This window comes from Mizuhopecten yessoensis, unplaced genomic scaffold (assembly GCF_002113885.1).
Source record: "Mizuhopecten yessoensis strain PY_sf001 unplaced genomic scaffold, ASM211388v2 scaffold9987, whole genome shotgun sequence".
NCBI classification, from domain to species: domain Eukaryota; kingdom Metazoa; phylum Mollusca; class Bivalvia; order Pectinida; family Pectinidae; genus Mizuhopecten; species Mizuhopecten yessoensis.
The window spans coordinates 1,427,763-1,484,008 of NW_018408322.1; the positions used below are offsets into that span (position 1 = coordinate 1,427,763).

Consider the following 56,246-nt stretch of genomic DNA (forward strand, 5'->3'; position numbering starts at 1 on the left):
TGCTGAAAAACCTTCTCTTACGGGTGATTAAAGGTACAATTCAATAATTTAAAAAAAAAACACATGGTCGATAGGGAGTATATAATACATATCCTATATAACAGCGTAAAACCCATTGATAAAATAATCATATATCAATACACGTGGATAGAACACCACAGCTACGTCTATATATCCAATGGAAAACAAGATATAGTGATATCATAACAGGTTACAGTCTCATGACACCGCACTAGGAACAGGAAAGCAATGATCTGGCGTAGCCAATGGGATTCGGTGTCGCGGAAGCAATTCTATATGATTAGCGCCGATTTAGGGGAATATTGCATTTTTTAACAGGCATCTTTCTAATTCTGTTATTAAATGCATCTTCGTTTCAATATATACGGTAACGTATAACATTCTTTACCAACCTGATTGTGTACAAATATTAGACTTGTTAGACATGTAACCCGATGTTTATTATGTGTTCGTTATACATATACAGTATATAGATACACGTTAGAGTTAATGTAGGTATTTTACCTGAAAGTACACATGGTTTTGACGTCATTGATTGTGTTGGTGTGTTGGTTTACTCGTTTGGTGCATTGCATGTTCGATACTAACTCGATTGGTCACAGTTGTTATTATATCAACTGACCAATCGCAGCACTTGCTTGACCATTCAACTTATGTATTCCACTGCATGCGTATCGTAAAATTCAACTAATGCAGGGCTACCTGCAACATCGGGTGTTTTCTTCAGTGTCTTCTACTAAGGGGATATGGAAGATACCAAAATTGATCTGCTGCTCCAATTGCAACACTTGAAACTTTTCCTTTTCTTGTTTTTTTTTCTGTCTTTTTTCTGTTTCGGGCGCTGTCTCCTTAGGCACCCGTACTCACATGAGTGAGTTGCGAGAACGTTTCACCCCAAACAAACAAGAACTGACGTCACTGATATCGTATATATCGTTATATTTCATTAACCGTAGTTACTGATTTCTCTGTCTTTTCTTTTACCTAACTTTACCTATTCACTGTCATAATAAACTAAATTGTATAGTGTCCCTTTCAATGTCTGGAAAAACAGGCTTTAATCTGTTATATTGAAGCAAATAATAGAAAATGTATTTTTTCTTCTAAAGAAAGGAAAACCATTTGAGATCTTGACGTAAAACAATATCCCCTTAGTATCAATGAAAGCCGATTCACTTACAATGTATGATGGAGAGGTGAAACACTTTTACGTTGAATAAAAAGAAGCCATACCTTATACAAACATGAAGTTGATACCTTAATAAATGAACCTGAATCAAAATTAACTTTTGACCCCTGACATGGAGAGTAATGAATATTTGAAGTTACAGAGATCGACAATCCTCTTTACATTTTGCTGCCTTCAGAAGAAGTTTGATATGCATTCATTTATGACGCTTTATGTTAAAATGGTGTTTTCCATTCCAAGGTTTCTTTCAATACCGTTGCAATAGGAAAATTAATTTGTTCATGTCTGTAGCAAATAAGGCGTATGGGGTATTGTTTATGAGAAAAATGAATGCAAACTGAATTGATTTTTTGGCAAATAAGGACATTTATTCAATTTTTCTAGACTTTGCAGAAAACTGAAATCTTCATGTATCTACATGTATGTAGTTTATTAATGAACTTTTTATTAACATCCAAATGATGAGTTTTGCCTGATACAATCGCAATAAACCGATAAACCACTCACCTTTTTGAACGTGTCTAACAAAAAAGAATTTGAATCCACATGATATGTATTACTTTGAAACTTTTAAGAATTGATCATTACAAACATCAATATTCAGATATAAGAATAATGTAGAAAATGTTGGTTATTTCAAAAAGAACATAACATGTTTGATTTTAAGGGATTCAACTCGTATCTAAACCGACATAACTGTGCTGTTTTATTTTGACTGGATACATATGTGTACCAGGAGTAAACGAACTGTGCGGTCTGATTGGGATTCAATCCGAGACCCTCCGAACTCTGGGCGGACGCTTTACCAATTGAGCCACCTTGTCGCCAACGATCGACTAAGTCTAGTTCCACTGCTTGTTACCTTCTTTTTATCAAGTCTTCACCTCGATGACATCTATATAAACCTGATGTTCGGGTTTCATCTTGCCAAGCGAACACCCAATACTGTAAACAATGGTTTGCAATCTCGCCATATTTTGCAAAGGGAGTACAGAAATGCACGGCAAGACATTTAAAACCCGGGAGCCTCGAACTCTCGATGGACGCTCCATTAATTGTGCTAGCTACCTGCTCGTCGACGATTGACCCAGTCCAGTTCCATTCCGCATGTACCACAACATGGTTAATTTACCTTGGGCTTATGTTGAGTAAAACGTAATACCAGCATTTCATTTCATATTGAAATACAATGCGTATTCAAACGAGTTGCAATTTACAAATGCAGAATTCGAAGTGAATTACTGTTATGTTTTAAGATTTTACACTTAAAATCTTACTTTATAGCGGAAACGATTTCATTTATACAACCTGCTGAAATTAAACTGACATTTCAAAGACCTTTGAACAAGGAAATGTAGTAATTCATTGTATATATCATTATAGAATATACATACTTAATATGCATATATTTTTTGCAAATCATGTGGCATAAAGATATTTTAATGTCGAATAACCCAAATAAATCATTTTCATAACATGTTATGATTAAGGCAGTGATATCAGCAAACGTGCAGCCAGGAAATGAATTTATTATAATTTATTAATATTTGATTAATCTGTTCCATACAAATTATGCTATATGATGCAAAAAACAAGCCTTGTACAGGAACCCACTTCTGTTGAAGCTTTTTGTCCTACACTGTTACTCTTTGTCTCGTACAACCTCAAGGAAAGAAAAAAGGGGGGAAACTGATGATAATATTTTTTTCAATCATATATTGAGATAATTATTTTGTTCTTTACTTCGAAACTGCAGTTCTATGGGGACTTTTAATCATGTAATACCGATGGTTAAAAATGTTGTAATAAGGTCGACGCAGCCATTGTTGTAAAAGATGAAGCTACCAAATGATGTATCAATGATTTCCACGGATGCCAATGCTATTTATCACGCCCTGAAACACAACAAAAAATATGAAATGAAGGCGATCATCCATTCTGTTTTACTATCTCTCTTACAACGTGTTTTCGCAATACAACTCTAAAGAATATTTGAATTAGTAAAATGTGAACATCATATACAAATTTACCTCAAAATGCCATATTGCTTTACAACCCTTCAGGTCGGGGATCGAGAAAAGAATACACATGCCGTACCCCACTGAATGTTCCCCCTGCATAGTTGGAGATTTGCTTGTGTATCCTCTATTTTGCGTATCAAGCAATACCCTACGTGATCTCACTCTTTTAGCTTGTGCGACGCTGATATGAAATTGTCATCAATTGGTTAATTGGGGCTATCTTCAATATTGATTATTCGGGGCTATCTTTCTATGTTTTTCTCAAATGCGCATGCGGAGATGTCCTACCATAACCACAAAATTGCGCCGCTATACGGAAATAGCCAAATACATGTGTTTTTGGACAATTAGCAGGCAGAAATGAAAGCCTCCGCATGTGACAAACATGTTTTTGTTTATTATGAACATGCAATATGTCTCCTTAACCAGCTGTCGAATGAATTTTAAATTTCGTATTTGCGTACTGCGTTTATTCCAAATTACGAATATAACATCTAATAATATATCCCCGATGAGTTCTTTTATTGAAAAATCAAAGGATTGGATAACAGGCTATGCCTGGCCAGAGTTACACACACATATACTATATATAGAGAAGATATAGTGATGCAAGGGAAGTAACTCCCATAAACGATTTAGTTGAAAATGATACACAGCACGCTACTAAGGATTTTGATCATCCAAAGTCCTGGGCCATACACTGGCATGGATCGTTCACCCCAGCAGACCTTGGATCCTTGCCATGCAAAACAACGGGACATATATATACGTAGTGTATACATGTATAATACACTTACTAGCACAAGTCATCTTTTGTATCATTATCATCCAACCGCATACATTTATCAACTTATTTTCATTCAACAATTTGTATAACAAGGATTTATTTTAGAAAGACTTCTAAGTAAGATGAATTTGTTTTATACTGTATAGTAACAATTGATGGTGAATAAAACATATCTTTGTATCACGAATAAAGATTAGCATTAGTATCATTATTACATTGTGAACAAGTACAACCATTGAGTAAGACATTATGTATATGATCGTCATTCTGTGACGAGTTCATCAAAACCTGTCTTTGCTGTTATTATTATCATTACATTCCTGACGGCCCATCAACACATGAGAGGCAATAAGGGCCAATAAAAGTAGACAAAACGTGTTAAAGGAAAAATCATTAAACGAACGAAATGAATAAAAGACAAACGTCAACTTGAATAAATTGTAAAAGTGGCTATGATTTAGTTAGATCTTTTTCAACGGACCGACAGTTTTTAGATAGTTTAGAATTGTAGAGATACTGACTTTTTCGAAAAGTGATTTGAGATCTGTTATATTATCATAAACAATTCACTTGTTGGATGAAGGTCAATTGCAATTTAATAACAAATGTTTCACTGTAAATGGTTCGTGACATACTATGCATTGCGGCTGGTCTTCGCTTAAAAAATAAGGATGGATTATGTAGGAATGACCTATCCAGAGACGGGCAAGGACAACCTCATCTCGGCGGTTTTCTCTATAGCTTGAATACCATTCACCGATTTTCGTTGTAAGTTATTGTCTACGCGTTGACTCTAATTATTTTGCCACTTTGACCGTACAAAATTTGTTATTAACGGTTTAAAATTTGTAAAATGAAGTTTAAAATCAACATGTGGTAGCAATAAAGCCCCTTTGACTGCGGGATCTGTCTTTTCATTACGTGGTACTCCCACATGTTCGGGAACCCAGCATAATGTAATGTGACATTTTGAGGTAATATTTTCCTAATTGAGATAGTCTTGTTTTGTTTTGTTGCGAATGCTCTGAAGAATAGATAAAGAATCAGAATAGCTTATTGCCTTAGGTACACCACTTGAATTTGTGTGTTCAATTATGCAATCAATAGCCTATGATATTTTGGGAAATTTGTACAAAATTTTATATCAATATGAAGGGACAAGTCTACTCTTTACAATACTGTAGAAGAAAAGTCTGTGTGATTTCACTCGTGTCATCAGTAGTTACTCAAAGTGGGATACCCGCGAAAAACAAAATGACACTTCAGTACCTGGTGTGGGCACCTTTTGCACGAATCTCCTATGCATTGAATTCATGAGAACATTTATTCGTCTTAAGGGAATGTTGTTCCATTCTTGTGTTAATGCTGCGATCAACTGGGCGCGGTTATTTGGGGGGTTTTGACGTTTCCTAATACGCCTGTCCAGCTCATCCAACAGATGCTCAATGGGAGACATGTCGGGCTACATTGTATATGGGGGCCATTCCAGAGGCTGAACGTTGTTTGCCGTGAGAAAATCACGACAGACTCTGTCAACATGCGGTCGAGCATTGTCTTGCTGGAAAATTAGGTTATAGTGTCTGAGAAGTGGAAGGACATGTGGTTGGAGAATCTGGTCTCTGTAACGAACGGCATTGAGGTTTTGATCCAGGACCACTAAGGGGGATTTTACTCCATGGGAGATGCCTCCCCAAACCATTACAGAAGCCCCACCGAATCTATCGCGTTCAACCACGCATGCGTCGGCGAAACGCTCACCGCGTCTGCGATATATTCTTTTTCTTCCGTCTGAGCGATACAGACAGAATCTAGACTCGTCGGTGAACATCAAACGCCTCCATCGACGCATCCCAAACCTATTCGGGCAATGTCTGCGCATCCAGTCAAGACGCACTTGCGCCTCCGTGGTGTCAGAGGTGGCCCGACATAAGGTCGGCGCGCAATGATTCTCTCGGCCCGCAAGCGGTTCCTGGCAGTTTGAGGACTAATAGGTCTGCCATGAGTACCTAAGGTATGCGACGCAGTCTCTACAGCAGTCTTGAATCTGTTGCGCAAGTGCGACCGCTCCTTGGACGATCGGAAACTAACCCAGTAGCACGGAAACGTGTACAGAGACGGTTAATTGTACACGGGCCAAAACCAAACTGCCGTGCGACAGCAGTTTGACTATGACCATCCATCAACCTCGCAATTGCCCTACCGCTCTGATTTTGCGTTAAGCGTGGCATTTCAGTCAATGGCGAAATCAAAATGCCAACGTGGAAAATTAATGTGGCTGAACTTAGAGTATCCGTTGAGATTATTTGTTTGAAAAACTCCGGCTTGGCTTGATCACGCCGCGTGATTTGGACTAAAGAAGCTCACGAAGTCACACAATGACAACGCTTGGCTGATTTTAGGGTAGATTGTTGAGAAGGGAGATCGTTCTTGATGTAATACCTGACCAAATATTCCATTATTTCCTTACAGCTAAGGTATGCGTTATACCTGCAGCAATAATATATCGGTGATATATTTGTTAAAAGATTAATACTATAATTAACAAAGCGCAGTACATCGTATATGTGCACTGTAAGTTCATACTGATGTATTTGCAAAGAAAATTCACAAAAAAAATGTGTCGCTACAATCACATTCCATGAACATAAACATACATTGTTGTTTTTCGGCATATTCCAATGAATCAGTACCGAGTTGCTGATTGCCATTCAAAACGTTTTTATGAACAGATGGCAGAACTGATTCAGTACTTTTAGTACTTTGATATTTAATGGAAACCAAGGGGGTAACTGAAAAGATGTTTCAAAAAGTGGGCATATCCAGTGAATCATTAATATTAGTTCAATATGCTTAAAAGATTAATGTTAAACAAGAATTTTAAATATGGAAATTTGATGGAACCCCAGTTATATGGCCAATTGTTATATGTTATCATTTTAAAGGTAGTTGTATTTGCTTTTGAAATGTGCAAGCAGATTGCGATATCATTATTGTTATTGCCTCAATGGCCCCATTAAAGCCACACGGGGAGGTAAAATTCTTGAAAATTAGTGTAGGTGGCGCTGCAGTCACACTTATTCTACCGATACATTTTAAGCGTTGGTTTAATAAGTAATCTGTGTAAAAATCAGGTGAGGTACATGTCAATTGAAACCCTTCAAATATATTCTTATAAACGGGCGGTTTGTATACCAACGGGATACTGTAACGTTTAATAGGCAAATTCTGTTCAATCAATATGGCAGTAGTGTTTAAATGAGGTTATATAAATATAAACATCAGAAAATACGATAATTAGGAGGCTTGGAGGACAATTAAAACGTCAGTGCATTCAGCAGTGTTATTTTGTGTTTAATTGGTACACCCTAATTAAGTGTTCAGTATAATACCCCACCGCATTTATCGTTAAGACCAAGCTGTATTCACTTATGCAAGAACCGACTGAAACAAAAATGTTATTACAAAGGTCACAGGCCAAATTTTATATCGATGTTAATGATGCATTTTACCGGTCACATCAAATAACTAAAATGATAAAAGTGCACATGACCGCAAATGCCGGCGGCGATGCGTATCGACTATGTGGTAGAGTATACGAGTTGTACCGGGTAGGAAATGGTGAAATATAGACTCGGAGAGTATTTTCCATCGTTTATAAATGATCAGTCCTTGTTATAACATCTCCTCTTGTACATATTTATATAACTTCATTGAAACTCTGCTGTCTTAATATTATCTGTAATAATCTAGCATATTTTTATACTTGTTAAGTAAGTCTGCTTTTGTTTAGTTCTTATATTAATTTTTTGAAATGTGTGTATGTCGTTTTCGCTGATATTGCTGATTAGATTTGCGTCAAAGCATCCCTTTAGCGGAACTAAAATATACGCAGTTAATCTTTCGTATCGCTTTTATCGTTCAGTATTTTAATTCTTTGTCGACGCTGTGGTCTATTCTTTTTGTTTTGTTGCTTTATACCGAAACAATTAGTTACGTTTCTCAATGCAATAGAGATTTGTTTGCAATATCTTTGTTGAGCTCTAAAGAAGTATGAGAGGCACCAGTCTAAATACGAAATCATATTGATGCAAGGGTCATTCCTCGATATATATCAATCACAAGACTCTACCTATCAAACAACTGTGTGGTAGCTATCGTACAGTTATGTGCACGCTATTATTGCAGTTTTCCATTGTACGCACATCGTGTAACGTTGTGCGAACCCATAACTATCTTATCAAATTTGAGAAAGATCCCTCAAGTACTTTCTGAAAAATAGCGATAACAAGATTTGTTTAAGCATGGATAGTATGATGGTGGGCTAATATCAGGAAAGAAAACATAGCAGGCTGTGTTTTTGTTATACCAACGCGAGCTTCGAAGTCGAAATGGCGTCACCATCACCCACAGCTTGTGGAAAAATCGGTCCAGGGACATGTCAATAAACAGGCGGTTTTTATACCAACTGGATGCTCTGACGTTTGCTAGATATATTTAGTTTAATCAATATAATATAAACATCGGGAAATGTGATAATAGGGAGTCTTGGAGGTCTATTAAGTGGATTCAGCAGTGTTATTTTGTGTTTAATTGGTACACTCTAATTAAGTCTTCATTTCACCACTTCTACCGGGTACAAGTATAATACCTCAAAGCATTAATCGTTTAGACCAAGGTGTATTCACTTATACAAGAACCAATTGAAACAAGTGTTACTCCAAAGGTCACAGGCCAATATTTATATCGATGTTAATGATGCATTTTGCCGGTCACATCAAATAACTAAAATAATAAAAGTGCACATGACCCTAAATGCCGGCGGCGATGCGTATCGACTATGTGGTAGAGTATACGAGTTGTACCGGGTAGGAAATGGTGAAATAGAGACTCGGAGAGTATTTTCCATCTTTTATTTATGAACAGTTCGTATTATAACACTCCTCTTGTACATATTTATATAACATCATTGAAAATCTGCTCTCTTAATGATAACTGTAATAATCTAGCATCTTTTTAAACTTGTTTAGTAAGTCTGCTTTTGTTTAGTTCTCATATTAAGTTTTTTGAAATGTGTGAATGTTGTTTTCGTTGATATTGCTGTTCAGATTTGCGTCAAAGCAATCTCTTTAGTGGAACTAAAATATACCCAGTTATGCTTTCGTATCGCTTTTATCGTTCAGTATTTTAATTCCTTGTCGACGCTGTGGTCTATTCTTTTTGTTTTAATACTTTATACCGAAACAATTAGTTATGTTTCTCAATGCAATAGCGATTTGTTTGCAATATCTTTGTTGAGCTCTAAAGTTGTATGGATGGCATCAGTCTAAATACGTATTCGTATTGATTCTAGGGCCATTCCTCGATATATATCAATCACAAGACTCTACCTATCAAACAACTGTGTGGTAGCTATCGTACAGTTATGTGCACGCTATTATTGCAGTTTTCCATTGTACGCACATCGTGTAACGTTGTGCGAACCCATAACTATCTTATCAAATTTGAGAAAGATCCCTCAAGTACTTTCTGAAAAATAGCGATAACAAGATTTGTTTAAGCATGGATAGTATGATGGTGGGCTAATATCAGGAAAGAAAACATAGCAGGCTGTGTTTTTGTTATACCAACGCGAGCTTCGAAGTCGAAATGGCGTCACCATCACCCACAGCTTGTGGAAAAATCGGTCCAGGGAAATGTCAATAAACAGGCGGTTTTTATACCAACTGGATGCTCTGACGTTTGCTAGATATATTTAGTTTAATCAATATAATATAAACATCGGGAAATGTGATAATAGGGAGTCTTGGAGATCTATTAAGTGGATTCAGCAGTGTTATTTTGTGTTTAATTGGTACACTCTAATTAAGTCTTCATTTCACCACTTCTACCGGGTACAAGTATAATACCTCAAAGCATTAATCGTTTAGACCAAGGTGTATTCACTTATACAAGAACCAATTGAAACAAGTGTTACTCCAAAGGTCACAGGCCAATATTTATATCGATGTTAATGATGCATTTTGCCGGTCACATCAAATAACTAAAATAATAAAAGTGCACATGACCCTAAATGCCGGCGGCGATGCGTATCGACTATGTGGTAGAGTATACGAGTTGTACCGGGTAGGAAATGGTGAAATAGAGACTCGGAGAGTATTTTCCATCTTTTATTTATGAACAGTTCGTATTATAACACTCCTCTTGTACATATTTATATAACATCATTGAAAATCTGCTCTCTTAATGATAACTGTAATAATCTAGCATCTTTTTAAACTTGTTTAGTAAGTCTGCTTTTGTTTAGTTCTCATATTAAGTTTTTTGAAATGTGTGAATGTTGTTTTCGTTGATATTGCTGTTCAGATTTGCGTCAAAGCAATCTCTTTAGTGGAACTAAAATATACCCAGTTATGCTTTCGTATCGCTTTTATCGTTCAGTATTTTAATTCCTTGTCGACGCTGTGGTCTATTCTTTTTGTTTTAATACTTTATACCGAAACAATTAGTTATGTTTCTCAATGCAATAGCGATTTGTTTGCAATATCTTTGTTGAGCTCTAAAGTTGTATGGATGGCATCAGTCTAAATACGTATTCGTATTGATTCTAGGGCCATTCCTCGATATATATCAATCACAAGACTCTACCTATCAAACAACTGTGTGGTAGCTATCGTACAGTTATGTGCACGCTATTATTGCAGTTTTCCATTGTACGCACATCGTGTAACGTTGTGCGAACCCATAACTATCTTATCAAATTTGAGAAAGATCCCTCAAGTACTTTCTGAAAAATAGCGATAACAAGATTTGTTTAAGCATGGATAGTATGATGGTGGGCTAATATCAGGAAAGAAAACATAGCAGGCTGTGTTTTTGTTATACCAACGCGAGCTTCGAAGTCGAAATGGCGTCACCATCACCCACAGCTTGTGGAAAAATCGGTCCAGGGAAATGTCAATAAACAGGCGGTTTTTATACCAACTGGATGCTCTGACGTTTGCTAGATATATTTAGTTTAATCAATATAATATAAACATCGGGAAATGTGATAATAGGGAGTCTTGGAGATCTATTAAGTGGATTCAGCAGTGTTATTTTGTGTTTAATTGGTACACTCTAATTAAGTCTTCATTTCACCACTTCTACCGGGTACAAGTATAATACCTCAAAGCATTAATCGTTTAGACCAAGGTGTATTCACTTATACAAGAACCAATTGAAACAAGTGTTACTCCAAAGGTCACAGGCCAATATTTATATCGATGTTAATGATGCATTTTGCCGGTCACATCAAATAACTAAAATAATAAAAGTGCACATGACCCTAAATGCCGGCGGCGATGCGTATCGACTATGTGGTAGAGTATACGAGTTGTACCGGGTAGGAAATGGTGAAATAGAGACTCGGAGAGTATTTTCCATCTTTTATTTATGAACAGTTCGTATTATAACACTCCTCTTGTACATATTTATATAACATCATTGAAAATCTGCTCTCTTAATGATAACTGTAATAATCTAGCATCTTTTTAAACTTGTTTAGTAAGTCTGCTTTTGTTTAGTTCTCATATTAAGTTTTTTGAAATGTGTGAATGTTGTTTTCGTTGATATTGCTGTTCAGATTTGCGTCAAAGCAATCTCTTTAGTGGAACTAAAATATACCCAGTTATGCTTTCGTATCGCTTTTATCGTTCAGTATTTTAATTCCTTGTCGACGCTGTGGTCTATTCTTTTTGTTTTAATACTTTATACCGAAACAATTAGTTATGTTTCTCAATGCAATAGCGATTTGTTTGCAATATCTTTGTTGAGCTCTAAAGTTGTATGGATGGCATCAGTCTAAATACGTATTCGTATTGATTCTAGGGCCATTCCTCGATATATATCAATCACAAGACTCTACCTATCAAACAACTGTGTGGTAGCTATCGTACAGTTATGTGCACGCTATTATTGCAGTTTTCCATTGTACGCACATCGTGTAACGTTGTGCGAACCCATAACTATCTTATCAAATTTGAGAAAGATCCCTCAAGTACTTTCTGAAAAATAGCGATAACAAGATTTGTTTAAGCATGGATAGTATGATGGTGGGCTAATATCAGGAAAGAAAACATAGCAGGCTGTGTTTTTGTTATACCAACGCGAGCTTCGAAGTCGAAATGGCGTCACCATCACCCACAGCTTGTGGAAAAATCGGTCCAGGGAAATGTCAATAAACAGGCGGTTTTTATACCAACTGGATGCTCTGACGTTTGCTAGATATATTTAGTTTAATCAATATAATATAAACATCGGGAAATGTGATAATAGGGAGTCTTGGAGATCTATTAAGTGGATTCAGCAGTGTTATTTTGTGTTTAATTGGTACACTCTAATTAAGTCTTCATTTCACCACTTCTACCGGGTACAAGTATAATACCTCAAAGCATTAATCGTTTAGACCAAGGTGTATTCACTTATACAAGAACCAATTGAAACAAGTGTTACTCCAAAGGTCACAGGCCAATATTTATATCGATGTTAATGATGCATTTTGCCGGTCACATCAAATAACTAAAATAATAAAAGTGCACATGACCCTAAATGCCGGCGGCGATGCGTATCGACTATGTGGTAGAGTATACGAGTTGTACCGGGTAGGAAATGGTGAAATAGAGACTCGGAGAGTATTTTCCATCTTTTATTTATGAACAGTTCGTATTATAACACTCCTCTTGTACATATTTATATAACATCATTGAAAATCTGCTCTCTTAATGATAACTGTAATAATCTAGCATCTTTTTAAACTTGTTTAGTAAGTCTGCTTTTGTTTAGTTCTCATATTAAGTTTTTTGAAATGTGTGAATGTTGTTTTCGTTGATATTGCTGTTCAGATTTGCGTCAAAGCAATCTCTTTAGTGGAACTAAAATATACCCAGTTATGCTTTCGTATCGCTTTTATCGTTCAGTATTTTAATTCCTTGTCGACGCTGTGGTCTATTCTTTTTGTTTTAATACTTTATACCGAAACAATTAGTTATGTTTCTCAATGCAATAGCGATTTGTTTGCAATATCTTTGTTGAGCTCTAAAGTTGTATGGATGGCATCAGTCTAAATACGTATTCGTATTGATTCTAGGGCCATTCCTCGATATATATCAATCACAAGACTCTACCTATCAAACAACTGTGTGGTAGCTATCGTACAGTTATGTGCACGCTATTATTGCAGTTTTCCATTGTACGCACATCGTGTAACGTTGTGCGAACCCATAACTATCTTATCAAATTTGAGAAAGATCCCTCAAGTACTTTCTGAAAAATAGCGATAACAAGATTTGTTTAAGCATGGATAGTATGATGGTGGGCTAATATCAGGAAAGAAAACATAGCAGGCTGTGTTTTTGTTATACCAACGCGAGCTTCGAAGTCGAAATGGCGTCACCATCACCCACAGCTTGTGGAAAAATCGGTCCAGGGAAATGTCAATAAACAGGCGGTTTTTATACCAACTGGATGCTCTGACGTTTGCTAGATATATTTAGTTTAATCAATATAATATAAACATCGGGAAATGTGATAATAGGGAGTCTTGGAGATCTATTAAGTGGATTCAGCAGTGTTATTTTGTGTTTAATTGGTACACTCTAATTAAGTCTTCATTTCACCACTTCTACCGGGTACAAGTATAATACCTCAAAGCATTAATCGTTTAGACCAAGGTGTATTCACTTATACAAGAACCAATTGAAACAAGTGTTACTCCAAAGGTCACAGGCCAATATTTATATCGATGTTAATGATGCATTTTGCCGGTCACATCAAATAACTAAAATAATAAAAGTGCACATGACCCTAAATGCCGGCGGCGATGCGTATCGACTATGTGGTAGAGTATACGAGTTGTACCGGGTAGGAAATGGTGAAATAGAGACTCGGAGAGTATTTTCCATCTTTTATTTATGAACAGTTCGTATTATAACACTCCTCTTGTACATATTTATATAACATCATTGAAAATCTGCTCTCTTAATGATAACTGTAATAATCTAGCATCTTTTTAAACTTGTTTAGTAAGTCTGCTTTTGTTTAGTTCTCATATTAAGTTTTTTGAAATGTGTGAATGTTGTTTTCGTTGATATTGCTGTTCAGATTTGCGTCAAAGCAATCTCTTTAGTGGAACTAAAATATACCCAGTTATGCTTTCGTATCGCTTTTATCGTTCAGTATTTTAATTCCTTGTCGACGCTGTGGTCTATTCTTTTTGTTTTAATACTTTATACCGAAACAATTAGTTATGTTTCTCAATGCAATAGCGATTTGTTTGCAATATCTTTGTTGAGCTCTAAAGTTGTATGGATGGCATCAGTCTAAATACGTATTCGTATTGATTCTAGGGCCATTCCTCGATATATATCAATCACAAGACTCTACCTATCAAACAACTGTGTGGTAGCTATCGTACAGTTATGTGCACGCTATTATTGCAGTTTTCCATTGTACGCACATCGTGTAACGTTGTGCGAACCCATAACTATCTTATCAAATTTGAGAAAGATCCCTCAAGTACTTTCTGAAAAATAGCGATAACAAGATTTGTTTAAGCATGGATAGTATGATGGTGGGCTAATATCAGGAAAGAAAACATAGCAGGCTGTGTTTTTGTTATACCAACGCGAGCTTCGAAGTCGAAATGGCGTCACCATCACCCACAGCTTGTGGAAAAATCGGTCCAGGGAAATGTCAATAAACAGGCGGTTTTTATACCAACTGGATGCTCTGACGTTTGCTAGATATATTTAGTTTAATCAATATAATATAAACATCGGGAAATGTGATAATAGGGAGTCTTGGAGATCTATTAAGTGGATTCAGCAGTGTTATTTTGTGTTTAATTGGTACACTCTAATTAAGTCTTCATTTCACCACTTCTACCGGGTACAAGTATAATACCTCAAAGCATTAATCGTTTAGACCAAGGTGTATTCACTTATACAAGAACCAATTGAAACAAGTGTTACTCCAAAGGTCACAGGCCAATATTTATATCGATGTTAATGATGCATTTTGCCGGTCACATCAAATAACTAAAATAATAAAAGTGCACATGACCCTAAATGCCGGCGGCGATGCGTATCGACTATGTGGTAGAGTATACGAGTTGTACCGGGTAGGAAATGGTGAAATAGAGACTCGGAGAGTATTTTCCATCTTTTATTTATGAACAGTTCGTATTATAACACTCCTCTTGTACATATTTATATAACATCATTGAAAATCTGCTCTCTTAATGATAACTGTAATAATCTAGCATCTTTTTAAACTTGTTTAGTAAGTCTGCTTTTGTTTAGTTCTCATATTAAGTTTTTTGAAATGTGTGAATGTTGTTTTCGTTGATATTGCTGTTCAGATTTGCGTCAAAGCAATCTCTTTAGTGGAACTAAAATATACCCAGTTATGCTTTCGTATCGCTTTTATCGTTCAGTATTTTAATTCCTTGTCGACGCTGTGGTCTATTCTTTTTGTTTTAATACTTTATACCGAAACAATTAGTTATGTTTCTCAATGCAATAGCGATTTGTTTGCAATATCTTTGTTGAGCTCTAAAGTTGTATGGATGGCATCAGTCTAAATACGTATTCGTATTGATTCTAGGGCCATTCCTCGATATATATCAATCACAAGACTCTACCTATCAAACAACTGTGTGGTAGCTATCGTACAGTTATGTGCACGCTATTATTGCAGTTTTCCATTGTACGCACATCGTGTAACGTTGTGCGAACCCATAACTATCTTATCAAATTTGAGAAAGATCCCTCAAGTACTTTCTGAAAAATAGCGATAACAAGATTTGTTTAAGCATGGATAGTATGATGGTGGGCTAATATCAGGAAAGAAAACATAGCAGGCTGTGTTTTTGTTATACCAACGCGAGCTTCGAAGTCGAAATGGCGTCACCATCACCCACAGCTTGTGGAAAAATCGGTCCAGGGAAATGTCAATAAACAGGCGGTTTTTATACCAACTGGATGCTCTGACGTTTGCTAGATATATTTAGTTTAATCAATATAATATAAACATCGGGAAATGTGATAATAGGGAGTCTTGGAGATCTATTAAGTGGATTCAGCAGTGTTATTTTGTGTTTAATTGGTACACTCTAATTAAGTCTTCATTTCACCACTTCTACCGGGTACAAGTATAATACCTCAAAGCATTAATCGTTTAGACCAAGGTGTATTCACTTATACAAGAACCAATTGAAACAAGTGTTACTCCAAAGGTCACAGGCCAATATTTATATCGATGTTAATGATGCATTTTGCCGGTCACATCAAATAACTAAAATAATAAAAGTGCACATGACCCTAAATGCCGGCGGCGATGCGTATCGACTATGTGGTAGAGTATACGAGTTGTACCGGGTAGGAAATGGTGAAATAGAGACTCGGAGAGTATTTTCCATCTTTTATTTATGAACAGTTCGTATTATAACACTCCTCTTGTACATATTTATATAACATCATTGAAAATCTGCTCTCTTAATGATAACTGTAATAATCTAGCATCTTTTTATACTTGTTTAGTAAGTCTGCTTTTGTTTAGTTCTCATATTAAGTTTTTTGAAATGTGTGAAAATTGTTTTCGTTGATATTGCTGTTCAGATTTGCGTCAAAGCAATCTCTTTAGTGGAACTAAAATATACCCAGTTATGCTTTCGTATCGCTTTTATCGTTCAGTATTTTAATTCCTTGTCGACGCTGTGGTCTATTCTTTTTGTTTTAATACTTTATACCGAAACAATTAGTTATGTTTCTCAATGCAATAGAGATTTGTTTGCAATATCTTTGTTGAGCTCTAAAATTGTATGGAAGGCATCAGTCTAAATACGTAATCATATTGATTCAAGGGCCATTCCTCGATATATATCAATCACAAGACTCTACTCTAGGATATTTGTTTTTCCCTGTACTTTTAACTACCGTATATTTCCTAGCGCCTTATTGCTTTGCAATACCTCACTTTTGGCTTAAATGTTGAACGTTCGCCCGGGCTCGGAAGGTGATGGGTTCTGTTCCCATGTATGAACGTACCAAAGTCCTTAAAAATGGTAGTTAAAATTCCCTGCTTAACGTTCAGCTTTTGGGTAATGACAACGACTGGTTCACCCGTTACCAGTGTAATGCGACCGGGCAGAATACCTTACTTGGTGCCTTCGGCATGGTATTTCACCGAAATATACCTATTAAGTTGGAACCAGATCCGCGCTATCGCAGGAAGGCAATAACAGCAACGTTTCCTGCCTCCAGCACACTTGCAGGCATACACATGGATGCACGTCCTTAACTTATCTTAGCTGTTAAACTCTATAAACCCAAACCTTCATTTTCTTTGTATGAAGGTCGTAAAGGCTGTTGGTGATAATCAGTATGGCGTCAAAGCTTCCCGTTTGTGTGACAAAAACCAAAGCCTGATATGTTTTTTTCTTCCTGAATTGTTTCTTTTGTCGATGCTGTGATCTTTGTTTGTGTACAAAAACAGGAAAAATCGCAAATACTGGCAATGTGATAGCAGCCATGCAGTCCACTTGCTCATGTGGTTAGAAAAGCATCCGGTAATTATGAGCGCAGGTAAATTGGTTAACATTGTTTGATATTGTCTCATAGATCTGACTTTTCTGCTTATATTTTATGTGACAATTTTTTTCATGCGGTAACACAGTTGCTCATTAGCAGGCCTAGTCCTGTCAGGTTAGGTCAACTCGCATGCAGATATGGACACAAACGTATATAATAGCATAAAATATCCGCAGATTTCCTGTGGTAATGGTTTGGAAGGGAATTGAGCCACATTCAAGAGTTTGACCTTTGATTCCCAGTTGTGTTTTTAATGAAATCAACTCTTTTCATTAGGCTAGTTTATTTTTAATGAACATCGGTCTTTATCATCTCATACCACTATCAATGACATCAAACGCGTGCAGATCTCAGAATTTTTAAATCTAGATGAAGTTGACACAAATTGGAATAAACAACATGTTTAACTGAACAAAACGCCTGGAATCTATATTTTCTACAGATATACTTGCCAAGTGTTCAAAAGACGCATGCAGAATATAAATACATTAACGCATACAACGAGATTAAAACACAAGCAAAGTGTTAGTAATTTGATATAGATACGAAATGGCAGACGCACATGCAGAAATTGGAAAATTTGTATAAAGAATATCATACGTTTTTATACGCCCGTCAAAGTTATGTTTTTTACCTGACGCATTGTGGTATCGGGAATGAAATATTTATTATTACTTTTGTTATTATATTGCATATTATCCTATGTCACAACAGGAAGTCACATATTTTTTCTGCTGTAGAGTGGCATACTCGATATCCAGGCGTTAGCTTACTTTCGCTCTCTACAGCCATTGAATATGTCCTGGCAAAATTGAAGGCTCGGTGTGCGCTACCTTGTTAATTGGACAAAAAGACTAGTTCGATCCTTCGATGTACATCAAAAGAATCTCGCGGTCACGTAACGGTAAAAATTGACAGGCTTTGAAGTCGGGCGAGTCTCCTTTGTAATCTTCAAAGGACAGGTATCAGCCCAGCGATTGGTCAGTTGTTTTTACCCGAGACCAATCAAACCGCTGTCTTCGTGCCTTCAATTTTGCCATGACATTTTCCAGGGGTGTAGAGATCGAAAGTAAGCGTAACCCCTGGATATCGAGGGTGTAGAGTGGTGGACCGATGAAGAGTGTTAGACATGGAATAACGCTGTCGTGAACTCATCGGACTTTCTTGCAGGGTTCGGACTGTTGCAGCATACTCAAAGATGGGGCCTGACAAGTGAAAATTTAAAAAAGCCTTCTCCTTCAGTTTGATATATATGCCTCACAATTCGGACCTTTATCTTTTCTGGAAACATATTTAGCATAGTTGGAAGTATTCTTTTCATTCTATGAACACTAAAAAAAAACCTTTTAGTATCGAGGGCAACCTTAAAATGTAGAGCTTTTTAAGGTTAAACAATACTTCAGGAACTTCTTTGGACAATCTTTAAAAGTCAAGGCTTTTTTTAAAACCTGTACAATGTATGTAGCATAAAGCAAGTATGTTGAAATCTGAAACGGTGCTGTTAATCGTGAACTGAATTTACTCGAGAACTAATAAATGAATAGAATAATTGCTGTTTTCATACTAAAGAGTTCAAAATCTTTTAAGTTTTCAATTTCAAGGATATTGATTCATTTTTTTCTTTTTTTAGTAAATATGCTACGTACATACCATCAATGCTGGGTTAGAAATCAATTTAAAGTCACTTATTAGTCGGGCTAAATTTCTTAATTTTACAAGTCCACGTGCAAATCCCGCTAACCCCAATATTATTCAACGTGATAATATCAGATTTTCGACTAGTCAACCAGCTAGATGTTAGAACCATTGCTTAACGTTCAGCATTAAGAGGAATGGCAACAACTGGTTCATCCGTTGTCATGATAATGTGGCCGGGCGGAATGCTGTGCTTGGTGCCTTCGGCATGGCATATCAGTGAGATAGCATTATAAAGTCGGCATCAGATCCGCATTATCACAAGGAGGCAAGCACACCAACATACCGTCTCCTGGATACATACATGGAAGCACGTCCTTAAATGACATTAGTTGTTTAAAGGACGTTAATATTTAAACCAAATCAAAAGCCCAGCTGGAGATTTAACTGGAACACCGATAGGTCAGCAAGGACCCTGTCTTGTGCCTGAACGTCACCCCACCCCCATGGTATATTGTTGTTCCTTAAAAATATTCCGTTACACATCGACATAATATAAGTGTATCCCCATGTCAAATTAAACAAAATATATACTTAATTATGATTCCGAGATAAGTATCAGTGACCTTGACCTTCGAACGTTTTAAAATCCTTATTACACATCTACATATCACCATGTCAAATATTAAAACAAGAGGCCCAGAGGGCCTGTATCGCTCACCTGAATATGTTTAAAATAATTGGTGTGAAGTAGGTGCTGTAAGTACATATGAAATTTCAGAAAGATCCATACAGTACTTGAGATATAGTGAGAACAAACTTCAAACAGAGCTCCACCCCTAGGGGGGGGGNGATGCTCCAGACTAAATAAGGATAAAATCCCATTATTCAATGGTCAAAGAAGGATTTTAAAGATTTTACCTCTATTTCTCCTATTGGGCCACGCCCTTCTGTATACAAAATTGAGTCCCCTTGGCCCATTTGATGCCTTAATCTTTATGGAAGAAGGATTTTAAATGTTTTACCTCTATTTTCCCTATTGGGGCCCCACCTCTCTGCCTCCAGAGGGGTCAGACACACCTTTATACAAAATTGAGTCCCTTTTGCTTAAGGATGCTCCAGACTAAATTAGGATAATATCCCTCAATCCCTATGGTAGAAGGATTTTAAATGTTTTACCTATATTTCCCCTATTGGGCCCCACCTCTCTGCCTCCAGAGGGGTCAGACACACCTTTATAGAAAATTGAGTCCCTTTTGCCTAAGGATGCTCCAGACTAAATTAGGATAATATCCCTTAATCCCTATGGTAGAAGGATTATAAATGTTTTACCTATATTTCCCCTATTGGGCCCCGCCCTCCAAGTCCCAGGTGGACCACACCAACCGTTTATACAAAATTGGTTCTCCTTTACCCAAGGATGCTCCACACCAAATATGGACCAAATCCTTTCATTCCTACAGACGAAGAATTTTATAGAATAATTTGCTTTTTTCCCCTATTGAGTCCCGCCTCTCAGGCCCCTGGGGGGCCAGACCCACGGTTTCCACAAAATTGGTTCCCCTTCACCCAACCATGCTTCAGAACAAATCCTTTTATTCCTACAGAATTAGAAGGATTTTAAAGAATTTGCTATATTTCCCTTATTGGGCCCCACCCCTCAGCCCCCAGGGGGGTCACACCCAGGATTTATACAAAATTGGTTACCCTTCACCCAAGGATGTTTCTGACCATATATGGAACAAATCCTTTCATTCCTACAAAAGAAGAAGGATTTTAGCTATAAATTAGCTATATTTCCCCAATTTGGCCCTGCCCCTCAGCCCCCCCAATTTATAAAATAAAATGGTTCCCCTATCCCCAAGGATGCTCCACACTAAATATGGACCAACTCCTTTTATTCCTACGGAAGAAGGATTTTAAAAAATAATTTGTTATGTTTCCCCTATTTGGCCCCGCCCCACAGGGCCACACCAATGGTTTATACAAGATGGGTTCCCCTCTCCCAAGAATGCTTTAGACCAAATATGGAACAAATCTTTTCATTCCTACAGAAGAAGGATTTTAAAGGATTTGTTATATTTCCCCGTTTGGCCCCACCCCTCAGCCCCCAGACCCAACATTTATACAACATTTGTTCCCCTTCCCCCATGGATGCTTTTGACCAAATTTGGTCAAAATCTGCTCAAGTCTTTCATGACTAGTAGCGTTTTAAAGGAAAAGTTGATGGACGGACGACGCAGTATGGCATAAGCTCACCATGGTCCTTTGGACCAGGTGAGCTAAAAATGGGCAAAATTCGTGAATTCGCAACTCTTGCAAATATCGACGGATTTCACTGGTTATCGAACCCATGCATGCTTTCCTTAATACGAGGCCACACACCAAATTTGTTGAACATTCAAACAGGAATTGTGCGGAGGCGTAACATCGCAAATTTTGGAGTTCAAAGTCCCATAACTCTTGCAAATATTGACGGATTTCACTGGGTGTCAAATGAGCTAGCAGGTTTATCTTTGTTTCTAGCCCTGCAATGACATCATACTTCAGTCCTGAAAAAAATCTTCAGAAACAAATATATACTTAACATTTGCTAACCATTTTCTAACGAGAGTATACACGATACGATGTGGTCACTGTCGGTTGATCAACACCAGACATCTCCATAATAACTAAACTACAAATGGTTGGTTATGATTTGTTACAGAATCTCACTACATGTTTTTAATAGTACAATGTCCATCATTACATCAAATCCAGCAACTACAATTATTTTTCTTTATGTGTATGTTGTTATAGAGTTTACGATATTGCATTTCATCATTTTGCCCTATTTCTTTGTTACATTGATTCTATTCATTTTGAAATTACTCTACCAGGCTGCATGTCATGAAATTTGTATAATTTATTCAAATACAGATCAATTTTACAATTTAAATGATTTCTTTTCACGGCCCTACCCCCCCGCAAATGAAGAAGTCATGAAGTTTTAAATGCAACGAAAATAATAATGACAATAAACATTTCAAAAAATCAAAAGCAAAACATTTAAATTTACCAGAAAATTACACGTTTGTATTGCAATAGTAAAATGGATCATTTATTTGATATATAGAGGATGGCTTGCGTTCATGTTCACGTTTTACTTAATTTATGATACACTCCTTAAGTAAGGCTTGTGTCATATGAAATCATTTAATAAATTCAATATGACGTGGACACTCATGAATGTAAGATCCTCTATGTATATCTACACTGCAGATAGGAAATTCTTCACTCAGAATACTTTGGAATCAATTTTCAACCTCTCTGGAAAACAACTAAAACGATGTTCCTTTCAGACTCGCTGTTACTGAACTACATAATTCAACACCAAAAGTGGAACTACAGCAGCTGATCAAGGTAATAACACAATCCAGATATACTCCACAGCATTTTTTTATTACATAATTTACAGAGTTAGACCGACTCGAGAACTGGTGGTTCGTATCCCTCTGGCCGCGTTACTTGTTCACCAGATTCTGTTGTAACTGTCTTGGCTCCTCCTTCACCGTGAAGTTCCATAAGTTTACCCACTAAAACATTAAAGTGATAAAACTTATTTTAGTAATGTGCTCAAACAAAATAGAGGCTGATTTATTTGACAGTCCGATTTTCAAAATGTTGACGAGGCCTTTTACTATTATGATGGTGGTTCTAGAATAGGTGAGTTTCACAAGAATCTAAGGTGTCTGTACCAAAATTCACAGAGTACATAACTGATTGAATTTGATTCAATGCCATAAAACGTCACTAAAAAGCCGTAATTTTTCATAATATTATGAATGACTTTCTCATTTCAGGCATTTGAGTAATTTTCAACTGTTCACATACATTTTAAAAAGGAAACATTGCAGTTTTATATTAATTAATTTTAGTTTAAAAGAAAATCTTGCAACCCTGGTGAACTATTTCAGATTTAGAAGATATGTTGCTTTAAACATCTGAATACTCACGGTCAAACTTGGGTTTCTTCAGGACCTTGACTTTCCTAATGTAGACATCGTGTAATGGGTAGATGCCCTGGCAAGCTTTCTCAATGTCTTTGCCGATGCTGTCTGGGATTCTGCAAAGAAAATTGTTTAACTAAATTTAGAAAGTATACAGCATTCTCTTCTTTCTTCAGATTTTACTGTTTAAGGTCAAAACAGATTTTTTGGGAATGGACATTTTGGTCAAGATTGCTAAAACGAGTAAATTGAAAATTTGCACATGTTGATATTAACTTGATGTTTTTCTTGACAAATTAAGAAACAATGGGGGTATATTTATACAGAAGGTGATTTGTAAAATAATGCCTTCTTTTTGAAAAAAAAACACCTTTTGAACTATTTAACTGAAATTATTGTTACATATATCTTTCCTTTCTTTTGTATGCTCTCCTTAAAATGTTACAATATTTAATGCTCTTCAGATCAACTATTTATGAACATTGAGGTTAAAGTATATAAAGTAATCCTATAATATTCATACATTTTAAACTGGTATCCTGGTGAATTGTAAACTGTACAGGGACCTAAATGTTTCTATGAATGGATACATTAGCAGATAAATAATTTGATACTGTAAAATACATGTAACATTATCAACTAGAAAAAGTCATGGACATGAATGCCCCAGATCCCATGCAATTCTTCAAGGTGATGTTGCTTACGAGGTATCGCTAAAGTGGTTAACAAATTTCTATAAATCGACCTTGAAACTCATTCAAAGTGTTGCCATATCTGATCTCTGTACCATAAAGTTTGATCAAAATCTGTGAAGAATTTTAAGTCACTAGAGTGAAGACACTGAATCAGGACAGGACATGGGTATCATTACATGTCCCCAATGATCTATTGAAGGCATAAAAACCAAGTAATCCAGAACAGTCTTACTACAAACAAAGCTAAATAATCTGTCATGTCTTTATATGTTTAGTTGTAGACACAGTCAGGTGCTGCAGCTTCCAGTCTTGTAAATCTAAATTACGAGACCAGTCAAGTGACTTACAGCTTGTTGACGACCTCCTTCATGTCGTTTGAAGAAACTTCTCGTGTGATGATGTCCACCATCTTCTTCCTGATCGTCTTCACCTGTAGAATGTTTATAAATGGGTAAAGTTAGCTGTGACAGTGACGTAAATGAATTCTTACAATAATTAGCATTAGGTAGCATATTCTGATCGTAACTAAACATGATCATAGTATGAAGAAGATATATTATTGTTGATAGAACGATATAAAATTCATAATATTAGGACATCTTACAAAACTTCCTGTAAAATACTGCTGTATCGGAATATTGCCTGATTGACAAATTAGCAAACACATTAATATAGATTTACACAGGCAAAATTTAGATAAAACATTGAGCTGAACATTAATGATTAAGTTGATATAATAAAGTTGACAAGGGCTTCTAGATTACTAACAGGATATTATAAAATGACGTTTCATTTACTTGTACAAGCGACTGGCAACAAGAAGTATTTCTATAAAAGGACTATCAAATGATTGATTGATCATGAGGTTTTAACCGATCCCCAACACTAGTTGAATATGATTTGTTACTCACTGGGCAACTAAAGACAAAACAATGCACATCAAATTCATTACATCATACCTGTGTGTGCTGGGCATAGCAGGTTTTCTTGACCTGGTACTGCTTCTTCTTGGTAAAGCCAATGCAGAACATCCTGAGGAGGAATCCGTCGGTGGTCTTCACGTCAACGTGAGCCTCAATCAATGTCTGCCACTTCTTAACCATAGAGCAGAGCTTGTCTCTTGTCAGGTCCATGCCGTGGAAGTTGGTCAGTACATTGCGACCTTGGACATCCTCGGCCATCAACTTGAACTTCCTAAAGGAGACCTCATCGTTCTGAAGATCAGCCAAGGAAATTTCAAACACACGACCTTTCAAACCATCAGAGGCAATTTCTGGAAGTGACAAAATAAATTTCTTGTGATAATGCATGGGATTTTATATTTCTTTCAAACTGACAATTTATATCATTGACATCTTCAACAAAATATGCAGTACTACAAATGTGTATATAATTCATTTCTACTGTCTTAAGAATTATTTGCAAAAGATCCAAATCAAGGCAGACTTTATACTCCAAAACAGACTTGTCGTTTGAGCACAATTGCCTAGCTAAAGGTTTGCGCAAGAAAGCTTGGTTTATCTACTACAACAAGACATGATAATTAAGGGTAATGATATTTGTGATGGGCCGTCGGCTTCATATAAAACTTTGGACAGAGAGATTTAGATTCATTTGCAATGAGGGTGCCCAAAGAAGTTAAAAACTTGAATTACTATTCACCGTAAAATTCCAGATTTGTTTATGCTTCAGAGTGTATGACTTCAAGAATTGCTTTTTTTTTGTTTTTAGAAAACTTCCACCATAAATTTGTCAAATTGTCAGCACATCATTTCAGACAATACAAATGTAGTACGAAAGCTGCTATGGGAAACTAGTTTGAGGAAGTGTCTACATTCTACATTTAAAGGTGTTCCACATGCTTTTTATCCATGCCAAGCATTTTTTTTTATTAAATTAAATGCTGTCATGTTATCTCTAATAATATCTTACTTGTTCCCTGTGTCCTTGTCACTAGAGTTTTGCCGATCTGACGGACAACAAACATGGATGGTGCCTTTACATCATACCAGTCTTTCTTGGTGAAGGGATCAATTCTGAAAGAGAAAAAAATATCACAATTGAGAATTTGATGCAGAAATAAATTTATCTTTTATGGTTTTAAGGCCCTAAATTTATCTCTTCTTTTAGGGTCTAACAAGCTCTTAAAGAGCATCGACATTGGTGGCACTCCTCACATGCCAATTGACATCAATTCTTGGGGAAAGCTTAACAAGTTGTTCCAAAATGTGTGTGGTGAAATGATAAAACTTTGTGCACTTCAGAAGTTCAGTATTTTGCACTCGTACTATCTACTTGTTGAATATGGGTTATCACAGTACACCAGCAGTGTATCACAATATATTGCAATCCAGAAGGAATGTATAGTGACAATTTCGTTTCACAAATATCCCGACATATTGTCAAAGGTAAAGGGTGTTCATTTTTATTTTATGTCATATATGGATTACAAATTTAGTATTTTGGTTACATCAACCAGCAATTGTGAAATTTTAACTGATTCCTACCACTAGTAATAACCCAGATGTTGATCAGTTATCAATTTTTTAAGTAATGGTGGCCCAATGACCCTCAGCCATAACAATATACTGTCAGTCTATGAAAAGATAAATTGTGGTAACAGCCCCATTGGTAATGCAATTTTACGACCCAATGACATGCTTTGTTGTTGCTTGTTTCAGTTACCAATATATTATTAACCGAGAAACATTCATTCTAAAATTATTTTTTTTTTCCCTCCAAGATATTTTTACATATTTGATGTGCTAATACCGAGAATTGCACAAAGCTGCTAGCATCATTGTTTTGTTACTTGTAACCACCTATGGGGACCGAACTTGTGTACAACCATATGACAATAATTTGTGCGACATAATTATTCAGCAGAATGGTGCATTTTTTGCGTTATGATGGGGATGTCAAACAAACAAACGAAGGACATAGAGAATACATGGAAACTGAGATCGTTCCAAAGGCATTGGTTAGTAGGATGGGACTGGCTGTGCTACAAGACAGAGGCCAAAGGACAGTGTAAAGAAATGCAAGTATTGCCGTGAAATGAAACAGAAAGAGGACAAGCAAGGTACTGGGAGTTGCCAGTCTTATGTGTAGACAGATGGATCAAATAACTTCGAACTTGGTAGCATAAAGGCACATGAGAAAAGCAAATCTCACAAAGATTCGAAATTAACGCGAGCCTGCAAAATCAGAGGGGGGTTACTGCATCGAGACAGTTAACTGTAGCTAAGTTTCAAAAACTTCGTCATAAATTCAGAAACGTCCAACAGGTTGCTTAATAAGATTTCTCATTCCAAGAATACGTAGCGTTGTCATCTTGACAGCGTTAAAAAAAACACTTGACATTGGGTTCTGACATTTGTGTCCGACTAATGCTCTTGTAAACAAATGAACTGTCAATATAAATCTAATTGTTACAAAGTCATGAAAATAAAGTTTTATTCTCATTAAACAACTTTCAACATAATTTTAAGTTATTGACAAGATCTAGCACTATAATAAAGGCGCATATATACTTGTACTCTATGTACTAAGAGTTCGTTTATAGTCCATACTGAGAGAACGTTGAATTGAACTATCATCTAAGTTTTACTAAATTAAGCAATTTAGCTCGTCTTACGGAGACATATGACAGAACACCAAAGCCTACTGTACATATGCGGAATAAAATAACCACAAACCGACAGGACGGTCGTGATATCACATGTAAATAATGTCATCTCACGCGTGTGTTCCGGTTGATCAGTGGGTTTCAATCTCATCCAATCGTACAATAGCATTCACATCAGTCAACAAACTCGCGTTTATTTGACAGATGTATATATGTGTTTTATCATTTATTACTTTAGTACACTTACACCTTCTTCTTGGCTCCCTTTTTGCCACCTTTAGTAAGCCTCTTATTTTTTCCTACGGCCATTTTTGCGATTTGAGGCGAAAAAGGAAGTACATGTACACAAAATAGAGAATTATGGGAAATAAAAATCTGGATCATGAACATGTTTGGATAATACGCATTACGACCTTGACTATTTAAGCGCTTGGTGTATTTTGATAGCTGTACATTTTGTAGCAGACACCACTCTGTTTTGGTTCATTTTCAGATATTAACCTGCTTCAAACAGCGAAATGACACAGGATGGGAAAGAATTAGTGTACGCGAATCTACCAGATTATGAAGATCCACCTGAATGGATCCATCCTCAAGGCGTTTGTACATTTCACATTGTTTTGTTTGGGTTCACAATCAGTGTCAGTGCGATAATACGTCAGAGACGGTCTGCACTCTACTAGAAGAAGAGACATATATGTCACTGACTGTGCTTAAAATTATATGACGGCCAATTAAGCGCATTGATAATTTACCCAAAAACTGTTATTCTCACATATATATTTTTTATTTTACTTTAAAGAACATTGTTGACTTCTTCTACTGTTCTAGGTCTTTGTTCTGTTTTTATTTCACATAAATAAAAGGGGTTTGACTTGATATATACATATTGTATAATAGCTATATATATAGTCCTATAGGTTTGTAGCGGAACTGGACTGGGTCGACCGTCAGTGACCAGTGTAGTTTAATATACCTCAATTGGTGGCCCGAGTTTCCTCTTGCCCTGACAACCTTTTTATAAATATGATACATATATGATGTATAATAGCTATATATAATATAGTCCTATAAAAAATACAACAAAAGACAGAGATAGCGTCTCTAGGCCTTTCTCGGGTTAATTCCCCGTTCATCAGGAGACTGATATCAGTCCTATATGTTTGTAATGGAACTGGACTGGGTTGATGGTCGTTGACCAGGTACATTGTAGCTCATTTGGTAGCCCAAGTTTCCTCTGGCCCTGACTCCAGACTTGGACATTTTGACAGATCTATACATGTAGATGTACATGTCTGGTGTGGCCCACAACAGACATATATCTGTCAAAATGTCTAAATCTGGTGTCAGGGCCAAAGGAAACTCGGGCTACTTGGTTCCATGCAGGCAATAGTATTATTGTCCTATATATATATCTATGTAAGAATGTAAAAAAGTTTTAAATATTGTATATAATGTACATATATAAGTCATATATTTTACTGTTATTGATCGATGCCATTATGATGTTAACACCAATATACATTGTATATGAATATACATGTATTAAGCCATCTCATTATGGTAGTCGAAATTAGATCCAAATTTTTCAATCTATCATCTTGTCTTGTAGAGAAATTACAGTGATGAATATAATAACGACTTACAACAGTTCCTGCCAAGAAACTTAATTCTCCAGCGTAACCAAGTTTCTGAACAGGTATGTGCATCTGTTATATCTACACATGCAGATCTATATGAACATGGGTTGTCACTGTAACTAGGAAGTTAAATTTATAGGGGGCAATTGTGTAGATTTCAGAGGTAACGTGCACTCCAACCGTGCAAATATGTACATTAAATTTTTGGACTGAACAATTGTATTTTCCCAATCAAGCTGTTCCAAATGTCCAGGGTGCCTGCACGCTTATGTTGAAATATACTCTGATAGAGGTTCACCATTGAATAGTGAATACACCATACAATATACTGTAATTTACCAGTGATAATCCCGGGGGGGGGGGGCTATACATGAAATCAAGTCAATAGTAGGCTAGGTAGCTATAAAAAGAAGGTGAACTTTTGGCTTGAAAATTCTAGTTACTGGACTTGGTTGGCTGCACGCAACCGGATGTATTTTATGACCTGGCCACTGTTTATACCTTTCACCACTAGTAAGTGAAGACCGTAATGGACTTATCCAAATCAATACGTGGAAGAGTTTATGGGTGAAAGGGTTTGCAAGATCACAAACACTTTTAATTTAAGTTTTCGGTTTCCAGTGTGTATATAGATTTAATCTATACATATTATATAAGAGGTAACAATTTTACTAGTCCACCTTTTAGTGTCCATCTTTGTTTCTGGAAAAATTTAAATAATTGTATCCAGAAAAAATATTTTTCACATTTTGTTATCAATCCACAAAATTTGTTTTGGGTGTCTTTTCAACAACAAATAGGGCAGTTACAACCAGTATATCATAAAAAGGAGGTACTATTAATTCAGATGTGTGTATGAAAAGGTGCAATCTTCTATAAGGGACCTACAAGGGGGGGGGGGGGGGTAAAATGTTGTTTTTAAAGAAAATTCTTGTTATAATGCAGATAGAGACAGTACGTAGCTTGCTTGCATAGATAGATGAATACTAAAAATTAAGTGGTTACAGGTAAAAAGATCAAGTCCTTCAATAAAGCTCAAAAGTGGTCACAGAAACTTTAAAATATCAAATGTTGAAATTGGATTTGGGTGTAGGGGGTCCCCGGATGTATCATACAATTTGCTGCTTTTGATTTCTCTCAGAACAAATTCTGTTGTTATTCTTTTATTCAATATTTTTGAAGCTTGGATTCAATATTCGAGGAGGGAAAGAACACCATTGTGGGATCTATGTATCCAAGGTGAGTAATAATCTCAGAATACATACTGTTATACTCTCCAGCATCCCTCCTCAAATAAGGCCCTTCCTCGGGCTTCCTACTTTTCTAAGAGCAAAAAAAAAAACTATCATTAAATACGTGTATATTCTTTAAGGATCTACTGGTATATGAAAATGAAGAACTTCTAAATACTGATGATCTACATTATACTGATGAAGTGTATAAGAAATTCTCTCTTGCTTAGTTGGTAGAAAGCAGCTAAAGTATCATTATTTACTAGGATGGCATATTCCCCTTCCAAAAAGAATGTCACTGTATTTTCAATATATTGAAGTAGTGCATCTTCAATATAAGTATAAATCATCATGTAAGCTTCATATGAAACTATTTATTACTTTATATATGATCAGCCAGGCAAAATATTAAGCATGCATCGGAGCTCTGCAGTTAAATTTCTTTTTTTTTATATGTTTTTGTCTGTAAAATCTTCTATAAGAGTTTGTATCCCTCTTGTTTCCTGGCTGACAATAGCAATGTTTTTGTAGGTGACGCTGGACAGTGAAGCAGACAAACTGGGACTACGGGAAGCAGATCAGGTATTGTTTAAATAGAACATAACATCTCATTATTATAGTTGGGTATCCCAAGTTTTAGAATGTGTTCCTAATACAAAAATAGTGTTGGATCGAAAGACAGACAACAGTACGTGTTGTTTTTTCACAATTTTAATAATGTGGTTTCTTTATATACTTTATGGAAACTTATGTAAAATGTGTTAATTTTCTCCTGTAGAATCTATCAAAATTCTTGATCATGAAATAAAGTGATTGGTTGACGATCAATATATAATCAAAAAATCAATTTGTTTGCTCTTTCCAATTCCAATCATTGACTACAAATTCCTAAATCAATCCATCACTGAACTTAATGTATAAAATGTACTGTAAGCAATAAAAGTCAATTTGTTGATTTTTACTATGCAGTAATAATGATTGATTAGCACAGGTGGTTTCTTAGTGGAGCTGGTCTCACAAGCAGGTTTGACTGTATATGTGGGCAGGGAGGCACTTTATTTTACATATGGGTGATGGAGTCTACATAAACAGAAATTGTAAAAAGATATTGTGAGGAAAGGGGGTATTATTTGACTTAATATGGCAAAAACGGTGGCTCCCAACCTACACCCCCTGTAAAATAAATTTTAGTATATTTTGTATCTCTTCTATTTGCAACCTTTTTGGTAAACATCTTTTGTGTTTTATGATTTCTAGACTATATCTGAGAATATGTAGTGTGTGTGTGTGTGTGTGTGTGTGTGGGGGGGGGGGGGGGGGGGGGGGGGGGGGGAGATTATTTGGATAAAGATGGCAAAAACAGTGGCTCCCCACCTACACACCCCTATAAATATTCATCTTAAATAAACTTGTGTATATTTTGTACCTGTTCTTCTTTTGACCTTTTGGTAAACATTCTTGTGTTTTATATATTTCCAGATTTTGTCAGTAAACAGAGTAAACTTTGAGGATATAGACCACGCAGAGGTAAGACATACAACACATAGAAAAACACCATTGATATGTAATTCTAGAAAGAGCAATTCATTTTTATAAGCAGTGGAACAATATATCATAGCTGTCAATCTTCCCTCATCAGGAAGGAGACTCCCTCATTTTGACCAATATTTACCAAGCTGCCTCGAAACTCCCTCATTCAAGTCCAAACTCACACAAACTCAAAATCTTCATCCCGTGGTCAAATTATATCCTACCCCTAGTTACTGCAGGATGTGTTAAGTGATCATAACAAGTGTGTCTGAACCAAATGAATCCTTTTTGGAGTAATTTTGATACATAAAATGGGAAAAAAATTGAGTAAAGCAGTTTCAGTCGTATTTCACACACCCTCATTGGAAATGTGGAATGTGGGAGATCTCCTTCATTGGAGGTTTCAGAGGCTGACACCTATGATATATTTTATTATCAACTCATAAATTATATAGTACACTTGCGAACATAAAGTTCTGGATATGTGCCTAACCAGTGACCATTCTTATTTTTATTAGTCCCTAACAATACTACTGGAGGGCTATGGCTTTACGCTCCGTTTGTCAGTCCATCAGTCTGTTGGACAATGTATCACTTTGTCTAGACCATATTCTCATACTGTCATAAATAATGGCCAAATTTTGTATATGCATACTTCTAGGGATGTCAGAGATATGTCACTTTCTTCACCATTTGTCATATTTCTAATGTATATCTCATTTACTCCGTCACTTACAATCGCTAAAGATGTAAGTGGGTACCCGTCACTTACAATCGCTAAAGATGTAAGTGGGTACCTGTCACTTACAATCGCTAAAGATGTACGTGCATGGGTACCCGTCACTTACAAACGCTAAAGATGTACGTGGGTACCCGTCACTCACAATCGCTAAAGATGTAAGTGGGTACCTGTCACTTACAATCGCTAAAGATGTACGTGGGTACCCGTCACTTACAATCGCTAAAGATGTAAGTGGGTACCTGTCACTTACAAACGCTAAAGATGTAAGTGGGTACCCGTCACTTACAATCGCTAAAGATGTACATGGGTACCCGTCACTCACAATCGCTAAAGATGTACGTGGGTACCCGTCACTCACAAACGCTTAAGATGTACGTGGGTTCCCGTCACTTACAATCGCTAAAGATGTACATGGGTACCCGTCACTTACAATCGCTAAAGATGTACGTGGGTACCCGTCACTCACAATCGCTAAAGATGTACGTGGGTACCCATCACTTACAATCGCTAAAGATGTATGTGGGTACCCGTCACTTACAATCGCTAAAGATGTACGTGGGTACCCATCACTGACAATCGCTAAAGATGTATGTGGGTACCCGTCACTAACAATCGCTAAAGATGTACGTGGGTTCCCGTCACTCACAATCGCTAAAGATGTACGTGTGTACCCATCACTTACAATCGCTAAAGATGTAGGTGGGTACCCGTCACTTACAATCGCTAAAGATGTATGTGGGTTCCCGTCACTTTCAATCGCTAAAGATGTACTTGGGTTCCCGTCACTTACAACGCTAAAGATGTAAGTGGGTACCCGTCACTCACAATCGCTAAAGATGTATGTGGGTTCCCGTCACTTACAATCGCTAAAGATGTACTTGGGTTCCCGTCACTTACAATCGCTAAAGATGTACGTGGGTTCCCGTCACTTACAATCGCTAAAGATGTACGTGGGTTCCTGTCACTTACAATCGCTAAAGATGTATGTGGGTTCCCGTCACTTACAATCGCTAAAGATGTACGTGGGTTCCTGGCACTTACAATCGCTAAAGATGTATGTGGGTTCCCGTCACTTACGATCGCTAAAGATGTACGTGGGTTCCCGTCACTTACAATCACTAAAGATGTACGTGGGTTCCCGTCACTCACAATCGCTAAAGATCTACGTGCATGGGTACCCGTCACTTACAATCGCTAAAGATGTACGTGGTTTCCCGTCACTTACAATCGCTAAAGATGTAAGTGGGTGCCCGTCTCTCACAATCACTAAAGGTGTACGTGGGTACCCGTCACTCACAATCGCTAAAGATGTACGTGGGTTCCCGTCACTTACAATCCCTCAAGATGTAAGTGGGTACCCGTCACTTACAATCACTAAAGATGTACGTGGGTTCCCGTCACTCACAATCGCTAAAGATGTACGTGGGTACCCGTCACTCACAATCGCTAAAGATGTACGTGGGTTCCCGTCACTCACAATCGCTAAAGATGTACGTGGGTACCCGTCACTTACAATCGCTAAAGATGTAAGTGGGTACCCGTCACTCACAATCACTAAAGGTGTACGTGGGTACCCGTCACTCACAATCGCTAAAGATGTACGTGGGTACCCGTCACTTACAACCGCTAAAGATGTAAGTGGGTACCCGTCACTCACAATCGCTAAAGGTGTACGTGGGTACCCGTCACTCACAAGCGCTAAAGATGTACGTGGGTTCCCGTCACTTACAATCGGTAAAGATGTACGTGGGTTCCCGTCACTCACAATCGCTAAAGATGTACGTGGGGTCCCGTCACTTACAATCGCTAAAGATGTACGTGTGTTCCCGTCACTTACAATCGCTAAAGATGTACGTGGGATCCCCTTACTTACAATCGCTAAAGATGGACGTGGGTTCCCGTCACTTACAATCGCTAAAGATGTAAGTGGGTCCCCGTCACTCACAATCACTAAAGGTGTACGTGGGTACCCGTGACTCACAATCGCTAAAGATGTACGTGGGTTCCCGTCACTCCCAATCGCTAAAGATGTACGTGGGTTCCTGTCACTTACAATCGCTAAAGATGTACGTGGGTACCCGTCACTTACAACCGCTAAAGATGTAAGTGGGTACCCGTCACTCACAATCACTAAAGGAGTACGTGGGTACCCGTCACTCACAATCGCTAAAGATGTACGTGGGGTCCCGTCACTTACAATCGCTAAAGATGTACGTGGGTTCCTGTCACTTACAATCGCTAAAGATGTATGTGGGTTCCCGTCACTTACAATCGCTAAAGATGTACATGGGTACCCGTCACTTACAATCGCTAAAGATGCACGTGGGTTCCCGTCACTTACAATCGCTAAAGATGTACGTGGGTTCCCGTCACTTACAATCGCTAAAGATGTACGTAGGTACCCATCACTTAATACAGAGTTATGGCCCTTTGTTCTGTTTTTGATACCAAAGTATGTCTGGAGGTGTGGGAATATAGATTGCTCGCAATACTTTGTCTTGCTTTCTTAACAGATTAACTGTATTTAGTTTTCTGTAACCATTTTATTGAGGTAGACAAATAGAATAATAAGTTATTGGATGTGACCAATGAGTCGAATAAATGACAAGAATATATATCCATTTCTGTGAAGAAATATCAATATTTTGTGAAAAAGTCCTTTATGTTTATGAACTCCGATAATTATGTATTTTCCAATTTATTCATTTTTATATAATTATTTAATGTTGTTGGTCTTTTTTTCAGGCGGTGAACATTTTAAAAAGAAACATAAGCATAAACATGCAAGTCCGTTTTTTCCCATATGGTAAGTGATAGGAATGAGAAAACCAAATATACTGTGAGGGTGTGTCTGTAATTTTCAGAAAAATTGTATTTCATCTGTAAAGAGAAATGTGACATTAACAGAAAACCTGTTCTTGAAAATACTAGACATATGTTCTATATGTAAATCCACCTTGATCATAACATAACAAATCTGCCTCAGTGAAATCACCTCTTTAACAGCTGTTTATAATGAAAATAATATTATACTGTACAACATTTATATAGCGCCCTATATAATATTGCAAAATTACTAAAGGCGCTTTACAACACATAATATTCCAACAGTAACAGTTTTGAGTTACAAAATATATAGTAGATAAAAGATTAGTATATTGCCTTACAACAAAACCAAAATGAAGCAATGGAATCGTGTGGCAATAACATAACAACATATCATTGTTTTCATAAGTTTAAGCCCGCATGAGTAATTGTCACATGCGAAATGTATGGTATGGCAATTGGCATGCATTATTACATCATGCATTTTTGGTGCACATGTCAGGTCACATATGATTTATATACACTTGACGAGGAAAAATGGCATGTGAAAAATGAACACTGGTTTAAATGAAATGTGATAAATTACTGTTTTACAACTTGTAATTCTTATTCAATTCAGCATTTTATGATACAATATTTATATATAATTTTGACAATATATGTATTAAGACCTTTTTTTTCCAAAGTCGTTTTCATGCGTTCCTCGGAGAATTCTGTTATTGTAGCAAAAGAAGGTCATGATTGTGACAGTAAGTTGCATATCTCTGTCAAAATTTCAAAAACTGAAGAATTGAATATAAACAGTGGTAGACTTGATGTATAGGTGAGATGTAATTGAGAAAAGGTTCCATATTAGACCTGTCTTACTGTAATGTGTTTTCTTGCATACTTGATCGAGATATCCGCATTTCCGGCAGTGCTGGAAAACTATCTGACCCACGGGTCTGGATCGCCTACACACGCAGAATGGCAAGGGAATTATAGTGACCTTTCGGGGTCACGCTATTGTTTGTGACGTCATTTTATGACGCTTTGGGGTCAGTCAGGGTCATTGACATCACTAACGTCATCCAGGCTTCATATGCAAATGAGAAATGTGTGGACAGTTTACAACTTTACTAGAAGAGCAGCTGTTTTTACAGGTTTTAGGTAATAAGCAAGAAATAGAATCCATCCCTGAATCCAAACCCAAGGGATAAAATATTGAGCTGGAGACCCGAGGCTTTGCCGAGGGTCTTTTGCTCAATATTTTTATCCCGAGGGTTTGAATAACCTTATCCTTACCTCACATCAGGGATTGATTCTATTAATATAGTTTAATGAATGTTCTCTTTTGTTGTAGGTTATGACAGAACGTATGATAAGAGTCGGTATTTACTGGCTAATCACCAACAGTCCCCGAACAATCACCACTAGTGTGCAACATGTTTAACTCTACACTGGAACAAAGACATCATATCAGTGGAATGTTTCAGGAAATTCAAGTGTGTCCTAACCTGGATCAGCTGGCCATAATAAGGGACATTATTCACAGCAAGATCCAGTTTTCCACACAAAATGAGTTTCCAGCTTCTTGAACAAATTTATACATATCACAATTATTTTATTTCAAGGTTAAGCTTTAGCTGATAATTTCAATTAGTTAAAATGGAATGCAGAAGTTCCCTAAGATGCCATACATTCTAAGTTAAAGTTGTTATAGATTGGTACTTGTGTACAGTTGTAAATGTTTTTGGAAAATCTTTTACTTATAGAGCCAATGTATTTACACAGTTTTTAAATGTTTTTTATAATGGGACCATTGTGTATGCTATATACATATATCACCCAGTTCTCAGAGTCTGATATTTTACAAATTTAAGAACATTGTATTCGATAGAAAGGATCGGAGAAATGTTTCAGTTTTATATAAAACAATTTCCATAAACCGGATTGAGACAAGTCTGAGATTATTTTTATCTGACATATGCTTTAGTGTGTTACTTACCAGTTCATGCTATAACGTTTAGTCAAAAAATTAAATAGAGCAAATCCTAATTTAGAAATGTCACCAATTTGTCTTTCAGTGAGGATTCCTGACATGATAAGATTGTTACTTATGAAGTCTCTGTAGTTGTCGCTACTCGTTACATATCAAACATTTATTTGATGGTATAATAAAACAGTTGCAATTTTTTCCAGTGCACATAATGATTCAAATACATATATATATATTCACAATTTTAAAAATTGATGTAAATCCATAACAAAACATCTTCTAAAACACAAGTGATGGTACATAGGTATGTGCTGCGAATACTCAATAGTCATCGCTGTTCTAGATTTCACTTGATTGTATCCAGGTTTTTTTGTCTTTATTTAAATGTTTTTTTCGTGTTTGCTAAGGTCTATTCCATAATTAATCATATGGGGGAGGTGGGAGGCACCTGTATTAATATTTTATGGGTGCTGGGTTTAAAACCTGATCTGCCAGTCATTTCTAATATTAAATTATTTTTAGTGGTTGATGGGTGGTGTGGTCTGAAAAAGTGCCTCCCATCCTTTGCATATGGTTATTACTTGAACAGCTCTAAAACAAAAAAAAACACAAAAAAATGAGTAGAAGTCCTGTGGTCACCCACAGATTATATATAAAAAAACACCCTCTCCCTCATTGAAAATGTGGAATTCCCTAATTGGAGGTTTCAGAGGTTGACACCTATATCAACAATTTAGATTGAGTTACCTCTCTTCCTGCCTTTGCCTGAGGAAGTGTAACTTATTAAGAACAGTTGTCAAGGCTTAAGAACAGTTGTTAAGGCTTGATAACTACTTTACAATATGATTTAATGGGCATCTTGTAAAATTTGACATGTTTGATATGTCCTCTAAAGACTAGAGTAGTTCCCAGATGTAACTTACACAGTCATATGACCAAAAACTTCAGTCCCTGTTAATGTCAGTATAGACAGGTTTACTGTGTCATTGTCCTGTCTGACCAAAAAAATCAGTGTCCCTTCATGTTGCTTAACACAAGTTAAAGTTCTCTTGATGTCTGTAAAGTCAAGCTTTGCCGGTAATTGTAGTGCAATTTAATAAAATGTAAGTTTTCATTCCCATCTTCACCATACAGAACCTGTATTTGATGTCTATTTTGATACTACTGTTTTGATGGTCATTTGTATACTTGTATTTTTGACAAATATCATTTAATTCTCGTGATATTTTAATGCATCAGTTAGTGTACTAATCTCATGATATTTTAATGCATCAGTAAGTGTACTAATCTCATGATATGTTAATGCATCAGTTAGTGTACTAATCTCATGATATGTTAATGCATCAGTTAGTTTACTAATCTCATGATATGTTAATGCATCAGTAAGTGTACTTATCTCATGATATATAAGTCATGAAGACAGAAGTTCAAACAATAATGTTAGTAGGCTGTTTTAAATGTAGGATAAACTATTTTGGGACAATTCATCATAACATTCATTTTGATCTCTTAACATGAACTTGTGTATAGATGAAGTAGTGATTACACCCATTTCTACCATAATGTTTGCAATATGCCTTACCACATCCTCCCTATGTTACAAACAGTGGTGGGCGTGACAACTATGTTTACTCCATAACATCTATGGTATATACATTTGTAGGAAGGAAGCGATAGATCAAATGTAAATCAAATTATGTATCGTCTCATCCTTCATATGCTTGATCCACTTGAAAGAAAAAATGTATGACTGGTAGATATATGTGCAGTGAAAATAATTTATTCATACACGGCTCTACTATAAGAAATATTGTTATTGTGATCTAGTTATTTGATATGGGGCGACCAAATACTGTGTGTGATTTTGGATTTGAAAGACAGACTTCTCTTGCAAACATTAGAAAGAAAAAAATGTTCACCTCATTATAGACTTCATGTCTAGTTTCTTTGATATTCAACATAATAATATTAATACATTCACTTGTTTGTTTAACCTTCAATGTAATTAAGTCGTTTTAACAAGATCTGTCATACACTCAAAAATTTTGTATTTTGAAGGGTACATAGGCAGTGCCATGATACATAGTTTTACATGCATTAACTGTAGTTGGGTAGTAGAGGAAGAATTATGTAGTATATTATAATATATTTTTGTATTGCATAATATTTTTGTATAATAAAGTCAATAATATTTGAAAATTCAATTAATTATTTTTTGTTTCCTCTTCACATTTTTTTCATGATTCATCATTCAAAGATGCAGTCTTTCAAGATGGTTTGCTACAGTTCAAGTCAACTCAAGTTAAAGTCTACTTGCATTTCCCACCAACCTGATTCCCATTCCTCAGCATTCTCCGAGGTTGTTTTTTGTTTCTAATTTTTCGGGTCTACCAGAAATACAATATATCCGCCCTGTGCACTGATTGTCAAGAGACAATATCAACTTCTTCTAAAGAACCGCTGCAGTTATTGGCTCCAACCTTTGTATGAATTTCACTTATGGGGTCCAATTAAATGAGATATCTTATATAAATATATAAGATATCATATATAGTATATAAGATATCTGATATAGAATGAGATTTCGTGGCATTAAAAACCAGAAACTAATTTCTCCCTCGAGAATCATTCGGAGCACATTCAGGATTGCATTGGGCGCAATGGCGGAGAGGGATGGTACGGATGCTGTATTTTCCCTAGGCCTAGCTCGCCTTGTCTCTCTTATAGCGGCCAAAGCAGAGGCTGCCATTTCCCGCACTCTTGAAGTGGGCTCAGACATAACGGCGGCGACAGGAACACGTGTTGTTACAACAAGACTACTGTCCCTACGTAGATCCTCGATATATTCCGGACGGTGAGACTTCATTTTCGACATTTTGTTAAAATCTCGTTCCTATATAAGATATCTTATATCGTTTATAAGATATCTCATTTAATTTCCTATATAAGATATCTTATAGAATTAAAGTCTCGTTACTAAATAAGATATCTTATATATCATATATGATATATAAGATATCTTATATAATATATGAGATATCTTATATACGATATAAGATATCTTATATATCATATAAGATATATTTTATAGCATCTCATTTAATTTCTATGTAAGATATCTCATATAGTATATAAGATATCTCATATACTATATAAGATACCTCATATACTATATGAGATATCTTATATACGATATAAGATATCTTATATAGTATATAAGATATCTCATATGCTATATAAGATATCTTATATAATTCGATGAAATACAGGATCGACATTGCTCCTTGAATAAATGTTAAGTTGGCTTGCCATAGTATATATAGAAAATCCGCATATTTAGAGAAGAATGTGAAGTAGAGAATCAACTGTGAAGTGTAAACTGATCAACAGGCGAAATATACTGGAATGTTACTATAAAGTAAAGGACACTAAACTGGTAAGCGGTTGGGAAGTATAGTCGCAACTTTGTCCATGATGTCTGGTGTTGAGGTGAGCTTCACTAGTCACGTTTATCATGAAACTGGTACTGAGGTGGACCGTTATTGTCGCACTACAAGGTAAATCAGACAAGATACCGTATTTGGTTTAGGTGACCACTCATTTTTGTTCTTATTACCGATGTTATTATATGTATGCTATTCTGTTTCACTTAAACCACAACCTTTATAAGCCCTTATCCGGATTCTGCATCCTTCATGACCGAGTTATAAATGTCTCTTTTTCATAGATCTATAGACTTCCTAACACTACATTCCAGGGAACTTTTGAACGGGTCACTTTTTGTGTAATAGATTTTCGTTTTAGCTGGTACACATGTATATGTCCCTAGCGATACCGTACTTGCGTCGAGCGCACTGTATTGTTTGAGGCTGAACCATGGGCCCCTAAACTCTGGCAGTTTCCATTTCTATTCTTTGCGACACAGAAAGAAATAAAGCTGACAGGAATTAAAATCAACCGAGTAGGACCCACTTAAAGCATGCATATTGAGATAAATACACGTACAGAGTAGGCGGCTATCATGAAACGAGTTCTATCAACATATATTAATTGCTCTTGTTGGAAGCGTGCATGTTGTAATATATGGGAGGAAACCAGAGACAAATCGACCACCCTGGTTTAGGATTGTCTCGAGTTGATGTACAGTAATTAAACCTTTATCTTGTCGGTGGCACTGTCACGCGCATGTCTGCAGCAGGTGCGCCCCTTCTGTTGAAGCACCGTCATCCTTATCAAACGATCACCCGAAACAAACAAGGAGGAAATGAATAGTGGCATGATATTATTCATTAAAGAGTGTATTGGAGCACTTTTATATCACGTAATCTCCAGGGTTCGGAACTGTTTAGAACAAATCGAGCCTACCTATCAGAAAGTTAACTGTACGTCAATGTATATACTCCTTGTGATTATAGCTTGTCCATGTGTAGACGGTTCTGGTGATAATGAGAGTATATGTATTATTTGTCTTTACGGAATGAGACGCGGGAGAAGCTCCCACTTCCTGGCCTAATATGTACAAATGTATAAAATATATCAAGTTTTTAGTAAAATAATACAACGTTTACATGCGCTTTGGTGTGGGTGGACAGAGAATAAACGTAAAATACATAATTGAATTTAAATAACCATCACTCAGGGGCGAAAATCCATGTTTTTTCCAGAGCGTGTTGAGCTGAAAACTAATTGGTTTCTCACGCTTTTGTCCAGAAATACCTACGTAAAAATGGCTAAGTTAGAAGCTATGCCATAGTCCTTTACATAGACTTTCCATATAATCGGTCGCTTCACACGAACTCCTCGCCCACAATTCACACGTGCTGTGCTCATGAAGGTGTTTTTAACCCAAGTGTAATATCATCAAAAAGCGACCAATTCCCTGCCCATCAACGGTGTCAACATAGATTCACCGTTAATCTCTACTAGACCCAATTCCTTTCTTATAAATATACATAAACGAAGGTCATTGACTGTGACATTTTGATATTGATAATGGTTTTAATATGATATGATCTAGACAGTACAGTACTTGCAGTTGCGATAGTTATGTACCGAGACAGTTGAAACATGTATAAATATATTCTTTAGTGAGCCTTGTCCATGAAGATGATAAGTCATAACGTGTTTATGCTTTACTGGAGACTGAGCTACATGGTGGCTTTATTGTATTTGTTTAAAGTATAGTTTATTCACACCAACAACCCTATTGTTGTCCCTAGAAAGGTCAATTCAGAGTTGTTTACACTTGAGTGACGACAGAAATGTAAGCAAAGCCGTAATTCGACGACGGTAGGCGAGATTAGAACAAGTACCTATATGCTAACTTGTGAAAGTGTACAGGGAGACCTACGTAGAAGACCTGTTTTTTTTCAAAATTGTTAGTGTCTTCTACTTCATGGCACGTTCTAAAAGTGAGAATAGGAGTATTAACTATGAGACAAGGCACACTTATGAGCATAACAACAATATCGACCTTCATCTTACACAAGGAAAATGACTATTTCCCAAAGAGATCGCGATATGAATCATAAAACGTGCTCACATTCCTGGTGTTGTAAGTTTGTCCGAACATTCGATAGAATTCGTAATTTTCGGAGAAAGCCATTACATACCAAATTAACTGCGACGTGTCACAACATTTGTATATGTGGGATTACAATATTGATTAGTATACAGTTAAAGTATGGGGTTGAGGGATATAGCAAGTTTCTGGTGTCCCGAGACCAGGGCCCATATTCATGAAACCGTTCTCATGCTCATGCATGGATTTTGTGCTCAAGTTTAATTTCTTGTTCTTGTTGTATTTTAATACATAGATCTTGTATTGTCAATGATTTGAAAACATTTTGAAGAGACTTGAAGCCAAATACTGTTTCAATGTTTACATTTGACATTTTGATCGTTTGAAATGATTTAAGCGAGTTACAAGAAAGTTGGTTTGAGCACAACATCTATGCTTGAGCATGAGAACGGTTTCATGAATACGGGACCAGGTCTATTCCCGAGGCGAAGCGTTTGTTGTATCGACAATTGATGTTTGCTTTGACTACTGTTTCAGGATGTTGGACAAGATTAAGTTTGAATGTTATTCTATCGTTCAGTGTTCTGCTAATTCACAGTCATAGGCATTTTTGGTGGAGGATTTTTCAAAATAAAGTACAAACGATTTTTTGGTATTCTTACCGTAATAATCAAACAGCCATCACTCCTCGAAGGAAAAGTCTCTTTACCTTTTTCTTACAAGCGCGTACTGAACAGAAAACTAATTGGTTTTCTCGCACTAAATTTGTCTCGAAATACCTACCTACGTAGAAACGGCTAGGTTAGACGACATTCCTTGTTTATCTACAGACCGTAATCGGTTGCTTCACACGAACTCTTCTCCCACAGTTGCACGTGCTGTTGTTGTTGTATCATCCTAAGCGACCAGGTTCCAATGCACCAAGAGTGTCAAAATAGATAAAGCACTATTCACTTTGATAGTTGTTTTAAGTATGATATAGATTAAAATTCCATACATGCATGCATATACAATACAGTGTATTTACCGAGACAGCTGACAGACGTATAATGCATATGCATGTCAAGTTCCGTGTATATTTCACTGAGCCTTGTTTGTGAAGTTGATATGTCATAACGTGCTTTTGCTATACAGGGGGCTGAGTTACATGACCTTCTTTATCGTATTTGTTTACGTCAGTAAACTAAATCTTTATGGTTTATACATACAAACAACACAATTTTGTAGAAATCGAACATTTATTCATTCTTGTACTCAATTAGATAAATTTCGAGGTGTTGAGACTTCCTGGAAAACTGAAGTGTTCATATAACCGTAATTTGACAAAAGTACGAGAAACAGGAACAAATACTTACCTGAAGATCAGTGAAAATATACGAGGAAATAATATGGGAGACTTGGTTTTACAAAGGTTTTAGCGTCTTCTACTTGGTCGACAGCACCAGTTTGTAAGTCTAGGTAAACGTATGTAATGGCACTTCCTTGTAGTAAGAGCTGGACTGGTGACAACGTGACAGCAAGACACACTATTGGGCATACTACAATATATCTACCGTTAGGAGGCACGGTGGTCTAGTGGTAGGACGCCAGGCTCGTGACCGAAGGGCTCGAGTCACGCCACGGCACTGTGTTGTATCTTTGAGCAAGATACTTTACTCCGCTTAATCCAGTGTATCCAGCTGTAAATGAGTACGTGGTTGGGCAGTGCTAGAATTTTAGAATGCTAGCTGTGAGTGCCGAAATGGCAGCACCGGCTGTATGCTCCCCAGAGAGTTGAGAAAGATATTGGCTGATTGCGAACCGCATTTGAGACGACCTACATTTGTACGAACTAGATTGTGATAAAGCTGTAATTAAGAATCTCGAATTACTATTATTATTATTATACCGTCATAGAATTTTCAATAGAATATTTCCCATTGAGGTCATATTATCGACTGTAAAATGTTCAAGGGATATCTCCGTTGGATCGACACTTGCAATTTAGTGGGGCAGAATACTGCATTGTTCAGTGTCACGCTAAAATGCTATTTTGATAAAAGTAACTTTCACGTTTACAAACATTTTTGATGGGTGTGTTTCTTTTCTTATTGTGTGAATAACGCGCAGATATCTCAATGTACATTACTACAGACAATACAGTGATGTAGGTATCCATATTTGAGTATAGTAACAGCTGAGCATATTTTAAAAACAGAAATTGTGCTTGTATTTGGTTTGGTGGTGTATTTAAGACACTGCCGTATTTTAATGAAAGTGGACTTTGTCTTAATATCAAGTAACTACTTCTCTGACAGTTTTAGATGATCTGCTTGTTTATGTGCAGGTCTTGTTCCTGGATCCAATACGATAAGCTAAGTTTCATTGAAATGACATTACAATGTACATGTATCTAATTCCTCAATATCACTGAAAATGTCGGAGCATAACATTACGCATCATAAATTTGTAAAACCGAGTATTTTACTGAGGAGGTATTTTTAATTTCATCTTTGATCGAATTTAGACATAAGTCTAACCCTGTCCCATTATTTTTGATCTTGCAGCCTAGGAACGGAATTACTAACTCTTAGACTGCCTGCAACGTATATGCCCGTATGGCCTAGATATACAGCAAGGGAGACGACTGAACTAATTGATGATGCAAATTTGTGTATGTTTTCCGTAGGAAATAAAATCTCAAAGAACAATGACGGCAAAAATGTCCCTTTTACTTATTTGTCATGAACATTTATGAATACAAATTCGTTTATTAGGACTCGCGAGGCATTCAGTCTCTTGAGGCCAAGGTTAAAAAGATGTTTGTCTGTTTGACTATTTTACGAGAAACGTCCTTAATAACCATGATATACGCAGACACTCGAGAAATTTTAAGCGACAATCGTTAACATTTTACGATTTTTACATATTTTTTTTATCTGTGATTATTTAACTTTTACAGAGAGTAACCTCCCCTGTACAACGAATAGTATCGGATGAATTTTGTACAGGTAAAAAGACCTGGAAGTTATTATTATCACATGTACCGATGAGAAATTAACTCGCCAGGTGTCTCTCTTATACATATACACGTTATTTAATTACAACAGTTATGAAAAAGACATTTCAAACATATTCATGTATTAATCACCTTTGTTCGCCCGATCGGAAGCGCCTAGGTGGTTTTAACCACCGGGACCGGGGAGTTTGTTACAGCTATATTTGTATATAAACTTAGATGTTTAGAGTAACATTAAACGTTTTAGAGGTTTAAATCAATTTTCGGTAAAAATGACACCCCAATGATTGAGAGGCACGGTATAGTCTAGTGTTAGGACGCCGGGCTCGTGACCGAAGGGTTACAGGTTCGAGTCACAGCACGGAACTGTGTTGTATCTTTAAGCAAGATACTTTACTCCGCATGTTCCAGTGTACTCAGCTGTAAACGAGTACGTGGTAAGGCAGTGCTAGAATTGTTGAATGCTAGCTGTGAGCACTGGAATGGCAGCACCGGCTGTATGCTCCACAGGGAATTGAGAAAGGTATTGGCTGGTTGCAAAGGCCCTATAACTACGGATAATAATTTGTGAACTGCTTTGAGACGACCTACGAATAATAGATTGTGATAAAGCGGTATATAAGAACTTCGGGTTATTATTATTATTATTAATGATGGTATGTGTCGAAATATCGACCCCGCCTTACTTTTTTGCATCAAAAACCACATTTCTAATTGATGTGTAGGTAGTTTTTTTCTTCTGTTAGAGACCTCCTATACAATCAAAATGTTTTCTGCTTCCCCCGACATTTGTGATCGCCGTTTCCTCTAAAAAGCACGCCATTTCGATCTTTCAAAGTTTTTCTCAGTCACAAAGCCACTTTCCCCAGAGTCATGTCATGTTCTGACGAACACCCTGCAACCCTATTGTCTGGTATATTTGTAAACCTAAACAAAGATGTCCCTGCACGCCATTACAAGCTAACGAGCATAGCGGTTATCTCATGACTATGGAAAAGGTGGCTATCTGACTGTGAAAAGCTGTGGAATATCGAAATATTCGTCTGTCCGTCACACGTCTTGTGATCACTTTAGTGACCGTATCTTCAGTAAAGTCGTTTTCGTAACTTAAATACAATTTGATAGAAAAAAGATTTTAAATCATTCTAATAACCAACTTTCAGTAGAACATTTTATAGCACTTCACAGACATACATACCTTTGTCCCTAGTAACGTCACTGTAGATCCTATACCAAGTCACTAAAAAATGACGGTACAAAACATGGCTATTAATCCTTCCCGTGACTGAAGAGAAAATGGCCTGCAATCCTCCTAGTGGCTGTATTTCTCTACAGGTTTCCATGAAACATCACACAGGTCTTCTTTGCCAAAATTACTGGTTTACTTACAATGTATCACTGTATTGCGGTATTGCAATGAGCATTCGAATTGCCTATGAACCCTATATGAAAAAATAGTTATAACGTTTAATAATTAAATTTAAAATTTCACGTCTTTTCAAAATATAACCACTACAGGATTGAATCTTGCTTTGGTCGATTTCACGGGGTGATGAATTGAGTTGGTCTTGCAACAAATTTAATGAACTGCGAAGCATTTCATAGAAGACGGGAGCCATGGATCTACGTTGTTTTCGAATTGTACCGGGGGTTGATACTGACACAAGAGGCAGAATGGGTAGCTGGAGGGAGAATTTCTAGGGCAGTACATGACTTGTCACTACCGCTAGCAACCATGAGCTGATACTATTTTGCTGATTGATCGTTTTTGGTTGTTTGAACATTTTCTTGTGTAGCTTCAATACAAATGTAAAATCTCATCAAGTGGTATCTTCTTTGTTTAAACATGTCAATAGTTATCTCCCTTCGCAAAATCATACGCACAGGCAATGTTAGTCTGGTCAAATTCATCGGCAAATAAAACAAGTAACATTTGGTAGTTGCATTGAGTCCAACCTGAGTAGGAATTGAAATATATAAAAATAAAAAATATCGCGAAGATTCTCTGGAACAGTCCCATCCTGTGACCGAAATGTTGAAATATTGTCCTTAAAAAACAACAACCATAAAAACATCATTTCATCATTTGTATGATTTATATTTTTTATTATAACACTAAACAAATATCATTTTAAGAACCATATTATCTCTATGATTGCTAACATTGTGTGTTAATTACATCACACCGCGGAGGCATGTCCGTTTAATTCGGAAATTGAGTAATGCGGTCGTCGGGGAAACCATGACACCGTCCAGTTATTGGTTGATATTGAAGAAATATTCATTACACGTTTCAGGCGAAAAGAAAGCCAGACGTTGCATCAATGAGAGGTTGGTACTGTGTTGACGCTAAAAGTTGTATAGTATGGTTATTGTATATAAATATTACATTGTATTACATTGGTTTTATTAATAATAACAACTGTTCGTCCAAAAATCCCAAAACGAAATTCAAACGTGACAACCACATTGTTTACGTCTTAGTCACGATAGTATTTTTGACCCGAAACGTGTTATTTGTTTACGGTTGGTCACGTTCGTATTGCTTCTCACTTTTGGTTTATTGTAGTAAGACCCGAAACGCTTTTTTTTGCATTAGTTTAAATGGTGACATTACAGCGAAAATATAAATATGGAAGAATATCCGATCAAACGAGACAGTTTAAACAGCAGTTTGCTCCATAAACTATCGGCGTTTCCCCCCGTACTGATTCTAGTATGTATGGTAGATCTTAGTTAGAAACAAGGCAAAATGGCATATCGGATGTAAGTTCTAATTCAAACGCGGAAAACCTCCTGGAAATAAACCATTGTTCAATTTAATACAATTTCATTCGGTTACCGGAAACATCGTGAACTTTTAAAGAAAGTGTTGTAATGTTGTTACAGTGAATATCGCGTTGTACTTAAGTCGGTGATATATGGACATTTAACTCGGTAAGGAAGAAGGTTGGATGCAAGCGTATTTTTTGTCGGGAAAATTATCAACGTCTTCCTCGTGTTTGCGTGCACATGCCTTATTCAATAAAATCCTGGAATTTTCAAGAGCAAGATAGATAAAAGAACACTATAGAGGAACAATAAATCTCCTCAAATATCCAATTAAAATCCAGTTTATGGAATGCCAATGCCCTTCCCCTTGTAGGCTGTATCGTCAGGCGACATATTCAATTTACCCAGTGTCAAGGTCGGGAAAACAATATGGCGGCTGCGACAAGGGGCTCGTATACTTTTGGAGTTCTTTGTATGAAAGTGTCTATCTATTATTTGAAATTATTACATGAAATTATACAACAAAATATACAAATACAGAGAAACCTGGATACACCGACACCTGCCATTCTGGACATATCTGTATGTATTTACCTTACGGCTCCCAAAATGACTTGTTTCTCTGCCTGGCGTTACCAACTCACTTGCATATGCGGCCAAAGAATTCAGACTCTTTGATATCAGAAACAAAATGTTCACATTATATCCCGATATTACGAAATATCAATCGTCGAACTTAAATAACACTTAATAGCATTAAAGACGTTGATGTTGATGATTGGAGATTGGGTTTACTCATTAACTTCGTTTCCAGGTATGTTCTGTGTATAAATTCTTCATCGGGGATTTTGTGTATTTTATTTTTTTGGAAAATACAAAAGAAAGGATTTATGTTTAATGTAATATAACGGTGTTTTGTAGTGCAAATTGAACATGGTAAGTTTTTCACACACATAAGAAGTACATTGAAATAGTTATGTTTGATCTTATCTTGAACATATGACAACGGGATTTAAGCGTAAGAGGAAAAAATATTGAATATCCAAATCAGAAACCTTAATCCGGGGTATGAAGATTCAGAATCTGTACTGTTGGGTGTAGGAATTTTTATTTTTACCCAGTTTTAAACTCCCATGTCTGATCTTGAAATACAATTTTATCTGCATCAAATTGCTTCATATGGTTACTGCCTCGATCTCAGAGGCTACAAACGATTCTCATGTAATTAAATCAGCATTAGTTATTTAAGACAGATTGTGTGAAATCAATTGTATCAACATTATTTTTGTTGAAATAACAAAGATAGCAAAAAAATATGCTGTTATCACTTTTATGGCTTTAATACACTGCTTCAGATCGCTTAGCATGAAACAAAGGAGTGGAAGCCACAATAACAAAGCATACGAAACAAAGACATAAAACCGTTGAGTTTTCCCTGGTAAGTATGCAGTAATTTTCCAACGAGAGATTTTAAAACGACTGTGTCTGCGCTTTCTGTCTAAATTACAATTTGCGTATACAAACGAACTTTTCAAAATTTCACGTTGTATAGATTTTTCAATGTCGCCGTTTTGCTGAATTGCTATCATTGTAACCTAACCGCATTTTCTTTATTAAATTAGGAGCACATAGGAGTTATATGGGTAAGAGACGGAAATAAATGTATATGTATGTATAATTACAGACCATTTCTAACTTGGCAACCATACAAATCTATGTTCATTGTACTAGTAATTGGCCTTGTGTTAAGAAAGATCATATATGATAATAGTAAAGGTAGAGAGTCTCGGCGCTGTAATTGTAATATAGATCAAAGGATGGGTGCCAAGTTGGGCCATCTGGTTGCTATCACCGATAAGTTTAATTTCTTATATACATACCTTCGGGTTATGCCATTATGTTTTGTCTTCGACACGCATTTCTTGAGATCTGGTTAAGATACTTATCAATACTATTTTTCTAAGAATATTGTACGGTTCTTATATGCATTAAGGCACAAACTAAGAAGACTTATTGACATAATTAAGCCGATTTAAAACAAGGTCACAGTGACCTCGGAATGGTCTCCCAGCTAATTTTGTCATACCATGTCATATCATGATTGCATAACCCTTACGTTTGTATATAGCCACCAAAACGCCCAAATTGGCACCCATCCTTTGTTCAGCTTTTTCAGACTTAAGTGTGGCTTACCCATCCATATACTATAACAAAGCGTTTTATAAGAAAGATGTAGCAGGATTATATAAGCCTTTCCTTTTTATTCATTATTTGCATTAGTTTTATCGATTTGTAGTTCAAATTAAGGTTTTGTTGAAACGAATTATCTTGTTGTTGCTGGTTCTGTTGTTGTTGTTGTTGTTGTTGTTGTTGTTGTTGTTAATTGATATAGTTGAAACCTGAGCAATACACAGCCATCCACTAAGATTCGGTTGTAGAGACACTCTCATGATTAATTTAAATGATAAGCGCTCACATAATTCTGACAACAGCATTTCCTGGTTGCGTAACAAGATACGTCGAAATGAGAGAGTAGGTTACAGGGAAATGATACACTGTAGCAACCCCAAGCGTTGAATTCCTGGTTGTAAGCATTTTTTTCAGCAGACTTTATGTATACCAATAACAACATATTGTATCCCTCTCCAGACCGATTTGTTTTGTTTTCATATCAAAGTTTATTTATTGAAAACCTGATCAGGTCTTGCGTAATTTCGTTGAAATGTTATTTTATTTATCATTTTCAAATTATTTTTGATGAAGTGCGTTTGAAGTTGTCAGAATGGCCCGAACGAAAGAGATACACTCGCCATCATAGTGCTAACAAAACAAACAGCTGACAATGGACATTAGTTGTAAGCTAATTTGTCCTATTACAAAAACGCTTTGTCCTTTTTGGGTCCACACATGTTACCGAATTATATGGTTCAGCATAACAAACTCCCACACATACCCATCACCAAATGATGGGTTAACATGACACATTTGGTTAACAGTGAGCTGAAATCAAGATGGCTTCTTTCGGATTTAAAGCCAGGTAGTTGACTCTCATTTATGATATCTTTTCGAAAGCGAAGCGTCACGTTTTCAGTAGAATTTCACTCTTCTCCCTTTCATAGCCCTCTCGATGGTCACGTTTGTTCACTTTTTGTTTTAATTCTCGGGAGCGCAAGAGGATATTTGATATATAGTTTTATAACATATGACTGCTTTGGAAAATGTTAACAATATGATAACAAACTTTCAATATAAAATAATTGTTATGCTATTGTTGATCCCGTACTGGTGAGTTAATGAATGTCTTAAATGATTGAATGTTGATGGCCGAATTGCTGTTTCAATTTAGTGCAGTACCATGTAATTATTCTTCGTTGAAATCAGCGTAGGTAAATCAACGTATCCTATGAAAAATGAATCTATACAAACCATACATTAAATCATATAGATATACATGTGATACCTGCTTATTCAATCCAATATTTCTGTCAGAGTCAGTATACAATAAATATGACAGATCGTCGCTTTTATTTGCCAAATCAATTCTTTTTCGAAATCCGTCAAAACAATAATTTCGCAAATTTGCTCACTTCATAAAGAAAGCAAATATTCTGACCCGAAAAATAAGAATACAAAGTATAAGACTGCCGCGAAAAATACCGTTAGTTCGAATAGCACATTTCTTTGGGGTCGCGTAAGAATTCACCAGTCAACCATAGACCTTGTAACTAATGTAATTTTTGATTAATTTTGTGATGGCTAATCTGTCTAGTCTGGCGATAGATCCATCGATGACCGTCAGAAAACACTTGACCTTTGCCCTGAAAACATTTTCTCATCACTTTTCAGCGTAAGTTTTATTACTGATATAAGTCTGATTAAACGAGCTATATAAAAGGGGAAAAAAGGAATAAAAACTTAATGTTCGCGTTCTGTCAACGAGTGGGATCTAAAGAAAACTTTAGCTGAAAAAAGCAATTACATTAAGAAAAGAGTGCAGAGGCGGATGGATACAGTCTGGAACTTGATTAGCGACAACGTAGTTTAGATAACTTCATGTTGGCTTAATTGTTTGGAGTCGCTCGATGATTTATCACGGTAGCTGACGAAATATAATTTCTCAATACATTACAATGTTTACTCCTTGTGTTGGTTTCAATTATCGCGGTAAATTGGCCGTCTAATATTGCTCCACATGAACACGTTCCTCGTGTATCCAATCTTAATATTCTTCCGCAAGAGTAGGCTCTCCAAAGCACGCGAGATTTATGAGTGAATAGTTTATCTTAGCGGAACGATGAAAATCTAAGAACATATTTGATGTATTGACGTCTTAGCAAGGAAAGATGTAGTGGTGTATTGTCATCTTCGTTATGGCAAGTTGAGTTTGTTCATGTTCTTTTGAACAAAGGTGCATGTGCATTACGTGCCTGCAATTTCTCTAACTTTACCAGCACGTATACATGGATATGTTTCAAGAATCCCAACATTGCGTTGCCTAGCAACAGATCTGGCAGCTAACCTGTGATATACATTGATGTTTCAAGATTATAATTGTTTTAATTTGAATATGGTATTACACTTCGATACGACCAGGCATTATATAGCTTATATTCCTTAGCAACCGATATTTTGTTTGACTGTCCCCTGTAGCAACGGTACATACATTCGTTTACAATGAGAAATACTGGATATTATAAGACGATTTTTATATTATTGTAAACTGAGTATGATAATGCTGATGCAAAAATGTTGATTTATTTATACAATCAAGATTTAGAATAAATTGAAATCACTAAAATAAGACTACCGCTAAAATTTGTACGTTTACAGTATACAAAGCACATTCACAAATTTCATTTCTGCAAAAAGTCTCAGAAAACTGTCTCTTTTATCCCGCCAAACTCTCTGTTAGGTTTAGACTTATATAATGCATTCAATATATTTCTTCCAAAACGATCTTAATTAACAAATACTAGCCATGATCTGCACTTTTATATCATCATAAGGAACCCTCCCCTTAAACAAAAAACACACTTTCTAAATCGATCTACATATCACGTAAGCGCTGCAAAGTAGCGTTCCCCTTAGTATACCAATGAGACACGTGCAGATGTTAATCTGACGTAAAGTACATCCAATGTCAACACCTATTTTTCAGTCTGACGTGATATCTGTGCTGTCACTTATTGGGCACGCGAGTAATCGCCGGAAACATGAAGTGAGGAACAAAACATGTCCTGCATATTTTGACCTTTAGCTTCATCTGTCCCGCTAGGAAGTCACAGCATTTGTTTGAACGTCTTCAAGTAGCTCGCTGTGTAAAGAAAGCAAGAGATCGAAGGCGGCATGACTATTCGCTTGATGTATCGTTATGTTACACAACCGGTTATTTCGCTTTATTATTTTTAAGATCTCTAGCACCAAATTTTTACTGATTTATATCCAAGGCGCCAATGTTGGCAACGATGGATAAGGACAACTAAGGTACAGTACACATGATACAATCTATCTTATTGAAATGGACAAAGACAGCTTAGACCATTGCCGTGTGATAAACATTGTCAAGTCGTTCGCTTACCTAACCCCGACAGCTAAAAGCCAATGATATGCCACACAACTGTTGTAAATCCAGCTGTCACTATAAAGATGTTTTGGTTTGGTTTTATATTGTTTAGCGTCATATTAATAGCTGAGGTCATTTAAGGACGTGCCTCCATGTGGCTTGAGCAAGCTTGCACTTGTGTATGTTTGCTGGAGACAGGGTATGTTGGTGTACTTTCCTCCTTGTGATAGCGCGGATCTGATGTCGGCTTTATAATGCGATCTCACTGAAATACCATATCGAAGACAAAGACAGCTAAGAACCATTAACTTTTGACTTATGTGGAACCCCTGCAAAATCTTCCGTGTCTTTTTTGGGGACATTGTAAAACAACAAGGTGATATGCAGCGTCAATTGAGATCTGTGTCTCTGCTATTTTTTCTTCCCTTCGACCCTTCTTCATATGATTTTAGCTGTTGTGAGGATGTAAACCTCACCCCCCCCCCTCAAAAAAATAAAAAATTAAGTAAGCAAAATTATTACGCTGCCTACAAACTTATTAGGTGTCAAACACATGATAAATTCATTCGCCGACATAACAATAACAGCAGTGTGACGTGCAACACAAATCATAAAATTGTGTCGCTAACAGGGAAAGTTAAACATCTGTTGTCACCTTGAGTGATTCGGTCTGAACTCTGGATTGACAATCTGTTTATAAAGGTAGTTTTGTTTGTTTTATTGACATTTCATACTCATTTTACATTGTATTGTCGATTAGAAGATTGAAATTGATGTTTATAATGTAACATATATCATCGAGGGGTATCCTACCATGAACTAGGATATGATATTGCGGTGTTAACAAGCCATTGGCTCAAACATTACCCAAACCATATTCTGCTGCATAATGAACGATGTCTGCTGTTATGACAAATAGCAATTCTTTGTACATCCGACACGACTTCTAAATGAGTCTACAGTAGAGTTCCGTTAATCCTGTCCTCTCTGTGCAAAGCTTAAGGTGACATATTGTGAGAGGGACTGCACTATTGGGACATTTTTAAATAGCAAAAGTGTTAACGTGTCCCCTAAAATAAGCCAAAGGTGTCTTAAATTGCTCTTATGTGCTATGTTTATTTCCAGTCATTTTTACATCTTTCTACATACGATATGAACGTTATGGCATGGTTTTTAGACTATGGAAATGCTTTTCCTCACCACACGAGTTATTGCATCTTAGAGTGACCTGTTTGATCATATCTTCCCTTTCATGAATCCCTACCATGACATTAGAATAACGAAGCTATACGATCGGTTTAGGCCATTAGCTGATTAGGGATTACATTCTCCGGCGGTGGTGTTAACGACATTGGGTCTGTGACCTTGCCAAGAGGAGAAAGATCTAAACGCTGGCTCTATGATTTCGTGAAATGTCTTTCTGCTCTGAATACAAAGAGAATTGACAAGGAACGTCATAAAGTCCATTTGGCGTGAAGGAAAATAGACATACCAGACAGCAGTAAAAGTCCGTGGTTAATTGGCTTTTCGCATTTATCATCCGATACAGGTATACAGCCATTATGGGTCTAAATCTCCATCTTTTACCGTTTTCTATAACGCCAATAAACGAAACCCCATTTTATTAGCGACCAGACTTAGTATGGTAACAGGATTTTCCAATTCCGGTAGATCATCTCCTTGTGAGACCAAGAGATAAATGAACTCATGAAGCCGTTTTGCAAAAGTATATCATCGACTTAAAGGAATTAGGAATATGTAGATTCCATATGCGGCTACAGCTTTAGAAAGCACTCTACTGATTTGCTTGGTCTCTCTCTCTCTCTCTCTCTCTCTCTCTCTCTCTCTCTCTCT

At 36.5% G+C, this 56,246-nt stretch overlaps 2 protein-coding genes across 3 annotated transcripts; one reads left to right on the forward strand and one right to left on the reverse strand.

Moving 5' to 3' along the window:
• Positions 1-22,700: 22,700 nt before the first annotated feature.
• Positions 22,701-27,946, reverse strand: LOC110459220 (40S ribosomal protein S3a). Its single transcript, XM_021511375.1, has 6 exons — positions 27,838-27,946; positions 25,895-25,998; positions 24,922-25,235; positions 24,310-24,392; positions 23,274-23,383; positions 22,701-22,853 (listed from the first exon to the last, which is right to left on the reverse strand). Exons 1-6 carry the CDS (start codon positions 27,897-27,899, stop codon positions 22,738-22,740), a joined length of 789 nt encoding a protein of 262 aa, XP_021367050.1. The 5' UTR covers positions 27,900-27,946; the 3' UTR covers positions 22,701-22,737.
• A 50-nt stretch (positions 27,947-27,996) lies between these two features.
• LOC110459221 (PDZ domain-containing protein 11-like) lies at positions 27,997-37,210 on the forward strand. Of its 2 annotated transcripts, none has more exons than XM_021511378.1 (7): positions 27,997-28,193; positions 29,203-29,289; positions 30,413-30,469; positions 30,994-31,044; positions 31,942-31,989; positions 35,480-35,540; positions 36,903-37,210. In XM_021511378.1, the coding sequence occupies exons 1-7, from the start codon at positions 28,155-28,157 to the stop codon at positions 36,974-36,976; spliced, it is 417 nt and encodes a 138-aa protein (XP_021367053.1). In that variant the 5' UTR covers positions 27,997-28,154; the 3' UTR covers positions 36,977-37,210. The 2 variants fall into 2 exon arrangements, with proteins under 2 accessions (XP_021367053.1, XP_021367051.1); XM_021511376.1 differs by having other exon boundaries at positions 27,997-28,189.
• The last annotated feature ends 19,036 nt before the right edge of the window (positions 37,211-56,246 follow it).

Excerpts from the sequence above, each read along its gene's own strand:
- LOC110459220 (XM_021511375.1), bottom strand. The coding sequence starts at position 27,899 with ATGGCCGTAGGAAAAAATAAGAGGCTTACTAAAGGTGGCAAAAAGGGA. Across the intron at positions 25,236-25,894 it reads GACAAGGACACAGGGAACAA|AAATTGCCTCTGATGGTTTG; the intron begins GTAAGATATTAT and ends TGTCACTTCCAG. Across the intron at positions 22,854-23,273 it reads GAAGAAACCCAAGTTTGACC|TGGGTAAACTTATGGAACTT; the intron begins GTGAGTATTCAG and ends TTAATGTTTTAG.
- LOC110459221 (XM_021511376.1), top strand. The coding sequence starts at position 28,109 with ATGACACAGGATGGGAAAGAATTAGTGTACGCGAATCTACCAGATTAT. Across the intron at positions 29,290-30,412 it reads GTAACCAAGTTTCTGAACAG|CTTGGATTCAATATTCGAGG; the intron begins GTATGTGCATCT and ends ATATTTTTGAAG. Across the intron at positions 31,990-35,479 it reads AGGATATAGACCACGCAGAG|GCGGTGAACATTTTAAAAAG; the intron begins GTAAGACATACA and ends TCTTTTTTTCAG.